At 45.6% G+C, this 72,089-nt stretch overlaps 1 long non-coding RNA gene across 1 annotated transcript; it reads right to left on the reverse strand.

Moving 5' to 3' along the window:
- Positions 1–22,576: 22,576 nt before the first annotated feature.
- On the reverse strand, positions 22,577–51,905 carry LOC122554914 (uncharacterized). Its single transcript, XR_015758939.1, has 3 exons — positions 51,774–51,905; positions 50,563–50,665; positions 22,577–25,601 (listed from the first exon to the last, which is right to left on the reverse strand). It is a non-coding gene; the product is annotated as an uncharacterized LOC122554914 (long non-coding RNA).
- Between the last annotated feature and the right edge of the window lie 20,184 nt (positions 51,906–72,089).

Consider the following 72,089-nt stretch of genomic DNA (forward strand, 5'->3'; position numbering starts at 1 on the left):
GAAACGTCGATTCTCCTGTTCCCTAGATGCTGCCTGACCTGCTGCGCTTCTCCAGCAACACATTTCCATCTCTGATCTCCAGCATCTCCAGACCTCATTTTCTCTTCTGTTAATCCAGAGATCAGAGTTTGAATCCCGCCATGACAGTTGGTGGAATTTTAATTCAATAAAAAACTGGAATTAAGAGTCCTAACAATGACTCTTTGAAATCATAGCTGATAGTTGGAAAAACACATCAGAACAGTACAGCACAATACAAGCCCTTCGGCCCTCAATGTTGTGCTAACCTTTTATCCCACTCTACGATCAGACTAACCTACATACCCTTCATTTTACTATCTTCCATGTGCATATCCAAGAGTCGCTTAAATGTCCCCAATGTATCTGACTCTACAACCACTGCTGGCAGTGCATTTCACACACCAACCACTCTCCGTGTGAAGAACCTACCTCTGACATCTCCCAAAACCTTCCTCCAATCACCTTCAAATTATGCCCTCTCATGATAGCCATTTCCACTCTGGGAAAATGTTTCTGCCTATCCACTCTATCTATGCCTCTCATCATCTTGTACACCTCTATCAAGTCACCTCTCATCCTTCTTCACTCCAATGAGAAAAGCCCTAGCTCTCTCAACTTTTCTTCATAAGATATGCCCTCCAGTCCAGGCAGCATCCTGGTAAATCTCCTCTGTACCCTCTCTAAAGCTTCCACATCCTTCCATGTCCTGAGGCGACCAGAATGGAACACAATATTCCAAGCGTGGTCTAACTAGGGCTTTACAGAGCTGCAGCATAACCTAGTGGCCCTTAAACTCAATCCCTCTGCTAATGAAAGCCATATGCTTTCTTACCAACACTATCAACTTGGGTGGTAACTTTGAGGGATATATGGAGGTGGACCCCAATATCCCTCTGTTCTTCTACACTGCCAAGAATCCTGCCTTTAACCCTGTATTCTGCATTCAAATTCGACCTTCCAAAGTGAATGACTTCACACTTTTCCAGGTTGAACTCCATCTGCCACTTCTCAGCCCAGTTCTGCATCCTGCCAATGTCCTGTTGCAACCTACAACAGCCCGTCATACTATCCACAACTCCAGCAACCTTCATGTCATCGGCAAACTTACTAACCCACCCTTCCACTTCCTCATCCAAGTTGTTTATAAAAATCACAAAGAGCAGAGGTCCCAGAACATATCCCTGCGTAACACCACTGGTCACCGAGCTCCAGGCTAAATACTTTCCATCAACTACCATCCTCTGTCTTCTATGGGCCAGCCAATTCTGTATCCAGACAGGTTTCCCTGTATCCCATGCCTCTTTACTTTCCAAATGAGCCTACCAAAGGGAACCTTATTAAACTCCTTGCTAAAATCCATATACATCTCATCCACTGCTCTACCTTCATCAATGTGTTTTATCACATGCTCAAAAGAATTCAATAAGACTTATGAGGCATGACCTGCCCCTGACAAAGCCATGCCGATTATCTCTAATCAAGCTATGCTTTTCCAAATTATCATTAATCCTGTCCATGAGAATCCTCTTCAATAATTTGCCTGTAACTCACATAAGACTGACTGGTCTGTAATTCGCAGGGTCATCCCTATTCCATTTCTTGGATAAGGGAATAACATTTGCCACCCTCCAATCATCTAGCAGTACTCCAGTGGACAGTGAGGATGCAAAGATCATCGCCAAAGGCGCAGCAATCTCTTCCCTCACTTCCTATAGTAACTTTGGGTATATCCTGTCTGGCCCAGGGGGCTTATCTACCCTCATGTTTTTCAAAATTTCCAGCACATCTTCCTTCTTAACATCAATCTGTTCGAGTGTGTCGGCCTGTTTCATGCTGTCCTCACAAATGACAAGGTCCCTCTCAGGAGTGATTACTGAAGCAAAGTATTCATTAAAGCTCTCCCCACCTCCTCCAACTCCAGGCGCAAGTTCCCTCCACATTCCCTGATCAGCCCTCCCCTCACTCTGGCCATACTCTTGTTCCTCACGTAAGTGTAGAATGCCTTAGGGTTTTCCTTAATCCTACCCACCAAGGCTTTTTCGTGCCCCCTTTTAGCTCTCCTAAGTCCATTCTTCAGTTCCTTCCTGGCTACCTTGTAATTTGCTAGAATCCTGACTAATCCTTGTGAATAATATCCTTTAGGGAAAGAAACTTCCATCCTTACCGATCTGGCCTACACGTGACTCCAGACCCACAGCAATACGGTCGATTCTCAAATGCCCTCTAGGCAATTAGGGATGGGTAATAAGTGCTGTCCTAGCCAGTGATGACCGCATCCAGTGAATGAATTCAAACAAACTAGTGCAGCCTGTGACGCCCACATTGCATGAGTGACTTAAAAAAGCCAACACATTTTTGACTGCAAATACACACAGAAAACATACGAAGAGAGAGTAGGAGGGAGTCAATAGCATGACCAGTGAGTGGCATCGATCGATAGGATCATGGCTGATCTTGGACTTCAACTATGATTCTCTGTCCATCCCCTTGATTCCAAGTCATCGAAAATCTGTAAATCTCAGCCTTGAATACATTACACGATCAAGCACTCACAACCTTCTGGGTAGTGAAGTCCAATGTTTCACAACCCTCGAATGAAGAAATGTTCACTCACCTCAGTCCTAAGTAATTGATTCCTTATCCTGACACTGACCAGAATAAATAACCTCTCATTGTCCACCTCATCAAGCCTCTTCAGACTCATGCACATCAATTCAGAAATCAATTCTTATTTGCCTAAACTCTAGAGCATACAGGTCCAGTTTAATCTCACCTTGGGACAATCCTCTCATCCCAGAAAGTATCTAATGACTCTTATGTGAATGGGATTCTGTTAATTAATCTATCAACTTTCCAACTGTTCTGAGCTGTTTAGAATGTCAATTCCTTCAGAAAGGTTTCAACCCATCCTACCCAGCAGTAAAGGGCAGTCAGGTTAAACAGTTTGGAGTACTGACCATCCCTGCTCCTGCTCTCTCTCACTGGCTACTACTTTAATTGAATACACCGTGTTATGCCATGAGGACCCCAAAGTCATTCTAACAGACCACGGTTTGGCACATGTGGCATTCTGTTCAAGCTGGCTCTGAAGAACAGGCCCTCTCAGAATAAATCAGGAGGAACCTGACTGCACTTTCCACACTCGTGGAGTCAGTGGAGGCTTCAAAACTAGGGCTGAACCAGGGGGCATGGGAGATTAGGCACAAAGTTGGGATCTTTCACAAAGTGCCACATTAAAGGCTGGTTAACAAAATTACAAACTAACAAATTCATGGAACAGGCGGCTCAGTGTCAGCTGGATAAATTGTTGGCTAAAGAACAGACAACAGCAGATTGCAATAAATGGTTCGTATTCACACTGGGGACTGGTGGGCAGTGACATTCCCCAAGGGTCAGCACTGGGCAACTTTCTTTTATTTCATGTACACCCAAATCAAATATTGAAATACGGAGTAAAATTTCAAAGTGTGCTAATGGTACCTGAATGGGAAGATTAGCAAAGTGAGATTGATATTAACAGGACTTTGATAGGGCAAAACAGAATAGGCAAGTAAGTGGTAGACAGAATTTAATATAGAGAAATGTATTAAGAAGTAAGTCACTGATGATGCTGCCAGGTCTCATCCTGGGTCCAAACCTGCCTCCGCCGAGGCCTCCATGAATCTGTGCTGGACACACAGACGCCGCCAGGAACTCTAAACCCTCAGTCACAGCAGCCAGAGGTCAGCATTCGGACCGCTTCAACAATGCAGAAGCCACTGGGAACACGCACCAGCCTCCACGAGTCCGTGCTGCTGGGCACACTGACCACCGAGGCTGTGACTGCAACCGTGTTCTTCTTCAAGGAGGTAGGGAAAGTAAAATAGAAGAGGAAAATAAAGGAACAAAAAGAAACGCAGAGTGGACATCAGCATGACTCTGTGCTTTATCTCATAGAAACCAATGTGATTCAATGTGTGTACAGATGTAGGGCTTGATAGGAGCGTCGTAAGCAGCAGAGTTTTGGATAGACTGAAGCTTGCACACTGTAAAGGATGGCAACCAGCCTAGATGGCATTGCAATACTTGTATGTGGGAGTCACAAGGAAATAGATAACCAAGAGATGGGAGTCCTACAGAGATATATAATGGAGAATTGATGGTGTTGTTAATAACAGCTTGTTTGATACCCCATGGTCACATTCACCAATCACTTCATCCACCACCAACGCACAGTGGCAGCAGTGGGTACCGTTACAATTTGCACTACAGGAACTTACCAAGACTCCTTCTACAACTCTTTCCAAACCCAAGACCTTTACCACTTAGAAGGGCAAGGACAGATATGGGGTCTGCAAGTAATCCTGTAAACCACTCACCATGTTGCATTTGAAATATATCACCATTCCTTCAATGTCATTGGGAGCTCATCACCAGCTTCTCAAGTGCATTGAGGGATAGGCAATAGGTGCTGGCCCAGGCAGTGATGCCCATATCCCAAAGACGAATTAAAATAAACAACCATGTCAAAGACGGAGAGGTCAAGGGGCACAGGCAGGAATAAGATACCAGGCCACAGAAGAGGCCACTTGCGCATTTAAGTGACAATTGTAGCCTTGTTTAACACTTTCTGAAAATTAGGGAGCTCGCAGGAATTGAAAATAAATGGCAGTTGCTGCTATAGCTTGGAACATGTTGCAAGTCATTGTATTCAAACCACAGCAGGAAATGTCTGTTTTCAGGAGCCCCTTATCTCCAGCACCATTTATAAATGTGTGGCATTGATTGTAAGAGTGCTTTCACCACCCACCTCATCCATATTCCTTACATTGTGCGTGTCTTCGCTTTTACATTTACAAAACGTACCAATTACAATTAATACCCTCAAAAAGCAAAATGTACAAAAATAACTAAACATATGCACCGCCATTTCACTGTTTCTCTGGAACATTGGCTCTGATGTCTAATCAGGCCTAAGTACTGATCTGGCCTAGAGCATCAATAGTCTGCTGTGCTCGTAATCCCTCGTACAATATTCCGTTTGATTTATCCCTCAGTTCCGATAATAACTGAAGTGTTAAGTTATCTGGAGTTGGCTGCCATCTCCAAAACGGAAACTTCCAGCTGCCTTTTTCAGACAACTGGTGCTGGCTGTATTTAACTGCTACATGAAAGAACAAGTAGAAAATAAAAAAAAGACAAACAGCAACTAACACCTGCGTCATTTCTTTATATATATATTAAGAGGAGATTTGATTCACCTGTCACTTTGCCAGAATGGGGATTAGGAACAAAGGCCATCCAGCGGAATCTGAAATAATAAACGATATGTTTGGGAATGAAATAAATTGAATCCGAGTTCATTTTCAATCAGAGAATTGAAGACTGGAAGTAGAAAATGTTTCTATATTTCCGACCATTGTCCCAGGAGTACAAAGATACATTCATCAACAATCAGACATAAACAAAATCAGTTCAAAACCTCGGTTTGTGACCTAGTCCCCATTTGCCAGCATTTAGCCCATATCCCTCTAAACCCTTCCTATTCGTGTACCCATCCAGATACCTTTCCACCTCCACCACTTCCTCTGGCAGCTCATTCCATACACATACTACCCTCTGCGTGAAAATGTTACCCCTCCAGTTCCTTCTACATCGTTCCTCTCTTACCTTAAACCTATGCCCTCTACTTCTATACAACACCATCCTGGGAAAAAGACTTCCGCTATTTATCCTATCCATGCCCCTCATGATTTTATAAACCTCTATAAGGTCACCCCTCAGTCTCCGACTCTGCAGGGAAAACAGTCCCCGCCTGTTCACCCTCTCCCTGTAGCTCAAACCCTCCAACCCTGGTAACATCCTTGTAAATCTTTTCTGCACCCTCTCAAGTCTGACAAGATCCTCCCTATAAAAGGGCAACTAGTTAATGACATTTTCTGCGACTTTTCATTCTCTTTAAAGCGGGTGGAAGACTAGTTATATCTGCAGAGAGTAACCTAGCAATACCTACAGGGAAGTCTACTACTGCCTACACTGAAGGACCCCGGGGACAGCATGGAAACAGTCCCTTCAGTCCAACTCTTACGTGCTAACCAAACATCCCAATCTGACCTAGTCCCATTTGCCAGTATTTAGCCCATGTCCCTCTAAACCCTTCCTATTCATGTACTCTTCCAGGTGCCTTTCAAGTGTTGCAAATATACCAGACTTGAGAGGGTGCAGAAAAGATTTACAAGGATGTTACCAGGGTTGGAGGGTTTGAGCTACAGGGAGAGGGTGAACAGGCGGGGGCTGTTTTCCCTGCAGAGTCGGAGACTGAGGGGTGACCTTATAGAGGTTTATAAAACCATCAGGGGCATGGATAGGATAAATAGCGGAAGTCTTTTTCCCAGGATGGTGTTGTATAGAAGTAGAGGGCATAGGTTTAAGGTAAGAGAGGAACGATGTAGAAGGAACTGGAGGGGTAACGTTTTCACGCAGAGGGTAGTATGTATATGGAATGAGCTGCCAGAGGAAGTGGTGGAGGTGGAAAGGTATCTGGATGGGTACACGAATAGGAAGGATTTAGAGGGACATGGGCTAAATACTGGCAAATGGGACTAGGTCAGATTGGGATGTTTGGTTAGCACGTAAGAGTTGGACTGAAGGGACTGTTTCCATGCTGTATGACTCTATGACTCCCTTTTTAACCATCGCTAGATCCCCACGTAGATGCTGCTGGACCACTATTTATGTTAGCAGATCAACCTATATAGAAGTGTCACTACATTTCTCTATGTTGGAATGACTAGATCACAGTATGTACTCGTCCCTAGATTTCCTCCTATATAAATACTACTGGATCATATACTTTCCAATATATTTTTAAAATGCATTATTTCATGGGAAGTGGGTGTTGCTGATAACATTGATCCCGCAACGGTCCTTGATCTGAGAGAGTCTTAGAGGGCAGTCAGGAACCAACTACATTGTTGTGAGTCTGGAGTCACATGTAGGCCAGATCAGGTAGGACAGCCTATTTTAAAGGAGATTAGTGGATTAGAAGGGTTGTTATGAATGATTAATAATAGCTTCATGGTCGCTATAAGTATCATTGCTTTCCAGAATTTTGTTAATTTAATTCTAAATCTCACCAGCTGCCAAGGTGAGATTTGAACTCATGCCTCCTAGACGTCTAGGTCACCAGTCCAGTGACATTACCACCAATGCATGAATTTTCAGATGTTCTTTCCTAACCCGATGCTGCTCATCTGCCTTTACACCAGTTTGATGTTTTCAGTGTTGTGTCATGCTGTAACACATACCCTTGAATGTCATATTTATGTGCAGGAAGCGTAATAAAACATCTGGGAAAAAAATGAAAACGTTGCCTGCTTGTTTTATGACCTGGGAGTGGTGCCAGTTTCCAATGAAGGCAGTTTCTGCAGCTTTTGTTTACTCTGTGCCTGTTTTTCTCCTCCTCTGGTTCCATTGCCTGCACACTCATCCCAGTCCATCCACGTGCCTCAGTCAGTTATGCCTTCCGATTTGACCAGCTACAGAGGAACCTTACACACATCGACATGAAGCTGCAGTCATGCAGGCAGCTTTTATCAAAATCAAAACATTCCTCTCCTCGGCCCATGTTTTTGTTTTAAATGGAAGTCCCCGGTTCTGTCCTTTATCCTGCGAAGCAGTGACTCATGCTGGAGCATGTGCTCTAACGACAGAAGCCCATCCCTTCCAAGTTGGTATCATTTTCATGTCAGCCAGACGCTGAGGGTTTGACTTTCCTCCACCATCCAATTCTTAAATTGACCACGTCAGCCTTAGCACCAACTGATCTTTCTGATTTCAACCTCCCATACTTGGGATCAGCGTGGGCTCTCATTTCCCTACTTGCCGCATCTACATATGGGCAGGATTGCTACAGATAACGTGACTGCTGTTCTGCTTCTCCCTTCACGTTTCTCAGGATGTGGACGTCGCTGGCAAGACCAGCTTTTGCTGCCTCTCCCTAACTGCCCTTCAATCGAGTGGCTCACCAGGCCATTTCAGAGGGCAGTGAGAATAAACCATGTTACTGAGAGTCTGGACCAGGTAACCAGACCAGGTAACAACAGAAGGTTTCCCTCCCCAAAGGACATTAGTGAACCGGATGGTTTTATGACAATCAATGAAGGGCATGCTTATATTTTACTCTTCCAGGAATACCCAGTAAAAACCAATTGCAAGCCGGGATCTCCATATGCTAAAGTGCTGTTGTGCTAATCTGGTCTTTAAGTTCCAGAATACCAAAGGGCACAACAGACTTCCACTAGGTAACTCTCTGCATGCGGGTAAAAATAAAGTCACTGTCTGTCTGTCTCTCTCTCTCCCTAACTGCTGAAAACAGGTCAGTGCAGCCCTTGCTGAAGGAAACTTTGGCAAACCCCTTTCAGCTAATTACAGACACAAGGATCTCTAACAATTACTCAAATATCAAACTCAGTGCTACCTGAATCATCTGACATCTTTGCCAAAATGTTCACAATCTAATTCTCATGGACAAGCCACAGAGCTTTTTGTATTTTTTAAAAACCTTTTGGATTTTCTTATTTCTAATATGTATGCAAGTGTTTCGTGTTTTATTACCTCTCTGCGTGTTTCAGTTAAGTAAAAAATTCACTTTGTCTTTAGCTCAAGAAAGCTAGATTAAATTGGCTCCTCATAAGACATAAATACATTTGGACTGGGAAAAATTTCCATGAGGGACTGGAGCATTTTTAAATTGATCTTGTTGTAATCAACCAAGGAAGGGGTTGGGAGTGGGGAGCAGTGGGGAGGGGTTCAGTTCATCCTCATCTGAGGGGGGGGGGGGGGGGGCCTAACCATTTTGGTATATACCCCATCCAGAACTCTAACACGTTTGGGAACCTTTATCCAGGGACCTAACCTGACGATGAACGTCAAGCTCTCTCTCAACCTTCTCAACCCCACTGAAAGAACGTCTGACTTTACAAATCCTTCATAGCCTAGTACATTCGAGTGACATTTTTGGGTCCTGTCTGTAACTGGGCCACAATTCCCAAATCCAGATAATTTGTCCATACAGATTAAATCAGTCGTTTCCCATCCCGTACATCCGCAGAAGGTCATTTGCTGCATAGAGATGTACAGCACAGAAACAGATCCTTCAGTCCAACTCATTCATGCTGACCTGATATCCTAAATTAATCTATTCCCATTTGCCAGCATTTGGCCCGTTTCCCTCCAGACTCCTCCTGTTCATATACCCATCCAGATGTCTTTTAAATGTTGTAATTGTATCTACCTCTGCCATTTCCTCTGGCAATTCATTCCATACACGCACCACCCTCTGTGCGACATGTTTACTCTTTGACTTTCTGCCCTCTGACCTCCTCTGAATCCAGTTGGGAATGTTATACTTTCACTTCTAGAGTTATTTTTGCCACAGAGTGAGGTCATGTAGCACACGGAGTGTAATATAGACTCATGCAAATTTTGATAGACAAATCAGTCCTAACGAAAATATGACGCCACTCATCACTAAAAATACAAAACAAAACCACCTTTTTATGACTATGTTAATTGTTTATAGATTAAGAACTAGATACCTAGTAGGATCAAATCCAACTCTTGGGGTCAGATTTAATTTGTGTTATTGAAGCCCCATTTTATTTGGTATCTTGTCAAATAGATAGAAACCACAGAGAATTCTATTTGGTTGATTAAGCATGCCTTGCCTTTGAGAAATCTGTGTTAATTTGTCCTGATTAACTCGAGTATTTATTAAAAATAGCTGGCCTTAATTTCCTACTTTCTTCCTGCTTTTGGAATATGTGAATCTGATTTGCCATCATCCCCTGCTTTAGTATAAGTTTTCTTTCCAATAACCTTAGCAAATGATAAGATGCTCCCAATGCGTCAGCTGCCTTTGTCCTTCTATTAGGAAAGGCAAGGGAGTGTGGGAAGTGCTGCTGAAGGACGCCTGGCAAATAGTTTTACTATGTTTTGAAGGTGGCACAGATCACTGCCACTGCAACTGTTTAATTACATCATCTTCAATCTTGACCCTTCAAGATGGTCACCAAATCAACACAAAGGGATTTCAGTCGATTCAAAGAGAAGGTGTATAATAAATAACCTAAGTCAGTCTTTGCACTCTATCACTGAATCAAAACACTTTCATCAACAAATTCTTGGAGGTCAATTCTGTTTTAATTTTGAGATGCTCTTTTTAAGACTTCAGCTTCAAAGATGGAGACAAGTTTGTCAGTCTGCATTTAACAAGAGTTACAGATTCGTTGGTCTACTTCAATAGTGGTAATTGAAGTTACTGATTTTTCAGATCATCTTTCTGAACAAAACAGAGGAGGTGGTAGTATAGTGGCAACGTCACTAGTAATCCTAAAACCCCAGCTAATATTCTGGGAATATGGGTCAAACTCCCATCATGACAGATGGTGAAATTCAAATTGAATGAAAATCTGGAATTAAAAGCTAGCCTAATGGTCAACATGTAAAAAAAAAACTTCATTGTTGTAAAGTATCAATTCCCTCCACTGCTAACGCTCAGTCGCTACAGCATGTACAGTCTACATGGTGCACCATAGAAATTCACCAAATATCCTCAGACAGCACCTTCCAAACCCATGATTACTTCCATCTAGAAGCTCAGGGGCAACAGACATACCAGAAACACCATCAAGTGCAAATTCCCTCCAAGCCACTCACCATCCTGACTTGGAAATACATCGCCAGTGACTCCACATCCTGTGAGTGAAGAAAAAGGAAACCCATCTGGTTCTTTCATGCTCTTCAAGGAAGGAAATCTGCCCTCTGTGCAATTATGGATAGGTAATAAATACTGGCCTAACTAACTATGCACATATTCCAGGGACTGACAATAAAAATAAACAGTTCCTACCATTTCTGGATTTGTACATGGTTACTACTTACTTAAATTCATGCAGCAGTAATTACTGTATTCGAGATTGGCCTTTGTAAACAGCAGGCTCACTCTCCCACAAAGAAAACAACTTGTCTGTACCAGTACACCACAATGAGCCCAACACACTACACAAAGTTATCTCCAAATGAACTGCGGCCAGCTGCTGCTGGTTACTGATCTGAACTTTGTGCTCACTGCAACACAAACTATAAACACCTGGCTGCAAGTGCAGAACTCCAACATACCAAACTCTACCCTTCTGCATTTCTTGGTAGAGAACTCCTAATATAGCGCAACATCAGCAGTATTTTATCCTGAGCAAAGACAACAGATTGCTAATTCGTTCCTTATGCGTGAATTGCTCATATATAACCAGTCTAGTCTATGTCAAACATGTAAGTGATTATGGCCAATTTTTGTATAGGTTGTATTTCCAAAAAAGGTTCGTGTTCAGATTCAATTGTAGTCAGTTTGATTCAATGGCATAGAATATAGACTTAGGATCCCTACAGTGTGGAAGCAGGCCATTCAGCCCAGCAAGTCCACACTGACCCTTACATCCCATCCCTGTAACCTGCATTTCCCAAGGTTAACTCACCTAACCTGAACATCTCTGGACTGTGGGAGGAACCCCACACAGACACAGGGAGAACGTGCAAACTCCACACAGGGCTGGAATCAAAGCTGAGTGCCAGGCGTTGTGAGGCAACAGTGCTAGCTGCCCACTTCACAAATTGATCATTTTTAAATCATCCTTCAGAAACCCTGGTCTAGATTTAAAGTTGAGATGCAATTGTTAGTATTTAATCTCATTGGAGATATAGTCCTATTTGTTGTTAATTGATCATGTATATATAACTAGAATGGGAAGAGCTGATTATTCTCAAGCACTTATATCTTATCTTTTATGGAGAAAAATGTCCCAAAGTGTAATCAGATTTTTAAATAAGCTGCCTGGTCAAAGGACACAGACATGGCAAAAGGGGTGGACCATTTGGCCTCACAAGCCTGTTCCATTGCCATTAAACATGGAACTCAAAGCACCTTAGTGCACCTGATGTCTTTGTAACGTGGTGATCCAAGTCACAGTTTTGAAAGCTGCAGTTTAAAGGAGCTGTACATTCTGCATCCTGTATATTGCACACAGTGCAGTAAAGGTATACGGCTGCTGGGGTGAGTACATATTTAAGCTGAGGAATGGAACACAGGAGAAAGAAGCAGCAGTAAGCTGTTCAGTCCCTCGAGCTTGCACCACCCTTTAACCAGATCACAGCTGAACTTCTGTCTCAACACCTCCTTCCGACACTATCATCATATCTCACAATTTATCGATCACTGTCTTCTACCTGCTCCATGACTGAGCTTCCACAGTCCTCTGGAGTAGAGAATTCTCCACTTAAATAATATTTGCTCCTCTATTCCCACTGCCACAGTGCATAACCTCACATTTTCCTACATTAGATTCTGAGAGTGGATTAGGAATGGGATACTGTGAGAAGTGGGAATGGGACCTTGCGAAGTTTCAGAATGAGATCCTGTTTGGGTTGGGAATGGGAACCCATGAGGATTCAGGAGAGGTTTCTGTTAGGGTTGGGAATGGGATCCTGTGAGGATTATGGGGATTTAGTGTGGATTGGGAATGAGGTCCTATGAGGATTATAAATTGGATTCTGTGAGGATTGGGAACATGTGAGATAGGGAATAGGATACTGATAGGATTTATGCTGTCATCCTGTGAGGATTAGGAATGAGATCTCCTGAGGATTCAGTGTGCATTGGGAATGCGATCCTGAGTAAATTGGGAATGAACTGAGTGAGGATGCTGGGTAAATTGGGAATAAGTTCCTGTGATGATTGGCAGTGAACTCAAAATGGGATCCTGTGAAGATTCAGAGGAGATCCTGTGATAATTAGCAATGGGAACCTGAGAGGGTTGAGGGTGGTTTGGAAATGAGGATTGACAATGGGAATCTCTGAGGATTTAGTTGGGCTGAGATCCTATGAGAATTTGTAGTTGGACGTTGTGAGACCCTGTGAGAATTGGTAATGGAATCCTATCACGATTATGACTGGGATCCAGTGAAGAATGGGGTGATTTCAGATTAGGATCCTGTGATAATTGGGAAAGGAATTCTGTGAGGATTCCGAATAGGATCAAGTGAGGATTGGGAATAGGAATGGGAATTGCGTGGATTGTGGTAAATGAGGAATGGAATCCTGTGAGCATTCGGGATTTGGACATAAGCAATATGATAACCATTTGAGGATTGGGATTCTGAGAGGATCGGAAGTGAGTTGGTGATGGGATCCTTTGAGGATGAGGAATGGGATCCTGACTGGATTGAGAAAGCAAACCTGATAGCATTGAGAATGGGAAGCTGTGAGGATTCAACATAAGACTCTGTGAGGATTAAGGGTGACTACAGATTAGCAATCTGTAGGATTAGCAATTAGGATCCAGCAACGATTGAGGGTGAATTGGGATTAGGATCCAGTGAGGATCGAGGCTGAGAAAGAATTAAGATCCAGTGAGGATTGAGGGTGACTAGGGATTGGGATCCAGTGAGGATTGGGGGTGCGTTGGGATTGGGGTCCAGTAAGGATTGGGGGTGAGTACGGATTGGGACTGAGTGATGATTGGGGGGAGTAGGGATTGGATCCAGTGAGGATTGGGGGTGAGTAGGGTTTGGGATCCAGTGATGATTGGGGATGAATAGGGATTGGGATCCAGGGAGGACTGGGGGTGAGTAGGGTTTGGGATCCAGTGAGGTCTAGAGATGACTTGGGATTGGGATCCAGTTAAGATTGGGGGGAGCAGGGGTTGGGGTCCATTGAGGATTGGAGGGGGTCGGGAATACGATCCAGTGAGGACTGAGGGGAGTAAGGATTGGGGGGTAAATTGGGATTGGGGCCCAGTGACGATTGGGGGTGAGTAGGGATTGGGATCCTGTGAGGATTGGGGTGAGTAGGGATTGGGATCCTGTGAGGATTGGGGTGAGTAGGAATTGGGATCCAGTGAACAATTGAAGGTGAGTTGGGATTGGGGTTCCAGTGAGGATTGGGGGTGAGTAGGGATTGGGATCCAGTGAGGATTGGGAATCAGTAGGGATTGAGATCCAGTGAGGATTGGGAATGAGTAGGGATTGAGATCCAATATGGACTGCGGATGAGTTGGGATTGGGATCCAGTGAGGACAAGGGTTAGTTGGGGTTGGGATCCAGTGAGTGCTGGGGGAGCGTAGGGATTGGGATCCAGTGAGGATTGGGGGGAGAAGGGATTGGGATCCAGTAACGATTGAGGTGCGTATGGATTGGGATCCAGTTAGGACTGGGGGTGAGTAAGGTTTGGGATCCAGTGAGGATTGCGGAGTAGGGAGTGGGATCCAGTGAGGATTGGGGGTGAGTTAGGATTGGGATCCAGTGAGGATGCAGGGTGAGTTGGGATTGGGGTCCAGTGAGGATTCGGTTTGAGTAGGGATTGGGATCCAGTCAGAACTGGGGGAGCATAGGGATTGGGTTCCAGTGAGGACTGGGGGTGAGTAGGGATTGGGATCCAGTAAGGATTGGGGTGAGTAGGGATTGGGATCCAGTGAGGATTGGGGGTGAGTAGGGATTGAGATCCAGTGAGAATTGGGAGATGTAGGGATTGAGATCCAATGAGGATTGGGTGTGTGAGTAGAGATTGGGATCCAGTGAGAATTGGGGGAGTATGGCTTGGAATCCAGTGAGAATTGGAGGTGAGGAGGGATTGGGATCCAGTGAGGATTGTGTTGAGTAGCGATTGGGATCCAGTGAGGATTGATGGGGGGAGTAGGGATTGAAATCCTGTGAGGATTCAGGCTGAGTAGGGATTGGGATCCAGTGAAGATTGGGGAGTGTAGTGAATGGGATCCAGTGATGATTAGGGGGGTAGGGAGAGGGATCCAGTGAGGATTGGGGAGTGTAGTGAATGGGATCCAGTGATGATTAGGGGGGTAGGGAGAGGGATCCAGTGAGGATTGGGGATGAGTTGGGATTGGGATCCAGTGAGGATTGGGTTTGAGTGGGGTTCGTGATCCAGTGGGGGCTGGGGAAGTGTAGAGATTGGGGTCCAGTGAGGACTGGGGGTGAGTAGGGATTGGGATCAATGAGGATTGCGGAGTAGGGATTGGGATCCAGTGAGGATTGGGGGTGTGAGTAGGGATTGGAATTCTGTGAAGGCTGTGGGGGGGAGGGGTGTAGGGATTGGGATCCAGTGAGAACTGGGAAGTTGAGTAGGGATTGGGATCCAGTGAGGATTGGGGGTGAGTAGGGATTGAGATCCAGTGAGGATTGGGGGTGTGAGCAGGGATTGGGATTCAGTGAGGATTGGGGGGTGTAGGGATTGGGATCCAGTGAGGATTGGGAGGTTGAGTAGGGATTGGGATCCAGTGAGGATTGGGGGTGAGTAGGGATTGAGATCCAGTGAGGATTGGAGGTGTGAGCAGGGATTGGGATTCAGTGAGAATTGGAGGTGAGGAGGGATTGGGATCCAGTGAGGATTGGGGGGGGGGGGTTGAGTAGGGATTGGGATCCAGTGTGGATTGGGGTGAGTAGGGATTGGGATCCAGTGAGGACTGGGGGAGTAGGGATTAGGGCCCAGTGAGGATTGGGTTTGAGTAGGGATTGGGATCCAGTGAGGATTGGGAATCAGTAGGGATTGAGATCCAGTGAGGATTGGGAATGAGTAGGGATTGAGATCCAATATGGACTGCGGATGAGTTGGGATTGGGATCCAGTGAGGACAGGAGTTAGTTGGGATTGGGGCCCAGTTGGGATTGGGGCCCAGTGAGGATTGGGTTTGAGTAGGGATTGGGATCCAGTGAGGATTAGGGGTGAGTAAGGACCACGGTCCAGTGAGGATTGAGGGTGTGAGTAGGGATTGGTATTCAGTGAGGTTGGAGGTGAGTAGAGATTGGGATCCAATGAGGATTGGGGGTGAGTAGGGATAGGGATCCAGTGAAAATTGGGTGCGAGTAGGATTTGCGATCCAGTGAGGATTGGGTTAAGTAGGGATTGGGTTCCAGTGAGGATTATGGGGAGTAGGGATTGAGATCTAGTGAGGATTGGGGGTAAATAGGGATTAGGATTTGTGGGCGGCACGGTGGCACAGTGGTTAACACTGCTGCCTCACAGCGCTAGAGACCCGGGTTCAATTCCCGCCTCAGGCGACTGACTGTGTGGAGTTTGCACATTCTCCCCGTGTCTGCGTGGGTTTCCTCTGGGTGCTCCGGTTTCCTCCCACAGTCCAAAGATGTGCAGGGTCAGGTGAATTGGCCATGCTAAATTGCCCGTAGTGTTAGGTAAGGGGTAAATGTAGGGGTATGGGTGGGTTTCGCTTCGGCGGGTCGGTGTGGACTTGTTGGGCCGAAGGGCCTGTTTCCACACTGTAATGTAATCTAATAATCTAATCTAGGATCCAGTGAGGATTTGGGGTGAGTAAGGATTGGGATCCAGTGAGGATTGGGGGTGTGAGTAGGGATTGGCATTCAGTGAGAATTGGGGGTGAGTAGAGATTGGGATCCAATGAAGATTGGTGGTGAGTAGGGATTGGGATCAAGTGAGGATTGGGGTGAGAAGGAATTGGAATCCAGTGAGGACAGGGATTGTGAGTAGGTATTGGGATTCAGTGAGAATTGGGGGTGTGAGTAGGGATTGGGATCCAATGAGGATTGGGGGTGAGTAGGGATTAGGATCCAGTGAGGTTTGGGAGAGTAGGGATTGGGATCCAGTGAAGGTTGGGTGCGAGTAGGAGTTGGGATTCAGTGAGGATTGGGGGAGAATAGGGATTGAGATCCAGTGAAGATTGGGGGGGAATAGGGATTGAGATCCAGTGAGGATTGGGAGTGAGTAGGAATTGCGATCCAGTGAGGATTGGGGGTGTGATTAGGGATTGGGATACGGTAGGATTGGGGGTGAGTAGTGATTGGGATCCAGTGAGTAGGGATTGGGGTTCCAGTGAGAATTGGGGGTGTGAGCTGGGATTGGGTTCCAGTGAGGATTGGGGACGTGAGGAGGGATTGGGGTGAGTAGGGATTGGGATCCAGTGAGGATTGGGGGTGAGTAGGGATTAGGATCCAGTGAGGATGGGGGGAGTATGGATTGGGTGTGAATTGGGATTGGGGTTCCAGTGAGAATTGGGGGTGTGAGTTGGTATTGGGTTCCAGTGAGGATTGGGGGTGAGTAGGGATTGGGATCCAGTGAGGATTGGGGAAGAGTAGGGATTGGGATCCAGTGAGGATTGGGGGTGTGAGTAGGGATTGGGATCCAGTGAGGATTGGGGATGAGTAGGGATTGGGAACCAGTGAGGATTGGGGAAGAGTAGGGATTGGGATCCAGTGAGGATTGGGGATGTGAGTAGGGATTGGGAACCAGTGAGGATTGGGGAAGAGTAGGGATTGGGATCCAGTGAGGATTGGGGGTGTGAGTAGGGATTGGGATCCAGTGAGGATTGGGGGGAGTAGGGATTGGGATCCAGTGAGGATTGGGGAAGAGTAGGGATTGGGATCCAGTGAGGATTGGGGTGTGCGTAGGGATTGGGATCCAATGAGGATTGGGGGTGTGAGTAGGGATTGGGATCCAGTGAGGATTGGGGGTGTGAGTAGGGATTGGGATCCAGTGAGGATTGGGGAAGAGTAGGGATTGGGATCCAGTGTGGATTGGGGGTGTGAGTAGGGATTGGGATCCAGTGAGGATTGGGGGTGTGAGTAGGGATTGGGATCCAGTGAGGATTGGGGAAGATTAGGGATTAGGATCCAGTGAGGATTGGGGGTGTGAGTAGGGATTGGGATCCAGTGAGAATTGGGGGGAGTAGGGTTTGGGATCCAATGAGGATTGGGGGTGTGAGTAGGGATTGGGATCCAGTGAGAATTGGGGGTGTGAGTAGGGATTGGGATCCAGTGAGGATTGGGGGGAGTAGGGTTTGGGATCCAGTGAGGATTGGGGGTGTGAGTAGGGTTTGGGATCCAGTGAGGATTGGGGAAGAGTAGGGATTGGGATCCAGTGAGGATTGGGGAAGAGTAGGGATTGGGATCCAGTGAGGATTGGGGGAGAGTAGGGATTGGGATCCAGTTAGGATTGGGGGAGAGTAGTGATTGGGATCCAGTGAGGATTGGGGAAGAGTAGGGATTGGGATCCAGTGAGGATTGGGGGTGTGAGTAGGGATTGGGATCCAGTGAGGATTGGGGGGAGTAGGGTTTGGGATCCAGTGAGGATGGGGGGTGTGAGTAGGGATTGGGATCCAGTGAGGATTGGGGAAGAGTAGGGATTGAGATCCAGTGAGGATTGGGGGTGTGAGTAGGGATTGGGATCCAGTGAGGATTGGGGAAGAGTAGGGATTGGGATCCAGTGAGGATTGGGGATGTGAGTAGGGATTGGGATCCAGTGAGGATTGCGGGTGTGAGTAGGGATTGGGATCCAGTGAGGATTGGGGAAGAGTAGGGACTGGGATCCAGTGAGGATTGGGGGGAGTAGGGATTGGGATCCAGTGTGGATTGGGGGATGTGAGTAGGGATTGGGATCCAGTGAGGATTGGGGGATGTGAGTAGGGATTGGGATCCAGTGAGGATTGGGGGTGTGAGTAGGGATTGGGATCCAGTGAGGATTGGGGAAGAGTAGGGACTGGGATCCAGTGAGGATTGGGGGGAGTAGGGATTGGGATCCAGTGAGGATTGGGGGATGTGAGTAGGGATTGGGATCCAGTGAGGATTGGGGGGTGTGAGAAGGGATTGGGATCCAGTGAGGATTGGGGATGTGAGTAGGGATTGGGATCCAGTGAGGATTGGGGAAGAGTAGGGACTGGGATCCAGTGAGGATTGGGGGGAGTAGGGATTGGGATCCAGTGAGGATGGGGGGTGTGAGTAGGGATTGGGATCCAGTGAGGATTGGGGGTGTGAGTAGGGATTGGGATCCAGTGAGGATTGGGGGGAGTAGGGATTGGGATCCAGTGAGGATTGGGGAAGAGTAGGGATTGGGATCCAGTGAGGATTGGGGGTGTGAGTAGGGATTGGGATCCAGTGAGGATTGGGGGTGTGAGTAGGGATTGGGATCCAGTGAGGATTGGGGGGAGTAGGGATTGGGATCCAGTGAGGATTGGGGAAGAGTAGGGATTGGGATCCAGTGAGGATTGGGGGGAGTAGGGATTGGGATCCAGTGAGGATTGGGGAACAGTAGGGATTGGGATCCAGTGAGGATTGGCGGGTGTGAGTAGGGATTGGGATCCAGTGAGGATGGGGGGTGTGAGTAGGGATTGGGATTGAGTTGGGATTGAAATGGATTTTGGAACCTAGCACCGCACTGTTGCCGAGTGAGTTGCTGTTGAACACTGACCAGGAGGATTGTCGAGGATGTGAGGGTGACTCTAATCCCCCACCACCAACAGGCGACACTCCTCACCTCCAGAGAACGTGGGGCGGAAATGCTCGCGGTTGCCATGGCGCCGCTTCCGGCGTGCCGCGGCGGTGGGCGGGGCGTCCCCTGTGACGGTGCCCTGTGGCGTCACAAAGGAGGGTTTCCCCGGGGTTCCCTCCCGCGAAGGTGCAGTGTCAGCGGCCGCGAGCTCACTGCTGTGGGTCCTGGCCGTGAAAGCAACTTAATGCACCTTGTGTTTCTCGTCCCCAAACGTACGCAGCAGGTTCCTCCTCTCGGAGGGGACGGTGAAAGACCCCTGCACTTTTGCAGCATGGCAAAACTTTGCAAGTTTTCTACCCTACACCAGCGCTTTCCTGATGAACGACTTCCCATTGCTGGCAAGTCGAGGCTACTCTCTGAGTCAAGCAGCCGAGGTGCAATGCGAATACCAATAAAGCGCGGGCACTCCATGCACATAATTGCACGTTATTATTGCAGGAGAAAGCCAAACAAGTAATTAGGGAATACAAACAGAAAGTGCCCAGTGTTCACTCCTCGCTACAGGAAGGATGTTATTAAATTGGAAAGAGCGCAGAATAAATTGACAAGGACACTGCCAAGGGGTCTGAGTTATAGGGAGAGGTTGGACAAGCTCGGAACCCTTTCTTTAGAGCGTGAGGGGGCACCTTATAGAGATGTATAAAATCATGAGAGTTACGGATAGGGTGAATGCACTCAAGTCTTTTTCCCAGGGTTGGGGAATCAAAGATTAGAGGGCAACTTTTTTACACAGAGGGTGGTACGCATATGGAATGAGCTGCCAGAGGAAGTGGTTGAGGCAGGTATGTTCACAACATTTAAAAGGCATTTACCCAAATACATGGATACAAGTATAAAAAGGGTATGGGTCAAGTGCAGGGAAATGGGGTTAGCGTGGCTGGACAGTTTGGTCGGCATGGCCAAAGGCCTTGTCTCCATGATGCAGGACTCTATGACTCTAAATTCAGCAAGTCTGCCAGCATTTGCAGAGAAAGTTAATGCTGCCAGTCGACTCCTCTTCGGAGTCAAGGAGAAAGATGGAATAATGATAGGTTTCATACTGTAGATACAGAGGGGGAGGAGGAAGTGGACTAAAGGGGAGATCAGCTGAAGGTTAGAGGGTGACGGAGATGAAGGAATACAGGTGTAGCAAAAAAGCCAAAGAGAGTGGCTATGGTTTTACAGAAGCTATTAATAGCAGAATATTGATCAGCTCTATTAGAGCAAAGCCAAAAAATCCAGAGTCTTGGGGATAGTGGGGTGAAGAAGCAGGGAAACAAAATGGACGAGCAAGGTTTTGGCTAGTTGTTACCTTTAAATCTGAAATAATTTTTTTGTTAAGGTCATTAAGGGATTTGAGCCAAAGCAAAGTATATAGAGTTCAGCCACAGATCAGCCATAATGTCACTGAATGGCAGAACAGGCTTAAGGGGCTGAATGTTCCTGTTCCTATGCTTTGAAGATGTGGAACTCAACTTCTGTTGAGTCCTGAAGGCTACAAAGTGTCTAAACGGAAAATGAGATGCTGCTCCTCCTGTTTGTGTCAGACCTCACTTAAACACTGCTGCAGACACAGGTCAGAAATGTGAGTATGACAGCTGGATGATACATTAAAATGGCAAGCAACTGGAAGGTCAGGGTCATTTCCTGCAGACCAGAATGTCTGAAATAATGAGGGAGTGGGTCTTAAATGGATTTATAGAACGGTGAGCCACATTCAGAGTTCATTCAGCATTCAGGTTAGAACAAATGGGATAGATACATTTTAAAACAGATGTTTCGTTTGCAATTATTTGGAATTGTTTATAAGAGCTCCTATTATATCTACCAACCGGTTACTCATACATTCAAGATGTGACCACAGCAACAGAAGAAAATTATTGTAACAACACCTGCGAGTACCACGAAACATTTCAATATAAATTGCACAGGAAACTTGCAGATAAGCAAGTCCTCATTTTTTTTGGACAGTATGATTAATGTCCCACACTTAGGCAGGCGCTGATGGAGTTGAGATGTCGATCTTTACACTTCGGAAGGTTAATTCATTTCAAGGTCAGGTTTCAAAATGGGTAAACTACAATCTTGAAGCTGTTGTCCCTGGTCAGAGCAAACACTTGGAGGAAGGTCAGAACATTGTGCAGCAGTTAGTCACAAAAAATGGTAATGGAATCCCTCAGTCTCTGAAATTCAAATATTTGCTCGTTCTTCGCTGTCCCTCTGTGTTATCAGTCTCTCAGTCCTATTCATTTTCCACATGATTAACCAGGCTAGACAGGCAATGGATTAGGCGAAAGTGAGTACTGCAGATGCTGGAGATCAGAGTCAAGAGCGTGGTGCTGGTAAAGCAGGTCCAGGCAGCATCAGAGAAGCAGGAAAATCGATGTATTGGGCAAAATCCCTTCATCAGGCAATGGATTAATATCAATCTTCGTCATTAACCCACATAATTTGCTCTTCATGCTAAATACCTTTTATCCAGAACGGTATCAATTTCACAAAACAAGTTGGATTAAGGTCCTTTGCTGACGCAGATCAGTTTGGGGAGATTAACCCTTTGCCAGTAAAATGTCTCCAACTTCTTTTAATTTCAAAATACACTTTAAGCATTAAAAAAATCCATATATATTGTACACACACACATATACACACGTGCACACATATAGTTACAAACACAGTTCTCTTCTGTACAGTAGCATATCAAGGAAACAAGCAAACATTGGAGTTTGACTCTATCCAACAAACAAACCAAAGGCATCTCTTATTTGTACAAGATTATATTTACATGCATTTGAGGCACCAAGAGGGTCCGATAAGCGCACAGATTTAACTTCAACAGAAGGACCTCAGACGGTGGTCTTTCCCCACTGTGCTTTGGCTGCTGCTGCCCCAAGCTTTGGTGCGTCCCTCAGCACATAATTCTGGACTGTGGAATGTGCCAGACTGCAACACTCAGTCAAGGTCAATCCCGTGCTCTGAAAGGCCAATGATTTTTGGGCAGACTAAAGAACATCTTTCATTGAGTTGATGGTCCTCCAGGTGTTTGCCTCAGTGTGCATCCCAGGGAACAGAACGTAGAGCAGAGTTCTGTGTCAGGGAGCTGCTCGGGATGAACCTCAACAAGAACTATTGTGTCTTTCTCCAGATTTCCTTTGCAAAGCCACATTTCAGCAGGAGACCGTGATGGTCTCTGGACGCTCCCCCCCCCTCCCCCCCCACAACTGTTTTGAGGGTATCCCTGTATTTCCCATGACTAACTCATCTAGCCTGCACGTTCCTGGACATTTTAGTATGGTCAATTGACCTAACCTGCATATCTTCGGACTGTGGGAGGAAACCCACGTGGACATGGGAAGACTGTGAAAACTCCACATAGACGGTCACACGAGTGTGGGATTGAACAGAGGTCCCTGGCACTGAGAGGGCAGCAGTGCTAACCACTGAGCCACCCATATTTAATTTATTTGATTAACCTTTTGTCATGTGTACCTAAATACAGTGCAAAGCTTTGTTTACATGCAGTAGAGGCAGATCGTAGTAAGCAAGGACATACAGATTATAGGTGAAAGAAAAAACAACTTAGAGCCATACAGGTTACATTGCACAGGTCATGCACTAGGCAAGGTTAACATTAATAAGGTCAGCATTATTTGAAGTTAGAGAGTCCATTCATCAGGAGAAAGTAAGGACTGCAGATGCTGGAGGACACTTTCCTCATTCCTGAAGAAAGGCTCATGCCCGAATCGTCGATTCTCCTGCTCCTTGGATGCTGCCTGACCTGCTGCGCTTTTCCAGCAACACATTTTCAGCAAGTCCATTCATCAGTCTAATAACGGCTGGGAAGAAGCTGTTCCTGAAGCTGCTGGTGGGTGTGTTCAAGCTTCTGTATCTTCTGCCTGACGGGGGAGGTTGTAGGAGATCATTACCGGGGTGGGAGGGGTCCTCGATGAGGTTGGCAGCCATTCCACGGCAATGAGCCGTGTAAATGGAGTCCATGGATGGAAGGTTGGCTTGGGTGGTGGAACCACCTTCTGTAGTTTCTTATGGTGCTAAGCAGAGGAGTTGCCATACCAGGCCATTATGCACGCAGACAGTATGCTTTCTCTGATGCAGCTGTAGAAGCGGGTGAAGGTCATCATGGACGGGCCAAATTTCCTGAGCCACTTAAGGACGAAGAGGCGTTGTTGTGCCTTCTTGACCATCACATCTAAGTGGGAAGTCCAGGACAGATTATTGTCACTCTTAGGAACTTAACATTCTTGACCATTTCAACTTCAGCTCTGTTGATATAGAGGATGGCGTGTTCACCTCCTTTCAGTCCTTTAGTTTTGCCGACCTGCTGGTAGTGACTGGGAATTAGGAATTTACACAACAATACCTGAGACAAGAACCTTCCTCGGATATGTGCCCCAGCAGATTCCTGCCTCCAAAGCATATTTATTGCTGTTTTCCCATTTTTTGCCATAACAATTTCTCATGAGGATTGCATGGTACTGAGAGACATTGATAGAGTCATAGAGATGTACAGCATGGGAACAGACCCTTCGGTCCAACCTGTCCATGCCGACCAGATATCCCAACCCAATCTAGTCCCACCTGCCAGCACCCGGCCCATATCCCTCCAAACCCTTCCTATTCATATACCCATCCAAATGCCTCTTAAATGTTGCAATTGTACCAGCCTCCACCACATCCTCTGGCAGCTCATTCCATACATGTACCACCCTCTGCGTGAAAAAGTTGCCCCTTAGGTCTCTTTTATATCTTTCCCCTCTCACCCTAAACCTATGCCCTCTAGTTCTGGACTCTCCGACCCCAGGGAAAAGACTTTGCCTATTTACCCTATCCATGTCCCTCATAATTTTGTAAACTTCTATAAGGTCACTCCTCAGCCTCCGACGCTCCAGGGAAAACAGCCCCAGCCTGTTCAGCCATTCCCTGTAGCTCAAATCCTCCAACACTGGCAACATCCTTGTAAATCTTTTCTGAAACCTTTCAAGTTTCACAACATCCTTCTGATAGGAAGGAGACCAGAATTGCACACAATATTCCAACAGTGGCCTAACCAATGTCCTGTACAGCCGCAACATCATCTCCCAACTCCTATACTCAATACTCTGACTAATAAAGAAAGCATACCAAACACCTTCTTCACTATCCTATCCTACCTGTGACTCCACTTTCAAGGAGCTATGAACCTGCACTCCAAGGTCTCTTTATTCAGCAACACTCCCTAGGACCTTACCATTAAGTGTATAGGTCCTGCTAAGATTTGCTTTCCCAAAATGCAGCCTGATTACATCCATATATATCTGAGATATTTATTTGACTGTGTTGGTAACTGAAAAAGTTTTTTTTTAATTTGATATGGAGTAGTTGGCCTAGAATAAGACTATGAGACCATAATAAGTAGGAATAAGTAGGCCATTGGTCCCTTGAGCCTGTTCTGCATTTCAATTGATGGTCCAACATTTCTCACATTCACTTTCCTGCTTTTTCCCTAGAACCCTAGATTCCCCGACTGATCAAGAATCTATCTCAGCCTTAAAGATACAGAAGGGATCTGCCCCCACAGCTTTCTGCAGCAAGGAACTCTAAAGACTCTCAACCCTCTGAAAGAAGAAATTGCTGCTTTTTATCAAAACGTAATTTCTGCAGTAAGAAGCTGCAATAATTGATTAACATTTACAGTCAGTCATGCGTGTACAAATATAAACTCTCAACTTTCTAAACTTTCCAAAACACATTTGCAGACACATAGTTGAAGGATAAAGAAAAAAAAGATTTCTCTGCAGCGATGGACTTTCTGAGTGAAAGCACATTTTGACCAATGATTTATTTGTAAAGGCAACAGGATAAAGAACAAAGAACAAAGAAAATTTACAGCCCAAGAACAGGCCCTTCGGCCCTCCAAGCCTGAGCCGATCCAAATGTACTGTCTAAACCTGTCGGTCAATTCCTAAGCATCTAAAGCATAAGATATTTCCCAAGTCTGTTGCTTTGATGTTCTGGTACGTGTGGTCGAGTCACTAATCACACACGGTTGTCATAGAGACCCAGCTTGCTCAGGAATGCAACTTCGAAATGTTCTTTCAAAAGAATAAGAAAGTTTCATCCCGTCAACAAGGTAGTTTCCTTTTCCAAAATAAGAGAGATCAACTGGGTGACTTGTCCTTAGCAGGGCTGTCCTCCAACTGAACCACTTGGCCCATCCACTGCATGCCAGGCACCTCTCCAAGCCAACCAGCCCCAGCAGGTGTCTATAGGAAAGTAAGCAGTTGTTACCTACCATGTCATTTTCTGGAAGTCTGGTTATGATAAAAAAAAAACCCCAATGTCTGTAATAATCTTTCAACAACCTCTTTTAAAGAAATCACAAAACTTGAAATGATTCAGTTTTCCATGAACCTTTTAAACCTAAGTCCTCTGAGCAATATTTAATATAAAGCACCTGCTTGACAAAAGTGCCTTCTGTTAATTCCAAGGTTGGTCCTGTGATATAGTAAAATCACAGATGATTGCTGTATTCCCGCATGGATATAACAGCCTCCCACTTGGCCCCATGAGTAGATGAGTAGTTTGTCAGAAGCTGGAAGAAGCTGCTCTTAAAGGGCCATCGTACTTATATGCTACCATTTTGGATGTGTGTACAGATGCTTCCCCATCCGCAGTGATACATTCTAAGACCTACCATGGATGCCTGAAACCGCTCATAGTAGCGAACCCTATCATTTAAATGGGAAACTTACCACCGTGACAGCCCCCTGGAATTATTTCTGGAATATTCCATGTAATATTTTCGGGCCACAGTAAACCACGGATAACTGAAACCCGATACAAGGACATGGAGGCTGTACTATATTCTACTTCAGCACTGGCCCCTTTTTCTGGTGGATGCATGAGTCTGTGTTGCTGAGAATGCTGCTAACTCAAACCAGCTCAGTATGTGGCCTGCCATGCAGACTCAGTCTTCCTGACCTGTCATTGGTGGGAAGGAATGAGGAAGGTAAAGCTGGACCACAGACGTTTGCCAGGTTTGACTTCCATTCAACAGTAGCTCGCTGAAAGGAAAAGGACATTAGAGTCAGAGGAGGCCACTTGGCCCATCCGCTGCATGCCAGTCTATGCAGTGGCGCTACTGTATTGCCATGGTGACAATAGCTTTCTGGACTATTCTCCTCATCCTTCTAACCAGGACAGGGGAGATGTTACTGAACGCACAGCCGGTTTGCCTGAGCAAATTAAATATTAGATCAGAGTTGGTGGTGGTGGTGGTTCCTTTAAAGGCCTGCATTCTGAGTCCATTTCCCTGTGGGCCGCATTCTTCTGACTGCAGCTGCAGCTCACCCACTGTTTTGTCCACCATCCCGCCAACTGCTTGGGAGATGTTATTTGTCAATCTGGAGCTCTGGACGAACACCAACTTGGTGTTGTTGTTGATAGGCTGCCAGATGTGTGTAGTATTAAGCCTGAAGTGCTCTCATGTTTCGTTTCCTTCTAAGACTCCATTCCTGGGCCAGCCTGGCATTACTTTTTTTGTCTGGGATCAAATAGGTGGCAAAGGAAAGGGACCTACAACTGCCTTACTATTGAATAAGCTGAATCAGTGAATAAAACCAGTGAAGGTAGATCTTGACTCTGTTTGACAAGGGAATGTGGCAAGGGAGTGGTAACATTACTGGACTCCAGGTTAATGTCATAGAGTCATAGAGATGTACAGCACGGAAACAGACCCTTCGGTCCAACCTGTCCATGCTGACCAGTTATCCCAACCCAATCTAGTCCCACCTGCCAGCACCCGGCCCATATCCCTCCAAACCCTTCCTATTCATATACCCATCCAAATACCTCTTAAATGTTGCAATTGTACCAGCCTCCACCACATCCTCTGGCAGCTCATTCCATACACGTACCATCCTCTGCGTGAAAAGGTTACCCCTAATGTCTCTTTTAAAATTTTCCCCTTTCACCCTAAACCTATGCCCTCTAGTTCTGGACTCCCCGACCCCAGGGAAGAAATTTTGTCTATTTATCCTATCCATGCCCCTCATGATTTTATAAACCTTTGTAAGGTCACCCCTCAGCCTCCGACGCTTCAGGGAATACAGCCCCAGCCTGTTCAGCCTCTCCCTATAGCTCAAATCCTCCAACCCTGGTAACATCCTTGAGGACATGGATTCAAACCCCACCGTAGCTTGTGATGAAATTTGAGTTCAATAAAAATCTGAAATTCTTAAAATAGCTAACCTAATTGCAACCGTTTCTGTAAAAATTCATCTGGTTCAATAATGCCTTTTCGGGAAGGGAATCTGCCATCCTTACCCAGTCTGACCTACATGTGACTCCAGATCTACGGCAATGTGGTTAACTCTTAACTACCTTCTGGGCAATTAGGGATGGACAACAAATGCTGGACTAGTCAGTGATTCCCTTATCATGTGAATGAATAAGGAGGTACAAATTGAGTCATGGAGATCGGTCCTAAGCAATGACTTAAAGGAAGACCCTGGTGGAGAGGTTTAGGGAGGGATTCTGAGTCATAGAGTCATACAGAATGGAAACAGACCCTTTGGTTCAACCATTTGATGCTGACCACGATCCCCAATTAAACTTAGTCCCACCTGCCTGTTCTTGACCCATATCTCTCAAACCTTTCCTATTCATGGACTTGTCCAAATGTTTTTTAAATGGTTGTAACTGTACTGCATGAACCACTTCCTCTGGCAGTTCATCCCACAACCGAACCACTCTCTGTGTAAAAACAGTAGCCCCCTCATGTCCTTTTTAAATCTTTCTCCTCTTTCTGTGAAAATAAGCCCCCTAGTTTTGAACTCCCCCACCCTAGGGAAAGGACTCTTGCTGTTCACCTTATCTATGCCCCTCATGATTTTAACCTTTCAGTCTTAACAATGTCAATATCATCAATATTTCATGGAAAGATGAGGATGCTCTGGGTCTACATTCGATGGAGTTCAGAAAGGTAATTGAAACTTACAGAATACTGAACGACCTGGATACAGTAGACATTGGGAAGGTGATTCCATTAACAGGAGAGATCAGGTCACATGGGCAGAGCCTTAGAGTAAAGGGAAGACTCTTTAGAGTAGAGATAAGGAGAAACTTCTTCAGCCAGAGAGTGGTAAATCTATGGTATTCATTGCCACAGAAGGCTGTGGAGGCCAGGTCATTGAGTATATTTAAGACTGAGATAGATAGGTTCTTTGATCCTGTTAAGGGGATCAAAGTTTATGGGGAGAAGGCGGGGGTGAATGGGGGTGAGAAATTTATCAGCCATGGGCTGAATGGCCTAATCTTCTGGGGGTTATGCAGAGGGTATAAGTCGGAATAGGAAACAGCCAGCATGGGGGTGTTTTGTCAATGTATGATAAAGATACAAGTTTGCATCACATACAGACAAGGTAGTTAAAAAGGCATTTGGCACACCTGCCTTCATTGCTCAGTCCTTTGAGTATAGGAGTTGGGAGGTCATGCTGAGGTTGTACAGGACATTGGTGAGACCTGTTCTGGACTACTGTGTCCAGTTCTGGTCACCCAGTTATTGGAAGAATATTATTAAAGCTGGATAGGGTTCAGAAAAAATTTACCAGAATATTGCCAGGTATAGAAGGTTGGAGTTATAGATAGCTTGGGATGTTTTTCACCGGAGAGTAAGAGGTCGAGAGGTGACCTTATAGAAGTTTACAAAATAATGAGGGGTATAGGTAGAGTTAATGACAGTTGTCTTTTCCCCAGGATGGGAGATTTCAAGACTAGCGGGCACATTTTTAAGGTGAGAGGAGAGAGATTTAGAAAAGATATGGGGGCAATTTTTTTACACAGAGAGTGGTTCATATGTGGAATGAACTGACTGAGGAAGTGGTGGATGTGGGTACAATTACAACGTTTAAAAAAATAAGTACATGAATAGGAAAGGTTTGGAGAGATATGAGCCAGGAGCAGGCAGGTGGGACTAGCTTTGTTTTGGACTATGGTCAGCATGGACTGGTTGGAGTGAAGGGTATGACCTTATGTGGCCATTGCTGGCAAAGATACATTTTGTGAGCTTTCCCCCGGCAGCTCTGGTGATGGTGTGGGCAGAAACCAATAAAGCTGAGTGGAATGTAACGGGATTGAAATGCTGTCCTATTGGCTGGTGAGTGCTGAGGTTTCTCCCTCTATTACTTGCCCTGTGCGTGACAGGCCCCTTTCAACGGTCCGAGAATCTGCCCTGAGTAATGCTGACGCAGTCAGTTCACGTGGACCACCAAAGAAGATTAGACCAAAGACACTCGTATTTTTGTAGCGTCTTCCTAAGCCTTCGGGGGCACACGCTGACAGACGAATCACTTTTTCTGAAGTGCTGGGAGCCAGCAAGAGCCCACTTGTGCACAGCAAGATCCCAGGGCACACTATGTTTTAATGATCGGGGGGGCGGGGGGTCACTCCCCTGCTTTCCTACAAACCATCACATGGGATATTCTGCATGAGAAGGCAGACGTGGGGCCTATCGGTTTTAGCTGGAAGGTGGCACCTTCTCGAATGTGTGGCACCCCCCCCCCAGTAGTGCACCGGTGTGCCAACCTTGATTAGGCGCCCGCATTATTTACCCCAACCTCCTGCAGTTTCAAACAGTGGAGGCAAAAGGGCACATAAAGCGTGTGGACATCTGGCACTTCAAGGGTCAGCCAGCAGCTGCAGTTTCCTGCAATCGGATCGGGGAGATCCTCACCCTGCCAGTGGGACGTCCCGATTCAGGCTCTGGCAGAAGGTTCCAGGAGCCTGTACCCACCTCCTCCCTGAGGGCAATTACAATCGTCAGCCCCACGTCTTGTCTTGCGAGAGAAACGCAAGTCCCTTTTTCTGCTTAAACCAAGGTTCAAAGAGCTTCCTGTTATTGTGAATCGAGATGTTTTCCAATCGCAAGTGTGTCACTCCTTTGGACTCGGATCAGTACCTCCAGAAAGGTCTCCACCTCTGGTGTATGCTGCATGTCACTAATGTCAGAGACATAGCTTTCCTGATCTCTTCACTCTTTATTTTCTGGGTCATTTTAACTTGATACAGGCCACTGAAGGACTGGTCTTAGCCCTTCCCCCATTCCCCCACCCCCACCTCCTGATTTCACCCTTCTCTCAATTCCCACCCACCGTTAGGGTTAGGGTTACTGATTGTCCATCATGAGCAGTAAGTCCTCTTCTCCCTGATGTGGGGAGCTGAGGTGGACAAGGTCGGGAGTGCGGGGTCAGGATGGTTGGAAACCTCTTAGAACATAGAACATTACAGCACACTACAGGCCCTGCAGCCCTCAATGTTGCTCCGACCTGTGGAACCAATCTAAAGCCCATCTAACCTACACTCTTGCATTTTCATCCATATGCCTATCCAATGACCATTTAAATGCCTTTAATGTCGGCGAGTCCACTACTGTTGCAGACAGTGCATTCCACGTCCCTACTACTCTCTGAGTAAAGAACCTACCTCTAATATCTGTCCTATATCTATCACCCCTCAGTTTAAATCTATGTCCCCTTGTGCTAGCCATCACCATCTGAGGAAAAAAGCTCTAACTGTCCACCCTATCTAATCCTCTGATCATCTTGTATGTCTCTATTAAATCACCTCTTTACCTTCTCTCTAACGAAGACAGCCTCAAGTCCATCAACCTTTCCTCATAAGACCTTCCCTCCATACCAGGCAACGTCCTGGTAAATCTCCTCTGAACCCTTTCCAAAGCTTCCACATCTTTCCTACAATGCGGCAACCAGAACTGTATACAATACTCCAAGTGTGGCTGCACCAGAGTTTTGTACAGCTGCAACATGATCTCATGGCTCTGAAACTCAATCCATCTACCAATAAAAGATAACACACCATATGCCTTCTTAACAACCCAATCAACCTGGGTGGCAACCTTCAGGGATCTATGTACATGGACACTGAGATCTCTCTGCTCATCTCTACACTACCAAGAATCTTACCATTAGCCTAATACTCTGTATTCCTGTTACTCCTTCCAAAGTGAATCACCTCATACTTTTCCATGTTAAACTCTATTAAACTCTCGGAAGAGACTCAGGTTGAAAGCTCAAGGCAAAATTCCTTCCACTGTTGCCAGCCTGAGTTCAAATCCTAACAGGGCCCAGCTGTTGGTGAAAGGTTTTGAATCTGCCAGTTTGCGGACTGAAAGTATTGGCCAGTGACCCAGCCAAGATGGCAGCCTCTTCTGTCACAGCCACCAGTAAGCCCACAGAAAGCAAGGGCACTCACTGGGCTGAGTGGCCACCGGGGAGTAGGTGTTCAGGAAGTGCCAAAGAATAATGTTGGATAAATGGTATTAAAATCCTCCTTGGTCCAGTTGATTGGCAGGAACCAACGCAATGGGCCTCTGATCCCTCTGCTTCAGTGCATGCTGTAATTTGCTGGTCACATACACCTGCTCTCCAGCACCTGCTAAATGATGGAATATGTCGATAGGCTCTAGCGGGATCAGGAAGGCCCCATGGAAAAGCAGGACCTACTGTGGGAAAAGCGGTGTCAGCCATTTGTCCGTGGGATTTCGGCATTGGCTTGCACAGCATTTACAGGGCGGCTCAGTGGTTAGCACTGCTGCCTCATGATGCCAGGGTTCAATTCCCGCCTCGGGTGACTATCTGAGTGGAGTTTGCACGTTCTCCCTGTGTCTGCGTGGGTTTGGTCTGGGTGCTACCGGTTTCCTCCCACAATCCAAAGATGTACAGGTCAGGTGAATTTGTCGTGCTAAATTGCCTAAAGTGTTAGCCAGGGGTAAATATAGGCGAGAGAAATGGGTCTGGGTGGGTTACTCTTTGGAGGGTCGGTGTGGGCCAAATGGCCTGTTTTCTCACTGTAGGGATTCTAAACTATTGTGGCTGAAAATGTGTTGCTGGAAAAGCGCAGCAGGTCAGGCAGCATCCAAGGGACAGGAGAATCGATGTTTCGAGCATAAGCCCTTCTTTTAAACTATTGTCCCTGCCAGCCATGTCACTAAGGACCGAGAGTCACGTGTAGGTCAGGATGGCAGATAAACGTCCCGAAAGGATACTGGGGAGATAGGCGGGTGATTGGGCATTTTCTAATAAACTATTCCGGGATGTTTACACGAGTTTTTGTTTTGACAACAATGAACAGTGATTGGACCTAATATTCCAGGTTTTATATTGAATTCAAACTTCACCACCTACCCCAGTGCAATTTGAACCCACATTGCCCCAACATTATCTCGAGCTTCGAGATTGCTAGTCCCAGTGACATCTTGTTATCACATGCCACCCCATGACAGTAAGAAAGTTGCTGGAGGTTGGGTGGGAGGTGGAGGGGGAAGAGGGAATGTCCCTTTCAGAGCCACCTTAAGAGAGCTCGCAGGACTCGCACATTCGAAGTGTGCCACGCCTGCGGTGGGGTGGATGGGACATTTGCCATTGGCTGAATATCTCCCGTTCCTCATGATTCAGCCCCTTCGTGTGAGGAATCCATTCGGTGACTCAGCTAAAACCTTTGCACTGTGGGCTGCTGCTTTTAAAGAGGCAGGCAACACCACAGAACCCAGAGCCCAGTGGTGATTTCCGCCATGATAACGGTGAGGTGAGACTGATGCTCTCTGTCATAGTGTTTCCATAGCCACAGGGCAGAGGAAATCCTTTGCTGTCTCAGAGGAGAATGAGATAGTGAGGGATGTGTTTGCAGGCCCACTCTGTGTGTTTGATAATAAGGGGTATGTTTGCAGGCCCAGTCTGTGTTTTTGATAGTAAGGGGTGTGTTTACAGGCCCACTCTGTGTGTTTGATAGTAAGGGGTGTGTTTGCAGGCCCACTCTGTGTGTTTGATAATAAGGGGTATGTTTGCAGGCCCACTCTGTGTGTTTGATAATAAGGCGTATGTTTGCAGGCCCAGTCTGTGTGTTTGATAGTAAGGGGTGTCTTTGCAGGCCCAGTCTATGTGTTTGATAATAAGGGGTATGTTTGCAGGCCCACTCTGTGTGTTTGATAATAAGGGGTATGTTTGCAGGCCCACTCTGTGTGTTTGATAGTAAGGGGTATGTTTGCAGGCCCACTCTGTGTGTTTGATAGTAAGGGGTGTGTTTACAGGCCCATCTGTGTGTTTGATAGTAAGGGGTGTGTTTACAGGCCCAGTCTGAGTGTTTGATAGTAAGGGGTGTGTTTACAGGCCCAGTCTGTGTGTTTGATAATAAGGGGTATGTTTGCAGGCTCACTCTGTGTGTTTGATAGTAAGGGGTGTGTTTACAGGCCCACTCTGTGTATTTGATAGTTAGGGGTGTGTTTACAGGCCCAGTCTGTGTGTTTGATAGTAAGGGGTGTGTTTACAGGCCCAGTCTGTGTGTTTGATAGTAAGGGGTTGTGTTTACAGGCCCAGTCTGTGTGTTTGATAGTAAGGGGTGTGTTTACAGGCCCAGTCTGAGTGTTTGATAGTAAGGGGTGTGTTTACAGGCCCAGCCTGTGTGTTTGATAGTAAGGGGTGTGTTTGCAGCCCAGTCTGTTTGTTTGATAGTAAGGGGTTGTGTTTGCAGGCCCACTCTGTGTGTTTGATAGTAAGGGGTGTGTTTACAGGCCCAGTCTGAGTGTTTGATAGTAAGGGGTGTGTTTGCAGGCCCACTCTGTGTGTTTGATAGTAAGGGGTGTGTTTACAGGCCCAGTCTGAGTGTTTGATAGTAAGGGGTTGTGTTTGCAGGCCCACTCTGTGTGTTTGATAGTAAGGGGTTGTGTTTGCAGGCCCACTCTGTGTGTTTGATAATAAGGGGTGTGTTTACAGGCCCAGTCTGAGTGTTTGATAGTAAGGGGTGTGTTTACAGGCCCAGTCTGTGTGTTTGATAGTAAGGGGTGTGTTTACAGGCCCAGTCTGTGTGTTTGATAGTAAGGGGTGTGTTTACAGGCCCACTCTGTGTGTTTGATAGTAAAGGGTTGTGTTACAGGCCCAGTCTGTGTGTTTGATAATAAGGGGTGTGTTTGCAGGCCCACTCTGTGTGTTTGATAGTAAGGGGTGTGTTTACAGGCCCAGTCTGAGTGTTTGATAGTAAGGGGTTGTGTTTGCAGGCCCAGTCTGTTTGTTTGATAGTAAGGGGTTGTGTTTGCAGGCCCACTCTGTGTGTTTGATAGTAAGGGGTGTGTTTACAGGCCCAGTCTGAGTGTTTGATAGTAAGGGGTGTGTTTACAGGCCCAGTCTGTGTGTTTGATAGTAAGGGGTGTGTTTGCAGGCCCAGTCTGTGTGTTTGATAGTAAGGGGTGTGTTTACAGGCCCAGTCTGAGTGTTTGATAGTAAGGGGTTGTGTTTACAGGCCCAGTCCGTGTGTTTGATAGTAAGGGGTGTGTTTGCAGGCCCAGTCTATGTGTTTGATAGTAAGGGGTGTGTTTACAGGCCCAGTCTGAGTGTTTGATAGTAAGGGGTGTGTTTACAGGCCCAGTCTGTGTGTTTGATAGTAAGGGGTGTGTTTACAGGCCCAGTCTGAGTGTTTGATAGTAAGGGGTGTGTTTACAGGCCCAGTCTGTGTGTTTGATAGTAAGGGGTGTGTTTACAGGCCCAGTCTGTGTGTTTGATAGTAAGGGGTGTGTTTACAGGCCCACTCTGTGTGTTTGATAGTAAAGGGTTGTGTTACAGACCCAGTCTGTGTGTTTGATAGTGAGGGGGTGTGTTTACAGGCCCAGTCTGTGTGTTAGATAGTGAGGGGTTGTGTTTGCAGGCCCACTCCACTCCTGATCTGCAGGGCAGATGGAATCTGCACAGTTAATGTCAACCAGCTTGAAGCAGGAGAAAGTGTGGAGTGCAAATGCTGGAGATCGGAGTCGAGAATGTGGTGCTACAAAAGCACAACAGGTCAGGCAGCATCCGAGGACCAGAAGAGTCAATGTTATGGGCATAAGCCTGTTAAGTCCTGATGAAGGCCTTATGCCCGTAACGTCGACTCTCCTGCTCCTCGGATGCTGCCTGACTGGCTGTGCTTTTCCAGAACCACATTCTTCAGCCTGAAGCAGGAGCAGGAACAGGAGCAGGGATGGAATAGGAACTGAAGAAGGAGCTGGAATAGTTGCAGGAGCAGTCTGAGGCAGCACTAACAGTGGCTGTCATTCCTGGTGTAAATGCAGGCACTAACTTGCTCACAGCAATCTCCAACAAACAGCGATCTGATCGGAACTGGTTTATCAGTATTGAAAGAGTCAGGTGAATGATACATATTGATAACATTCTGAGAACTTTCACATCCACTGAGGGGGCTGATGGGACTTTTGTTTCACATCTCGTCTGAAAAATGGCACCTCCAACAGTGCAGCACTCCCTCAGTACTGCACTGTATGTTAGCAAAGGTCTCTGTGGCCACCTCACTAGAGTGGCACCTGAACCTGTGTGTGAGGGCACAAGGGTACGAAACAGGGAATATTGAGGAATGTCGTCATGATGATGTTGGATGGACTTGGTGGGGGAACTGTGCCATCAGCACAGAAAGAGGCCGTTCAGCCCATCGAGTCCACACCCACCCAGATCCATTCCATCCCTGTAACCCTGCATTTCCCATGGCTAATCCACCTAACCTGCGCATCTTTGGACTGTGGGAGGAAACCCACACAGACACAGGCAGAACGTGCAAACTCTACACAGACAGTCACCTGAGGCTGGAATTGAACCCAGGTCCCTGGCGCTGTGAGGCAGCAGCGCTGACCACTGAGCCCCAGCGCTGCCCTTGACAGTTCATGTTTCATTTTCTTTCAGTTTCATTTTCATTCAGTTTCATTTTCGTTAATTTCACTGGCAGCAAATTGAACAGGGACTCCGACCAGCCTCGGTCCTGATCCAGGAGACCTGTCTGCAAATAGCTGAAGATGTGGGAAATAAAGAGCCACCAATGTCCCAGTCCTGCGTTCCGTAGCTAAGGAAACAAAAAAAAAACTGGGAGAGTTAATGCTTCGTACCTAAAGGTTGAAATTATAATTGTCAAAGAATCAGTTTGCTACAAAACTAATTTTCTTACCTTATCATTTAGATACTGAGGGATATAAAATAATTAGAGACTCTGTATTGCAGAGTTGTAATTATGGTAACTTTATGTGGGAGCAAGATAAAAACAATGCACTGACACAGGCCGCGTTTCTAGTAACTGAATTGTTGTGATGGAAACAATCCATTGCCTCATGCTCAGGCTGAGTCCAGAGCCTTATTAAAATTAAAAGGAACACCACAGAACTAATTCTTTGTGCGTCACATTTCAGCTTCCTCCAAAAATGCTTTTCAGCATGAATTAAGTTTGGAGGTTTGTTTTTAAGGCCCTGGGCATTAGGTCTCAGACAGCCGTGTGTTGGAGAGCCTGGTTGCATTGACAACATATGGAGTAGTTTTTCCATTCGCTGACTGAGGATTTTTTCAGGAATCTTGCTCATGGATTTGAACCAGATGGAGGTGGTCAGGAGCTTCAAGTTCCTCGGAGTAAACATCCTGGCCCATCCACGTCGATGCTAACACAGCGACATCCTGAACTCATTCAGGAGGTTAAGGCAATTCGGCATGCCCACAATGACTCTTTACCAGTTCTTATAGATGCCCCATAGAAAGCATTCCATTCGGTTGCATCATGTCTTGGTACGGCAACTGCTCTGCCCAGGACCGTAAGAAACTGCAGAGAGTTGTGAACACAGCCCAGTCCATCACGCCAACCAGCCTTCCATCCAGTGACTCCATCTACACTTCTCACTGCCTCAGGACGGCAGACAATGTCATCAAAGACCCCTCCCACCCCGGTTACACTCTCTTCCAACCTCTTCCATTGGGCAGAAGATACAGAAGCTTGACAAATCACACCAACAGATTCCAAGAGCAGCTTCTTCCCTGCTGTTGTCAGACTTATGAAAGGACCTCTCATATATTAGAGTTGATCTTTTTCTGTACCTTATGGGCAGCACAGTGGCACAGTGGTTAGCACTGCTGCCTCACAGTGGCAGAGACCTGGGTTCAATTCCCGCCTCAGGCGACTGACTGTGTGGAGTTTGCACGTTGTCTGCGTGGGTTTCCTCCGGGTGCTCCGGTTTCCTCCCACAGTCCAAAGATGTGCAGGTCAGGTGAATTGGCCATGCTAAATTGCCCGTAGTGTTAGGTGAAGGGGTAAATGTAGGGGTATGGGTGGGTTGCGCTTCGGCGGGCTGGTGTGGACTTGTTGGGCCGAAGGGCCTGTTTCCACACTGTAATCTAATCTAATCTTCCCTTTATCTGTAACAGTATGTTTTGCATTCTGTTTTATTACCCTGATGTACTTATGTAAGGTATGGTTTGTCTGGTTAGCACGCAAAACAATACTTTTCACTGTTTCACTGTACGTATGACAGTAATAAATCAAAGAAGTAAGAGGAATGAATTTTGCAAAGCAGTGCCAGGGGTCATAGTGTCCTTAATCATCGCAGGTCCAGACACATTTGTAGTGCAGGAGAGTGTGAGTGCCCTCAGGGACACTGCTGAGCTGAGTGCATCTGAATTCCCAGCAGTATATTCTGGTGTCTAGGTTCAACTCTAACGGATGTGAGGCTGATGGGTTTGCCTGAGAGGAGAGGGGGATTAATCTGTGAGGGTGCTGGGCCTACTCTCCACACCCAGTCTCTTGTGGAGTTAGATATGGCAATCCTGCTGGGGATTTTGTCCTAGTCTGGGACCTTTCTGAGAGGTTCCGATAAGGTTGTTTTGTCAGCTCGAGACTGCACATTGTGCACAGTCGAAACACACAGTAAGCCCCGTTGATCTGTTCACGTGGTGGCTATAACAGGCTTGATGAGTGCATCGAACGTCAGGATTTCTGTTTGTAAAGGGGCCGACATTTTGCAGCAACTGTACCCCAGCCCTCCCACTCCCTGGTATTCTCCCATCCTCCCACTACCTGACCCTCCCTCTCTGATTTGCGCCATCTCTGACTGACACACCTCCGAAACTCTCTGATTCTTTCTCTCTCTCCCACCCTCCCTTGCCCCACTCCTCCCGACCCTCTTCTCCCCTCGCTCCTTGACTTTGTCCAACACTCTCCAACTCTCTATCCCTCTCCAACTCCATCTCCCTCATTCTGATCCCCAATCCTCTCTAATTCTTGTTCTCCCTGTTACCCTGTCCCCTCTCCCTCACTGACACTCCACAAATTTTCCCCCTCCTCAGCTATCCCCCCCCCGATTCTGTTGATTCCTCTCCTTCCCTCTCTCTTCTCCCCTCCCTTCCCAACCATTGGCTAGCTCTTTGTGAAAATGAACCCCATATATATACATATATGATATATTATATATATTCCAGTGCAATGTGGAAAGCAAAAGCTCCTGGTGTTGGGAGTAATGTATTGGTATGGATAGAAGATTGGCTGGCCTACAGAAAACTGAGTAAGCATAAATGAGTCATTGACTGGTTGACAATATTTAACAAATAGGGATCAGTGCTGGTACAAATTATGTCAATGATTTGGATGAAGGGGTGGAGGGCATGGTTACTAAATTTGCTGATGATTCAAAAATTAGATCAGAAGAGAATAATAAGGTGGATACAAAGCAATGCAGATATGTCGTGTGAGCAGTCTGTGGGTTTTGGGTGGCATGGTGGCTCAGTGGTTAGCACTGCTATCTCATAGCGCCAGGGACCCGGGTTCGATTCTAGCCATGGGCGACTGTCTGCGTGGAGTTTGCACATTCTGTCTGTGTCTGCGTGGGTTTCCTCTGGCTTCTCCCCCCACCCCACTGTCCAAAGATGTGCAGGTTTGGTGGATTAGCCATGGGAAATATATTGTTATGGGGTGCGTCTGGGTGGGATGCCCTTCAGAGGGTTATTGATCTCTCCTCACTGTAGAGATTCTATGACTGTATGTGGTGAAATTGAGCATTTTAGCAGGAGGAATAAAAAAGAAACACATTACCTAAATGGTGAGAGATTGGAGAACACCCCGTGTGCAGCAGGATCTGGGTGTCCTAGGGCATGAATTGCTAAAGGTTAGAATGCAGGTAAAACAAGTAATCAGAAAAGCTAGTGATATGTTATTGTGAGAGGAATTGAATATAAAGGCAGGGAGGTTATGCCTCAGTTATACAGGGCATTGGTGAGACTATATTCAGAGTCCTGTGCACAGTATTGGTCTCCTTACTGTGGAAAGGATGTAATTGTATTGCAGGCAGCTTCAGAGAAGGTTTACTGGAATGAGTGGATTGTTTTATGGGGAAAGGTTGGATGGCCTGAGCCTGTGCCTGCTGGAGTTTAGGAAACTGTAAGAGGTGACTTGATCGAAATGTGATAAAGTCCTGAGGGTACTGAGTTGGATGATCAGATTGACTGGTAGAGCAGGCTTGAGGGGCCGAATGGCCTACTCCTGCTCCTACGCTCTATGTTTCTATAGGTCCGGAGCATTGCTGAATGTGGAGGTGGGTGACAATACCAGCAACAAGAAAACAGTAGAAACATAAACAGGGATCGCAGCTGTTCCTGCAGGTAGTCCAGAGAAGTACGGTTCGATCCTCCAAGGGGTGCACAGCAGCTGAGATCGACAGAGGGCTGGCTGTGAATATGAAGTTAGGATATTAAGCTTGGATTCGGGCATTTAGCCTCTAATAGGACAGAATCATTGTAGCTACAGCTGTAACTCATGATTGCTGAGAGCACCCCTTCTCTAAGAATCATAGCTAATTCAATAATATGAGTTACCACACAATGTGTCTCAGTTGATATTCTGTTTGAGTCATCTTGCATTTCTGGAATCACATACTTGAGTGTGGGTGTGGGCACAGTCTTAGAGCGAGGAAGAGAATTCCCCACAAACGGATACTGGTTTATTGTGTACTCTCCATCCTGTGTGATCTCCAATATGATCACAGTCCTTTATACTGCACTATACTTCCTGCCGAATTGTACATCCACACATTTACCTGGGACCTTCCTGGGCCAACTGTGAATATTTGTTAATGTCCTCCCAAGGCACTTGGTATGTTATTAATCATGAGGTTTGTCATGGCTATCCACTCTGTCAGTGACCCCCCTAAAGTCAACACACTCAACTCTTGCAACTCCCAGCTGTCTACCCGATGCCAGGAAGGACTGGGAAATCAGACACAGCAGGTGCCTGAAGAACTGACCTCTATGTCCAATATTCCCAATGCATTCCTGAGTGGGGAGTGGGATTCATTGGAAATGCAGCACACCATAAGTATAATCCTGAAAACCCAGGAAACATTGGGTAGTACCATTCTGAACCTTTTCCTCCAGCCTTCCCTGCCAACTACATGGCATGGTTTTGTTGTCCTCAACCATTCAAGCTACATTGGCCATTCTGTCAAATGTTTGGACAGGTGTTTACATGGTATCCCTACATTCCATTGACACAGAATGGTGACATATGAGGTTGCCCATACTATTGAGGTGCCAATGACAGCTACCTGACTAGAGAGAAGAAACAGCAAAGATTGCAAAGAGATCTTGATCCGTTAGGTCAACGGGCTGAGGAGGGGCAGATGGAGTTTAATATGGATAAATATGAGGTATTGCGTTTGCTAATACAGACAAAGACTATATGACTCAATGACAGGACTTATACAATTAATGGTAGGGCCTTGGGTAGTGTTGTAGAACAGAGAGACCTCGGAGTCCAGGTGCATAATTCTTTGAAATTTGCATCACAGTTAGACAGGGTGGTTAAGGTGTCTAGCACGCTTGCCTTCATTGCTCAGACTTTTGAGTAAAGGAGTTGGGATGTCATGTTGAGGACAATGGTGATGCCTGTTCAGGAACACTGTATGCAGTTTTGGTTGCCCTGTTAGGGAGGGATATCATCAAACTGGAGAGGTTTCAGAAAAGATTTACATGGTTGTTTCTGGGACTGGAGGGTTTGAGTTAGAAGGAGAGGCTGAATAGGCTGGGACTTCTTTAACTGGAGCGTAGGAGGCTGAGGTGTGACCTTACAGAGGTTTATAATAATCATGAGGGGCAGAGATCAGGTGAATGACAAGGGTCTTTTCCCCAGGATGGGGGGAGTTCAAAACTGGGTCATACTTTTAAGGTGAGAGGAGAAAGATTTAAAAAGGACCACAGCGAGTGGTTCGTGTGTGGAATGAACTGCCAGTGAAAGTGGTGGATGCGGGTACAGTTACAACTTTTAAATGACACTTGGATAACTTCATGAATAGGAAAAGTTGGAGGGATATGGGCCAAGGAAGTTGGGACGAGTTTAGTTTGGGAACATGGTCGGTGGGGACTGGTTGGACCCAAGGGTTTGTTTCCGTGCTCTATGACTCTATGACTATGATTCCACAACGGGCAGCCATGATGGTCTGCACTCCGTGAGGCTTATGACCCCTTTAGGCACCCTTAATGACCAGTATTCCATGAGGCCCACAGCTGTTCTCTCAACAGGAGTTGGTGTAGAGCCAAGGAAATGAACTGGAAATGAGAATAACCAGGCAACATAAGTTGCTTTGTCATCCCCTCTTGCCCCTTTGAGAAGGAAAACAAAAGTGCTGTTGTGAACAGCTGAAGTTCACCCACTAAATCTCAGGATCTGTGGTGAAAAAAAAGGTACCTTCAACTTTTGAAGACTGAATTACCTTATGAGCCAGTAAATTAGGGAAAAATAAAGATACTTGTGGCCCATAAAATATTCTCCTTGGGACTGAACTTGCTCTTAAGTCTAGCCAATTGGCAAGGGATAAGTTGGATAGGAAAGAGCACAAGAAGTAGATTTACTTTGGTGTTTGAATACCAAATACAGACTGACTACTCAATTGCTGACTGAAATCTGAAGCCAGGGCTGTGAGAAAATAAAGTCAACTCTTCGTAGTGAAATGCCACTTATTTATTTGTTTCATACCCACAAATGGTGGCTCAGTGGTTAACACTGCTGCCTCACAATGCCAGGGATTTGGGTAAGATTCCACCCTCGGGTGACTGTCTGTGGAGAGTTTGTGCATTCTCCCAGTGCCTGCGTGGGTTTCCTCCTGGTGCTCTGATTTCCTCTCACAGTCCGAAGATGTGCAGGTTAGGTGGATTGGCCGTGCTAAAATACCCGTAATGTTCAGGGATGTGCAGGTTAGATGGGTTAGCCGTGGGAAATACTGGGCTATGGGGATAATGTGGGGGGCTGGGAGGGATGCTCTTCAAAGAGGTGTAAGTGGGCCAAATGGCCTCTTTCCACACTGTAGAGATTCTAAATTCCTTGAATAAAAGTCATTAAAGATAATGGGTTTCCACTGCAAGGTAAGTCTACCAACGCACCACAAACGTCATATCCTCTGATCTGCTCAAAAGGTGGCTTCATAGAGGCTCATGTCCTGCCTGGACACAGCCTTAGAATTAGAGGGGGTAAATTCAGAACAGAAATGCGGAGACATCTCTTCAGCTAGAGAGTGGTGGGCCTGTGGAATTCATTGCTGCGGAGTGCAATGGAGGCCGGGACGCTAAATGTCTTCAAGGCAGAGATTGATAAATTCTTGATGTCACAAGGAAGTAAGGGCTACGGGGAGAATGCGGGTAAGTGGAGTTGAAATGCCCATCAGCCATGATTGAATGGCGGAGTGGACTCGATGGGCCGAATGGCCTTACTTCCACTCCTATGTCTTATGGTCTTATGGTCTATCTCACCATTAAAGGCTCATTTCCCTCCTATTCAGCAGTGATGGGGTGAATTCTTCACTGTCACACAAAAGGAGGCCATTCAATCCATCAAGACCATACCAGCCCTTCTGAAGAGCTCTTCAGTTAATGTTCAACTGACCTTCCATATTTCTGCCCTGCTTTCTCCCAATCCCTTTGGAAAGCAATGACTGAGTCTGATTCCACTATCAGGAAATGCTGTATCCCATGCGTCATCAATCAAATCCTTGAATTCTGCCATCACATTCTCCAACAGAGAGATACAAGGGGGCGGGCTAACCTTAAAAGCAATCTTCAATGGGTATTCCCCATGCTAACATCCAAAGCAATAAGCCCTCTCAGATCTCTACGGAGATTTGTTGTTACTGCAGCAAAAATATCAGGGTTATAGCTTGACGGATATTAGTTTGCCCAGTCCTGGATACGCAAGTCACGTGTGTTGGATTCTTAATATAGTGAGAGGTGGAAGTAAGATTGAAGTGATCTGGAGGTGTGCTACACAATTCTACGGGAACGAGTGGGTGGAATGCGCATTCCTGATCGCAGATTTGGAACGAGAATTATTACAGGAGAAAAATACAGTCGGACGCTGTTCTAGAAAATGAGGAATGGATTGATGGGAAGTGACAGAAATGAGTCTCCAGTGCCCTCTGGCATTGATAAACCAGAAGACACCATTTGTTTCTAAGGCAGTGCACCAACCACCTTATTTCCCAAGGACAGTCCTAGTATGCCAGAGGAAAGACAGCCACTGCTTGATATCTTCAAGATCCATCGTTAGATTACCTCCATTTGTGGCTATCATCAATTGTGTCTGATCCAGCTGGCAAGGGCCCACATCAGTGCTGCAGAAATACGGGCTTACTTCTAGATGCCAACACAATCAACTCAGAAACAGAAGAGCAGTTCAAATGCTAACCAACCGCCAGGTTAAAATGGTTATCCTCACGGTTCTTTTGCTCACCGCTTACAACCTAAACCCTTCACCTTTCAGGCCATTGGAACAGGGCTCCCCTGTTATTGACTCTTTTTGATCTTACCACATTGATCAGGCCTCCTCCAGTATTCAAATGAATTACTGAATTATTGTGCCAGCCCTGTTATCTAGTCCAGTTTATCAGCTAGTGCCAATCTCCTGTCTTTCTCCATCTCCTTGCATACATTGCTATCCAAAATAAAAAAAAATCCAATGTCCCATTGCATGCCTCAGTTGAACCTGCCTCCACCACATTGTCAGGCAGCAAACTCCCTAATCCAACTACTTGTTGTGTGAAAAGGTTTTTTTTTTAACCCCTCATTTCACCCTTATTACATTTCTGGCTACATTCCCTGAAACCCCATAACTATAGTCTCAATCCCCACGTGTAAACTCAAAAACTCATAAACTCTGATGTATCTATTTGACCTCAACTCTGGCTGTTTGTAGTGTCTCTGAGCCTGTGATTTCCTGTAAACTGGATCAAGCAAATATCTGAAAGCCATTGGGGGGAAAAAAAGTAGTCTACAAAACAGCAATGAACCTTTCACATTTATATCTCCAGGCCAGCAGGGCAATGGAATGTCTTTGTTATGACAATGCATTGGGCAAAGAAAACCTTTCCACCGCTTGCAGGGATGGTTACAGGGGTTTAGCTCAGTTGGCTGAATTATTGGTTTACAGATCAGTGTGACACCAACAGTGTGGGTTCAATTCCCATCAATGATTTGAGATTACCATGAAGGGCTCTCCATTCTCAACCTTTTCCCTCACCTGAGGTCTGGTAACCCTCAGGTTAAATCACCACCAGTTGCTTCTCTTTCTAATGAGAGAGCAGTCCCATGTTCTGGTAAGACTAGGGTGACATAACAAAAAAAGGGGGCACTGAGCCAATACTTTCCCTGTGAACTGTTCTTTCTAACCATTTGCACCTGTTCCCTTACACTTTTGAGGCACTGCAATTGGGCAGTTTGATATTTTACTTACCACTTAACAGAAGCTATATATACACATACACATACACATATATATATTAATCCACTCCTTCACTTGGGGCTAAGGTGGAGGCACTATCTGAATGGTATGTTGATTTGCAGCCACACCTTTTATGGATATATGGAAATGATTGTCAGAGTTGACTCTTCCAGACCACAGTAAAGCTTCCTAAACTACCTACCTCTCCTCCCCCTTAAGTGCAGAGTTTCTGCTGCAAGCAAATTAATAGCTGTGGAAAACTTTGTGAACATAATTATTCTCTGACTCCCTGAGCTAGTCAACCAAGATGTGGTAGTCTACAATTTGCCAATATCACGGTCGACTTGTGACTTCAAATTATTCACATCTAGAAGATTACAACTTGTACGATACTGGTTAAGTCCTATTGTGGTAATGATGGATTACATCATCAGCAAGGCCTACTGACCTCCAGAAACACTTGGAACCAGCTCCGAGGTGGTGTGTTCTGGCGATGTTCTCCGAGGTGGTGTGTTCTGGCGATGTCGTCTCTTATCCAGCTCCGTGTTTGCATTTGGTTCGTAAGAAAATCCGTGTTCTCCGGTAAATTCAGCCTCGCCCCTCTCCGTCTACCTGACCTCAAACCGACCTCAGAACACAGGTAGGCTTCAGAACGTAAGCCTCAACAATGCCGTCATGGCTTTACTTTCTGAGAGTCAGCAAACAGTTCAGTATTGAAAACGGAGACTCTGCATATAGCAAAGGAGCTTGCAACTTATATCCTGACCTTATTTCAAAGCATTTCATACCCAACCAAGGTTAGTTGCCAATTAGTCAAGACATTGAAGAAAAGCTCAAGGAGATTATGGTGGAGCTGTATATGTCAGTAAGGCTCTAGTTGCAGTACTGTGTCCAGTTCTGGTTATCACACTGTAGGAAGGATGTGATCATAGTGGAGAAGGTGCATAGAGTCATAGATTTGTAGATTGTGGAAATAGACCCTTCGGTTCAACTTGTCCATGCCGATCAGATATCCTAGATGAATCTAGTCCCATTTGCCAGCACCTGGCCCATATCCCTCCAAACCTTTCCTATTCATATACCCATCTAGATGCATTTTAAATGCTGTAATTGTACCAGCCCCCACCTCTTCCTCTGGCAGCTCATTCCATACACGTACCATCCTTTGTGTGAAAAAGTTGCCCCAAGGTCCCTTTTAAATTTTTCTCCGCTCACCTTAAACCTATGCCGTCTAGTTTTGGACTCCCCCTACCCTGGAGAAAAGACTTTGGCCATTTACCCTATCCATGGGCCTCATGATTTTATAAACGTCTATGAGGTCACCCCTCAGCCTATTCAGTCCCAGCCTATTCAGCCTCTCCCTATGGTTCAAACCTTCCAACCCTGACAACATCCTTATAGATCTTTTCTGCATCTTTTCAAGTTTAACAACATCTTTCCAATAGCAGAATTGTTATTTACTTGGATAGTGCCTGAACTGGAGCGATTCAGTTGGCAAGAGAGACTAGATACTCTGGGATTGTTCCCCTCAGAGCACAGCAGAATGAGGAGGAATCTAATGTGGTTGTATAAAGTTCTGAGGGTCATAGATAGGGTAGGTAGGAAGGAACGTTTCCCTTCAGTAGAGAGGTCATTAACAGGGGGCACAGTTTTAAGTCAAGGAGCTGGAGGTTTAGAGGGGAGTTATGGGGATTTTGTTTTATCCAGAAGGCAATGGGTATGTGAAACTACTGCTTGAAAGTGTTGAGGCATGAGCTATCACAACATTGAAGGATGTAGGTGAGCATTTGAAACACCATAAAATATAAGGCTATGGACCAAGTGCTAGGACATGGGACTAGAGTAGATAGGCACCTGATGACTTGGACAGACATAATAGGCCAATGAGATAAATAAGGAGTGAATAATAGTGAGGGTGACATGATACAGTGGCAGTATCCCTAATGCTAAGCCTGTAAGGCTTGAAATCAGATCCCACTTCCTCCAGAAGAACATCTGAGCAAATTAACAAAAAATAAACTTGCTTTTTGTTTTAATGGAGGACAAAATGTTCCCAGCTCTTCTTATTTCACTCTCAGTTGACTCTGATTTTGTCATTTTTATTTTGAACAATTTCCTGCAATAAAAAACATTGCAGCTAAATTCCACACAAGGCTAAATGTTGTTTTCACAGTTATCTTTAGTGACTCACACGCTTTTAGTCCATAAGAATGTGGACTGAAAACGACTTGCAACAACTCTGACAAGGTGAATAACTGTTCCCCCCCACCTCCCCCAAAAGGTCTTGCTTGGTTGAAAATCTAATCTAAATGGAGAATAAAAGGACGCATATCTTTAGTCCATGTCACATAATATCTGTCAACAAAGCTAGCAAACATTAAACATTACTCTGGCTATAACTGTGCTTTTTGAAGGTGAAAGTGATGAGGGTTTTTGCCTGAAACGTCGATTTTCCTGCTCCTCAGATGCTGCCTGACCTGCTGTGCTTTTCCAGCACCACAATCTTGACTCTGTGCTTTTCGAAGTCAGTCCAAATGATTGTTCACAGCCAAAGATTTTAGGATTGCTCATTTATCTCTGACTTACGTTAACAGGTAGGTGACAAAAGTCTTTAGGAAGCTGTGGAACTGTATTGGAAAAGTGAATCAATCCAGGATAAAGCAACCCACTACTTTGGCACCACATCCATAAGCATCCACTCCCTCCACCACAGCAGTGTGTATCATCTACAAGATGCACAGCAGAAATTCACCAAAGGTCCTTAGACTTTCCAAACCCACACCCACTTTTATCTAGAAGGACAAGGGCAGCAGATACACCACTCCCTGCAGATTGCCCTCCAAGCCACTCACCATCCTGACTTGGATATATATCACTGTTGCTTCCCTGTTGCTGTGTCAGAATCCTGGAATTTCCTCCCTAAGGACATTGTGGGTCAACCTATAGTGTGCACATTGCAGTGGCTCACCACCAACTTCTCGAGGGGCAAAGATGAGGGCAGAGCGGTAGACATGATCTATATGGACTTCAGTAAGGCATTTGACAAGGTTCCCCATGGGAGACTGATTAGCAAGGTTAGATCTCACGGAATACAGGGAGAACTAGCCATTTGGATACAGAACTGGCTCAAAGGTAGAAGACAGAGGGTTGTGGTGGAGGGTTGTTTTTCAGACGGGAGGCTTGTGACCAATGGAGTGCCACAAGCAATTGGTGCTGATTCCCCTACATTTTGTCAATTATATAAATGATTTGGATGCGAGCATAAGAGGTACAGATAGTAAGTTTGCAGATGACACCAAAATTGGAGATGTAGTGGACAGCAAAGAAGGTTACCTCAGATTACAACAGGATCTTGATCAGTTGGGCCATTGGGCTGAGGTTTAGCAGATGGAGTTTAATTTAGATAACTGCGAGGTGCTGCATTTTGGGAAAGCAAATCTAGCAGGACTTATACACTTAATGGTAAGGTCCTAGGGAGTGATGCTGAACAAAGAGACCTTGGAGTGCAGGTTCATAGCTCCTTGAAAGTGGAGTCGCAGGTAGATAGGATAGTGAAGAAGGCGTTTGGTATACTTTCCTTTATTGAGTACAGGAGTTGGGAGGTCATGTTGCGGCTGTACAGGACATTGGTTCGGCCACTGTTGGAATATTACGTGCAATTCTGGTCTCCTTCCGAGTTGAAAAACGTGTTGTGAAACTTGAAAGGGTTCAGAAAAGATTTACAAGGATGTTGCCAGGGTTGGAGGATTTGAGCTATAGGGAGAGGTTGAATAGGCTGGGGCTGTTTTCCCTGGAGCATCGGAGACTGAGGGGTGACCTTATAGAGGTTTATAAAATCATGAGGGACAGAAATAGGGTAAATAGACAAAGTTGTTTCCCTGGGGTAGGAGAGTCTAGAACTAGAGGGCATAGGTTTAGGGTGAGAGGGGAAAGATATAAAAGAGACCTAAGGGGAGACTTTTTCACGCAGAGGGTGGTGCATGTGTAGAATGGGCTGCCAGAGGAAATGATACAATTGCAACATTTAAGAGGCATTTGAATGGGTATATGAATAGGAAGGGTTTGGAGGGATATGGGCCGGGTGCTGGCAGGTGGGACTAAATTGGGTTGGATGTCTCGTCAGCATGGACGGGTTGGACCAAAGGGTCTGTTTCCAAGCTGTACCTCTCTATGACTCTATAACAAGGGATGGGCAATTTCCCTTCTGAATGTTTGCGCCTTTTCACTATATTAAAAGAGGCTAAATCCAATCTGCATTGTTTGCCACATCTTATAATAGCATTCTTCAATGAGGTGTACAAAGTTAAAAATCACACACCAGGTGGTTGATGAAGGACCTGGTGAAGGAGCAGCGCTCCAAAAGCTAGTGCTTCCAAATAGATTTGTTGGACTGTAACTTGGTGTTGCGTGATTTTTAACTTTGTACACCTCAGTCCAACACCAGCATCTCCAAATCATGGAAATTAATAGGTGGTGTTGAAGGATGAACCATTAGTAAGTGTCTCGCAGAAGAGGTTTGGTTTTAACTAACAAGATATTGTTTGTGCAGAGAGGTAGCGAGAACAGGTTTCATTAACTATTGCGTTAATTAGCTTATGCTAAAACAAGTGCAGCGAGAGTTTGTGATGCCTTAAAACCTTCTGTGTTGTAAACCAAGAGTTCTGAAACTGTATTGAGGTGTTAAAATAAATAATGGCGGAGAGAGAGAGATCTATTTTTGGCATGGAGGAAAACCTTAATTACAAAAAACACATATTGCACATTAAATATCACAAGAACTTACTGCACAGATAACTCAATTTACAAACAATTACAACTTGAAGAGAATTATCCATTTAAAGTGTGCAGTAGCAATCAATAATTCTTCCATCAGTTCAGTAAAGCACACCTTCAAAGCAAAAGATGGGAGTCTGAACTGTACTTAGGTCAGCAAAGCAGACAGTTACTCTCGATGGACAAGCTAATGTCCATTCAAGATGCCCAAGTTACAGAGAGACCTCCTTTTGTGTTGTGGATGTTTGGTTAGGTCAATGTCTGAGATGAACATGGTAAGGAATAAAGCCATCACTTGGGTTCAGTCCTCTCACTTGCCTGCAGTAGCTCATGGAGCTTGTCTCCTCACCCTACCCTGTGCTTGTGGAGTTGTTATCCTCAAGCAATAATAACCAATTGTCTCTCTCTAATGGACAGAGATACCTACAGTCCTTTGTGGGCAATGGCTCTTTACCATATCTGCTGAAATTTCTCAGTTGGAATGTTTTCACTCTCGGGATGTACACATGACACAGAATGTACTTTGTAAATATACAATTGTACTCCGTGGAATGAGCCATATGGGGACAAGTGGAATTTTCTTGCAAATATTGTAATACTCAAAGTTGAAATGTTTTGCAATGTATGTTTTAAAGCCAATTATATGAATGACGTTTTTTTTTGCAAAGGTTCCATTAACACCTTAAACCTCTGAAGTAACATAAGGCTCGACCGCAGGCTAACTCTTAACTATACATTAACAGGCTGGCGAACTGACAGATGAGTAGACGCACTCACTGACTCCACCTAGAGGTTGTGCCGTATGGACCAGTGGGTGGAGCTGCAACACGCTCATGTGTTAACCCTTGCACGCCCACTGCTTTACCTCATTCCTCCCTCATCCAACCTCACCTCTTTGAGCGAGCTGTCAGTTGAGCCTTGCCTTCCTTGGTCCCGCACAATCCTTTCTCCTTCGGCCCAGCTCTGATTTTCACATTAAAGCAGCAGTCAGTGTCTATAAGGTAACAATTAATCAAATCAGACTGAAGTGAATGTCTCTTATTTTAAATTAATTTTTGGGGTGTGGTTGGCCAGCGTTTATTGCCTATCCCTAGTTGATCTTGAAGAGGCTTTGCAGCAATTGATACAACTGAGCGGCTTGCGAGGCCACTTTAGCGAGCAATTGAGAGTGAACCACATTGTGTGGGTCTGGAGTCACACGTAGGCCAGACCAGCTGAGGATAGCAGACTTCCTTCCCTGAAGGATGTTAGCGAGGCAGGTGGGATTTCTCCCCCAGTAATCGACAATGGTTTCATGGTCATCAGTAGATTCTTAATTCCAGCTATTTCTAATCAAATTCAAATTTCACCATCTGCCACAGCAGGATTCAAAGCCAGGTCCCCAGAACACCACCTGAATTTCTGGATGAATAGCCGAGAGATTATACCGCTGGGCCGTTGCCTCCCCCACTGCCTCTTTCAACAGTAACATCTTGTAGTCATTACGTGACTTTACAAAAATGTTTACAAAGCAGAATTTAATGCTGAGATCCTTTTGGTGCATGACACGGAGCGCCTCCAACAGTTTAATTTCTGTCAAGGACAAACCAGTAAAATTTGTGAGTGACTGCATACTGGCCCAACTGGATTTGCACATCTTGGAACATGCTCGACTGTGACCAGTACACTGATTTCCAAGTATTACTGGGGTTTTTGTTACTGGTTTTCCCCTCTAAAGATTAGACAATAAAACATACAGGTAAAAACAATGACTGCAGATGCTGGAATCCAGATTCTTGATTAGTGGTGCTGGAAGAGCGCAGCAGTTCAGGCAGCATCCAAGGAGCAGTAAAATCGACGTTTCGGGCAAAAGCCCTTCATCAGGAATACAGGCAGACAACCCTGCCTGTATTCCTGATGAAGGGTTTTTGCCCGAAACGTCGATTTTACTGCTCCTCGGATGCTGCCTGAACTGCTGTGCTCTTCCAGCACCACTAATCCAGAATAAAGCACACAGGCCTATATCTCCATCCGGGAGTGCAAAGCCTGCCAGTGTTTGGACTAAGTTCAAATGTTCACCCCACCCCTCCCCACACTCCTCCACCCACCCTGTTGTGTCTTGCCTGTGGGTCCCCGGAGTTATTTTTCAGGACTGTCAGTTCTCGTTACGCCAATGCCAAATCCACTTTCTGGCCTTGCTAGATTTGAAGCTGAGGGCCCGCCCTGTTGTTATGCAGTCTGGAGCTGGGCTCAAACAGAGGTCACCAGGATCTCTCTCCACTAATTATCTCTGCCCGTCGATAAGACATGGTCTCTGCTCTTTAAAGATCGCAGTCACTATTTTTGCATTCTCACCCTTGTTTTCCAAAACAGCCACACACCCCCTCCCCCCACGATCCTGCCCCTCCCTATCTGTCTAACAGAGGAAGATAAGCCCTTCTTGCCAACACCAGGTCTTGGTCCGAACTCAACTTTTGCATCTGCCCTTCATGACCCTTGACCCCATTGCTGAACCAAAAACTATCTCACGCAGCCTTTTGAAGAGCTGGCCTCCATCAGCTCCCGAAGAGAATGCCACACTCTGAAAGCTCTTTGAGAGATAAGTCTTTTCCTCATCACTGATTTATAATGTCTCGTGCTCCCTCAGGCTCCCAAACTCCACTCCAGAATTTATTCATGAGCATTACTTGATGGACAGCCAACTTCACGAAGCCTGACCTACCAGCTAGGATTCCCCTGGATCTCCGTGCTTGCATGGTTACGTGAAGTACTTTTTTGAGAAACTCTCACGGTTTCCTTTGACCTACAGTGAGTGAGCTTCTACCTTATCCTGTTCCCTAGGCCTTCTCCTCAGCCCTGACTCCAACTCCGAGCTGTCTCCTGATTCCTCAAACTTCTTGCTGAGCTCGTTCAAACAGCCTTCGAGTTGCTCTGGAGTCCTCGTTTGGCTGCCTTTTCTGTACTGCAGCGGCCTGCCTCACTCTTAAAATGGAGTCTACCCCTAACTCCTTATCCAAGTAAGCTGTATCACTGGTTCTGTGAGGCCTAGCTTATCCTGAGAGACCGATTCAAAACCATGCACCCATTGCTTGGTGGAATTAAACAACGCCACCTAACATCATATGGAATAACCTGTTCTCTGACTATCCCCTACACGCGTTGTGCTGCGGTTTGTCATTTTTTCAGTTAGCTGAATCCTTAGGTCGAGATGCCACTTGGAGATAGGTCCAGTGCAATCTCATGTTGTGCGCTGAGGGTACAGCACGTGACTGCATTGTAGAGGCTGCACTGTGAGAGCGTGCTGTGAGACTCTGTGATGTGTGTGCATTGGAGTTGTCGCAAGGCAATATTTCAACCTTGAAATTAACTTGGCAAAGAAAATACACTTCAGCGATAATCAGGGTATGCTCTTAGTTCCTCTTCCAGCATGTTGCATCTCTTTGATCTTCCCTCTGCTTGTTCCTTTGATCCACCTCTGCTTTTGCTTTCTACACCAACCTCCACCCCCCCGCCCATTTTCATTCAATTCCTCAAATCCTTCTCTCTTTGATCTGTCAAGCCTCCCACAGTTCCAATTCTCTCACTTTTTTATCTAGTCCCTCCATCGCAGACGTCTCTCGGTTCAGCCAGATCCCCTTCTTACTTCCATTTTCCACACACCCTCGTTGCTCTCATTTTCATGGGATCACCACACATTCAGGTTAAAATACAGCTGAGCAGCGTCTGTGGACGGAGTTGATGTTTTGAGTCAGACTTGACTCTTCTTCAAGGTAGAAATGTGATGGGTTATTTGCATTTTTGAAGCAATGCTATTCCCTCACACTTTGTTGCCTTTCTCTTGTTTCACTGGTCGTAATTGGTCATTTGATAAAAACGTTGAAGGTGAGTTTTGGTCTGATTATGAGTGACTCTGTTTTCCAGTGTAGGCAAAGTACTGCAAATCTGAAGAGCATCTTTTTTTGGAAATGTTCCAGTCAGTCTTGGTTTAGATGCCCATCGCACACGCCTGAAATACAATGGAGCTTTGCCCTTAAATGGCGGTGTGTTTGGGCTCACAGTATGATGCTAATCAGCCAGTGGATGGCTTGCAAATCGGCAAATCTGTGCCCTTTCCTCTCAAATGGAAAGCAAGATTGCACCGGTGTAATCTCACCAAGCCCCACATAATTTTAGAGAAGCTTCTTTACTCCTGTACTCTTCTTCCAAAAAGACCAACATTCTTTTCTTCTTCCTAATTGGTTGCTAATTTTCTTTTCCAGAAACCAAGGTTGTTGGGACGATTAAAAGATTTACAAAGATGTTGGCAGGGTTGGAGGGTTTGAGCTATAGGGAAAGGCTGAATAGGCTGGGGCTGCTTTCCCTAGTGTATAGGGAGCTGAGGGGTGACCTTACAGAAGTTTATAAAATCTTAACAGGCAGAGATAAGACAGTCTTTTCCCCAGGGTAGCAGAGTCCAAACTAAAAGGCAGAGGTTTTAGGGTGAGAGGGAAAAGATTTAAACGTGACCTGAAGGCTAACTTCTTCACGCAGAGGGTGGTATGTGTATGGAATGAGCTGCCAGAGGAAGTGGTGGAGGCTGGTACAATTACAACATTTAAAAGGCATCAGGATGGGTACATGAATAGGAAGGGTTTAGAGGGGTATGGGCCAAATGCTGACAAATGGGACGAGAGTAATTTAGAAGATCTGGATGGCGTGGATAAGTTGGACCAAGGGTCTGGGTAGATTCAAAACTAAGATAGACAGATTTTTAATCAGGAAGGGAATCATGGCTAATGGGGGAAAAGCCAGAAAGTGGAGTTGAGGATTATCAGATCAGTCATGATCTCACTGATTGATGGAGCATATTTAATGGGCTGAATGGCCTAATTCTGTTCTATTGGCTGTGGTCTTTCTGTGCTTCTGGTATGAGTAAACCCAAGTCATTATCAAAATCCAAATAAAAGCAACTTACTGCAGATTAGATGAAATTTCCTACAGTATGGAAACAGGCCCTTCAGCCCCACAAGTCCACACCGACCCTTCGAAGAGTAACCTACCCAGACCCATTCCTTTACTCTATATTTACCCCTGACTAATGCACCTAATAGTATGGGCAAATTTAGCACAGCCAATTCACCTGACCTGCACATCTTTGGAGTGTGGGAGGAAACCGGACCACCCAGTTGAAACCCACACAGACACGGGGGGAACATGCAAACTCCACACAGTCAGTTGGCTGAGAGGGGGATTGAACTCAGGTCCCCAGAGCTGTGAGGCAGCAATGCTAACCACTGAGCCACCATGCAACCCATTTCTGAAGTGCTGAAGCAAGCCAAGAGAGTGCTGGGGAAACTCAGCAGGTCTGGCAACATCTAGATTAGATTAGATTACAGTGTGGAAACAGACCCTTTGGCCCAACAAGTCCACACCGACCCGCCGAAGCGCAACCCACCCATACCCCTACATTTACCCCTTACCTAACACTACGGGCAATTTAGCATGGCCAATTCACCTGACCCTGCACATCTTTGGACTGTGGGAGGAAACCGTAGCACCCGGAGGAAACCCACGCAGACACGGGGAGAACGTGCAAACTCCACACAGTCAGTCGCCTGAGGCGGGAATTGAACCCGGGTCTCTGGTGCTGTGAGGCAGCAGTGCTAACCACTGTGCCACCGTGCCGCCCACACTGTGGAGAGAGAAACAGGGTTCCAGTTTCTGGTCCAGTTACCCCTTCACTATGAATTGGAATTGCTTTATTGTCACTTGTACCCACATGAGTACAGTGAAAGGTTTACAAGCCGTCACTTACAGAGCCAGGAAAGAAATGGAAACAAAAACGTCCAGCATTACAGATTGGCAAAACCATCGTAATAAATTAGAAAAAAAATAAGAAGTTCAGAATAAGACTCCTTCCATGATAACAATCGGCATCATATGTTGGGGTTGAGTGTTGCTAGGGCTGCACCCATCCAGGCAAGTGGGGGAGTATTCCATCAACCTGCACCCCCCAAATCCCCTCCCCCCACCCCCCCCACCGCCCCTCCGGTTAGAATCCTGGGCTGGACCCACCACAATACCAAAGAAAATGCCACACAGAGTCACAGACTGACTGAAGCCACCACAAGGAGACTTAAAGTGACAACCACTGAGAGGAGTCCCAGGCCATCCACATTTACAAAGTCTGGGCCTTTTGAGAAAATATTCTGCTTTCCGAATCTTCTGTTGGAAGTAAAGGGGCCCACATTCCCCCATATTCCAGTGTGTTGTTCACTATCTGTATCTCCGTGCCTCCCTCGAGAGTTTCCCATCCAGCCTGGTATTGTCAGCAAATCTAGATACGTGACGCAGGGAAAAGCACAAGTGGAGGGCGCAAAGTGTTTGAGCTCAGTGTCCTGGCTTCCACTGGCACAGAAATGTCAAACTGTAAATAATGGAAAGGCTTAGGCTAATGAAACAAACTGCTTCCAGTGGATGACTGTTGCTTGACATGAGAAAACACAAAAGCCGTCGAGTGGTCAACTCCCATCTTCAATCAGTAGTGTTGGAGACGTGTTGATTTAAGAGTAGGAGCTGAGGGGCTTTGCGTACCGCAGGTGCACTGGGGCTGTGAGCCCACACCCCACTCTAGTACCTCCCGCTCACCCATTCTCCAGCTCCCAACGCAGGCCTCAGGCCCATCTCTTTGCCTCCTGCTGCTTCAGATGTTGCCCTCTCTCCAGTTGCCTATACCTGGGATAGGCCGACAGCTGTCCTGACCATTATGGGAGGGGTGTTAGCCCATGGTTTGGTCAGGGAGTGCACTCACCTGGTCATTGAGACATCACTTCAATCTCTACAACCACAGACTGTAAATAGCTGAGGCCTCAACACTGCTGCTTGTTGACTAGACACTCAGCGGGACTCACCACATAAACACAGTGATTACAAGAGCAGGTCAGAGGCTAAGAATACTGCGGGGAGTAACTCACCTTCTGATCCCTAAAAGCCTGTCCACCATCTCCAAGGTCTAAGTCAGGAGTGTGATGGACTAGTCCCCACTTGCCAGGATGGGTGCAGCCCCAACAACACTCAAGAAGATTGACACCATCCAGGACAAAGCAGCCCCACTTGATTGACACCATATCCACAAGCATCCACCCCCTCCACCACCAACGCTTAGTAACAGCAAGTTGCACTGCAGACATTCACCAAAGATCCTCAAACAGCACCTTACAAACCCACGATCACTTCCATCTAGAAGAACAAAGGCAGCAGTTATAATGCAACAGCACCTCCTTCAAGTTTCCCTCCAAGCGCCTCACCATCCTGACTTGGAAATATATCGCCATTCCTTCACTGATGTTAGGCCAGAATCCTGGAATTCCCTCTCCAATGGTATTGTAGATCAACCCACAGCAGGTGGACAGCAGCGGTTCAAGAAGGTAACTCACCACCACCCTCTCAAGGGGCAACTAGGGATGGGCAATAAATTGCTGGGCCCAGCCAGTGATGCCCACATCCCACAAATGAATTTTAAAAAACACCCTCCCAATTTGAAAATGCTATACACCTATTTTTATACCTATTTTTCTCAAGTATGTTTAGGGCCAGGGCAGACGTTGGTAAATAATGTAGGAGACTATTGGTGTGAGGTCAAATATTAATTTTTATTTTAACACAGTAACCACTGACTATGCAAAGGTAGAGACACCACAGTTGCTGTGAGGCTGCTAGAGAGACCCAGCTTCTAGTCATTATGTGACCGCGCATCCCTTTCCAATTATTATTCTTCAACTATTCACATTGACAGTGAAGGAATGGTGATATATTTCCAAATCAGGATTGGAGGGGAACTTACAGGGGGTAGTGTTCCCATGTATCTGCCGCCCTCGTATGTCTAGATGGAAGTGGTCGTGGGCTTGGAAGGTACTGCCTAAGGATCTTTGGTGAGCCACTGCAGTGCATCTTGTAGATCGTACCCACTGTACACTATTTGTCTGTGAGACCTGCTTATCACCAACATCCATCAAACCTGGGCTACATGTCCAGCACTGCAATATCACCATAGCAACTGGACGCCATTAAATCACTGATAGATAGAAACTAACTCCAGAGGGAAAATGGGGTGAGGTGAACAAGTGCGGTTTGCTGACTGGGAGCCACAGGGAGCAGTGTTCCCAAAACCATTGCCCTTTCTGTAGGGCAGTTGAAAATGTGTTGACCTCTCGGTTTGAGGAGCCAGGTTCTGCTAACCAGTTAAAAGCAGTTCCTGATTCCTGAGCACTAGGGCACTGTGTGCCTGAGATGGGTGAGAATGGGAACAGGAGCGGACAGGTTTCGCCGAAGGGTTTATGTGTGAACCGCAGATTCGATGCACAAACTTTGCGTGTGGATGTTGTTCCAGCTGAATGACTTACGGCAAGTGTTGACATTTTTGCAAAGGAATGTCTGTCAGTCTTGTTCATTGTGCATGCCAACAAAGTGGTAGGACCAGTTAGGTAGCAACAACACTGCTCTATCCTCCAGGTCATCAGCCCTTCACAGCCAGAGCTGTAGCAGATCACCTGGGTAATATTACACATGAAACTACAACAATAGTGGAGGCGACGGCCCAGTGGCATTATCGTCGGACCATTAATACAGAGATGAAATGTGTGGTGCTGGAAAAGCACAGTCAGTCAAGCAGCATCCGAGGAGCAGGAGAGTCGACGTTTTGAGCATGAGCTTCTTTATCAGGAATGTTAATACAAAGATCCAGCTGGGGAGGTGGGTACTGCAGATGCTGCAGATTTGAGACAAGATTAGAGTATTTGCCCAAAACGTCGATTTTCCTGGTCCTCGGATGCTGCCTGACCTGCTGTGCTTTTCTAGCACCACTCTAACCTTGACTTTAATATTCTTGGGACTTGACTTTGAATCCCATCATGACAGATGGAATTTGAATTCAATAAGATATCTGGAGTTGAGAGTCTAAAGAATCCATTACTGATTATTGGGAAAACCCTGTCTGGTTTGCTAATTTGGAAAGGAAATCTGCCATCCTTACCTGATCTGGCCTCCATGTGACTCAGCCTCACAGCAATGTGGTAAAAACAATGACTGCAGATGCTGGAAACCAGATTCTGGATCAGTGGTGCTGGAAGAGCACAGCAATTCAGGCAGCATCCGAAGACAGGCAAAATCGACGTTTCGGGCAAAAGCCCTTCATCAGGAATAAAGGCAGAGAGCCTGAAGCGTGGAGAGATAAGCTAGAGGAGGGTGGGGGTGGGGAGAGAGTGGCATAGAGTACAATAGGTCAGTGGGGAAGGAGATGAAGGTGATAGGTCAGGGAGGAGAGGGTGGAGTGGATAGGTGGAAAAGGAGCTGGGAAGGTCGGACAAGTCCGGACAGGTCAGGGGATCGAGTTGCTGGAGGTTAGAAGCTAGGATGAGGTGGTGGAAGGGGAAATGAGGAAACTGTTGAAATCCACATTGATGCCCTGGGGTTGAAGTGCAGCAATGTGGTTGACTCTTAACTGACCTCTGGGCATTTGGGGATGGGGAATAAATTCTGGTGTAGCCAAGGACGTTCACATCCCATGAATGAATAACAAAGATTAGAAACAAGGCATTTGACTCAAGCTAGTCTCTTTCTCTGTTCCTCTTATTCTACGGTATCTCATCTGGTCTTTCTATTGCTTTGTCCCTCCTTTACCTTCAATAACTCCCCCCAGCAGCATCTCGCCTGAGGTGTGGGTCTGTATTCATCGCTGAGTTGCCAATCTCCTCAAACCTCCTCTGCTCCACATTTGTCACACTCAGCTGTCCAAGCCTGGCTTTCTCTAGAAATGAGGAGCAAACCTTTACCCCAGTGCTGCAGCTTCAGGGGCAAGCTTTAAACATTCACCCAAGGTCAGTGCCTAGGATTTCTCCTGAATTTTCATCAAAGTTGTGCTTGTCTCCTCATTTTAGCTCCCTCACAAGTACCAACATCTTCTGCACTGCTAACAGTCATGATTTGGAGATGCCGGTGATGGAGTGAGGTGTACAAAGTTAAAAATCACACAATGCCAAGTTATAGTCCAACAGGTTTAATTGGAAGCACTAACTTTTGGAGCGCTGCTCCTTCATCAGGGGATAGTGGAGAATATTTCACAACCACCTGATGAAGGAGCAGCACTCTGAAAGCTAGTGCTTCCAATTAAACCTGTTGGACTATAACCTGGTGTTGTGTGATTATTAACTTTGTCCATTGCTAATGTTATCCTATGTAATTTTAAAGACCGCCATAAGCACAGAGTCCCATCTATCTTTCCCTGACTGGTACAGTCTCTCACTCCTGGTATCAGCTTTGCAAATCCTGGTTAGAAAAAAGAACAGCACACAGCACTAGCAATGCAAATGTGCCCTAACTGATTGGAATTCAATTCTTTGAAACGCAGTGCTTTGTGAATGCGATGAAGTTGTTTTAACCTATGCCCCCAAGGCTTGGTCGCATGGAACTTGCACAAACATTGTTGATAAGGGAGGCATGTCGACAAAGCTTTGCTTCATTTCCCTCTCTTTTTCAGCAAACCTTGAATGATTTGTGCCCGTACATCCTGAAGTCTCATTCTCTGGAACTGGCGGTGGCTGGGATTGCTTAGACATATCCCTAAAACAAACACCCAATTTCCACCTTGCTGATCTGTGCGGAATCTGTTTCAAAACCTGCTTTCTTCTTTTGAAAAGAACGGCGTTATCAACACACCTATTCCCGAATCGCATTAAAGCCCTGACTTTGTCAGTTCAAGCAATCTACTAATCACTGACAATTTGGAGAGGGAGCCAAATCTGCTGATAACTGAAGTGTCTGGGAGCAGAGGATTTGTGTTCGAGTCGCACAGTTTACTGTACAGGCTGAACTCTGCAAGCACCCAGCCTCAGGCAGCTGACATGGTATGATCTGTGGCTGACACTTCCACTCCTCACAATCCACCTTACATGACTGGAATTGTTTAAGAAATGTTTGCAAAAGGAGTTTCTGCCCTGAAATCACCTCCGAGGCAGAGCATCAACTTATTATCGAATGGAAAGATTAAATCAGATGCGAATAATGTGCGTCACCTCGTAATTTAACTGGTTGTCAAGGGCTGCAGAGCAACACAGTGCTTCAGCGGAGGGTGTGGCTGAGATAATATGTAGGAATTCTCCTTGTTTGCTGCAATTCATCTTCATACTTTCTCCAGTAATTTATTTGATTGGGTTTGAAAACAATGCACGCAAATTATACCGAACATTCCTCATAAACAATGCATTCCTGAAATAGTTTATAGGTCAATTATAGTTATGAAATGCATACCCATATGAGGTAACAAAACCACAGACTGGGGTAATATAATGAGCTGAATTGTTTAATGGCACATAATGACACCGATAATGGAGGACTTTAATTATCCAAACATGGTCTGGGATGGCAGTAGCTCAGAGAAAGATGAGAGTTCCTAGAATGTGAAGTAGAGAATTTCCTACAACATTATGTGTAGGAGTGGGAGTGACATGAGCCAAGTGTATAGAGTAAGGGAGCAGTTGGGGAACTGTTGCATCAGCCTTTGTTGCTTCAGAAGGTTTAGATTGGCTATGGAATAGGACAAGACGCTACGCTGAGTAAGAGAAATTAACCGGGGTAGGGCCAACTTCACTGGGGCAAGACTCGATCTGCTCAGATTTATTGGAATCAAAGGTTAGCAGATTGTTATTGAACAGGCTGCCTGTAAAGGAGGATTAGTTCAGGCACAGTTCCCACAGAGGATAATCAAATCTAGAGCTCCCTGCATAATGGAAGAGGTAGAGACTAAATTCAACCAGAAAAAGAGGATTCATGACAATGTACAGGTCATTCTGCTACAACGCGTGTTTCGTTAATGTGAATTCGCGATTGATAAATTGGGGACACTGTATCTTAAGCACGAACTTTTAAAATGTGTTGGCTACAGCACCATTACATTGCCAACACTTTAAGCGTTGTTTCTAAAGCGTGATTTTTCTATAACATGGGGTTGTACAAGAGTGCAACCATTGCGTTATGGAAGAACTGCCTGTAATAATAGAAACGAGAACCAGGTAAAATGTTCAGAGGAGAACTGATTAAGCAAATCAAAGAAGCCAAGAGAGAATATGAGAAGACACTGGCAGTTTGTGAAAAGAGACTGGCAGTTATTATCAAATGGAATCCCAAAGTCTTTGATTAAAATATGAATAGTTAAAGGGTGGTAAAAGGCTGATTAAGAAAGGAGGCAGAGAATATGACTGAGGTATTAAGTGAATACTTTGCATCTGTTGGGTGCTACTTAGGTCACGGTGAAAGAGGAGGCAGTTGAAGAGTTTAAAATGGCTTAAGTTTGGTATTGAGTCAAAAAGTGTGGTGCTGGAAAAGCACAGCAGGTCAGGCAGCATTTGAGGAGCAGGAGGGTTGATGGAAGGGCTTATGCCCGAAACGTTGCCTCTCCTCCTCCAGGGATACTGCCTGACCTGCTGTGCTTTTCCAGCGCCACATTTTTTGACTCTGACTCTCCAGTATCTGCACGTCCTCATTTTCTCCTAAGTTTGATATTGGACAAGCTTTCTGTACTGAAGATTAATAAGACACTAGCTCAGGATGGAATGCATCCAAGGACACTGAGGGAAGTAATGGAGTCACTGGCCCCAACGTTCTAACTGTCCTTGAGTCAGGGCTGGTGCCGGAGGATTGAAGAATTAAAAATGTTACATCCTTGTCTGAAGGCAGGGAGCGAAGATACAACCAGCAATAACTGGCCAGTCTGTTTAACCTCAGTGATGGGGAAGGCTTTAGGATCAAGAATTTGGAAACAAAACTTAAAATCACTCAGATAATTGTTGGTTAAGTAAGGAAATCCAGCACACATTTAAGAGTAAATCGTGTTTAAATAACCCATTTGATTTTAAACATTGCTAAAAAGAGGAACCAAGTTTTCATCTTGTTCTCGAGGAACTCTTGTTTTTCTCTGTCCCAGACTATATCCAGATAATTGAAGTCCTGTCTGATTAATACTGTTATGTGCTATTAAACAATTCAGTTCCTTAAAGTACCATAGTCAGTAGTTTTGATTCTTCATATGGGTGTATATTTGCTCACTATAATTGACCTGAGAACTATTTCAAGAATGCATTCCTTTTGTTTTCATGGTTTGCCGGTAACATGTCTGACATAGCTGACAACTCTCTTCATGCCAGGCAGTCCTCCTACATCGAGGATGACTTGCTCCCATCCACATCAATGACTTCCCAGCTGGTTGATAATCGATACTGTATCCGCAGACTCTGCCACATGCAGGCCATGTGCTACTTGAACGGTTGGGTTAACCGTGTCTTTGCATGTTCCTGGTGAGGTTTCCCAATATGTTTGGATTATTCTAGGAAGAACCATCTCTGTTTTGGCAAGGCCCAAGCTGGGCACTACTATGGTGATAATGATGGCCATGGTATTGGTGACAATGGTGGTAGTGGTGATGGTGATGGTGATGATGATGTGATGGTGTTTGTGATGATAGTAATGATGATGGTGATGATGGTGTTGATAATGATGGTGATGATGGTCATGGTGATGGTATTGATGATTGTGATGATGGTAGTGGTGATGGTGTTGATGATGATGTTGGTGATGATGAAGATGTTGGTAATGGTGATGGCGATGATGGTGATGGTGTTGATAATGATCGCGATGATGGTAGTGGTGATGGTGTTGATGATGATGTTGGTGATGATGAAGATGTTGGTAATGGTGATGGCAATGATGGCGATATGGTGATAATGATCATGATGATGAGAGTGGTGATGGTCTTGATGATGACAGTGATAGCGATGATGAGGATGATGGTGATGGTGGTGATGATAATGATGATGATCGTGATGCTGATGGTGATAATGGTGATGGTGTTGGTGATGATGAGGATGAAGGTGATGGTGATGATGGTTATGATGGTGATGATGAGAATGAGAATGATGGTGATGGTGGTGACAGTGATGGTGGTGATTGTTTTGGTGATTGTGGTGGTGAGACTGGTAGTAGTGACAGTGATTATGATGTTAGTGCTGATGATGATGGTGGTGGTGATGGTGGCAGTGGTGGTAATGTTAGGGTTATGTAACTTCTCAGGAAGGCTTTGAGGAGATCCCAAAACTACTTCCTGTCTCCTCCTGGGAGCATCCTGCCATGACTGAGTTACAGTTAGGGTAGTTCCTTTGCGAGTGCTATGATGTCTATCTGGATGGATTGTTATATCCTGTGGAACTGCTATTGAGTGATTAGCATTATGATATTGAGGAGCCAGTGAGTGACAACAGCAGGATTCAATCAGCCCACCTGAGGCGGTCTGTCTATCCAATTCACAAACAAAGAAATGCAAACAGTCACAAGACATTACCAGCACACAAACAACAATGTGCATTGATATAGTGCCTTTAATTTCATAAAATGTCCTCCTGCCTTCACAGGGACATTATTACATGGTACTGGACATTGAGACCATAAAGGAGATATTAGGACATATGACAAACCTCTTGGTCAACGATGTCGGATTTAAGGAGTGCCATATAGGAAGAAAGAGAGGTGGAGAGGTGTGGATGTTTGGGGGGCATGAGTAAGTCAAACGGAGAAGAGAGCAAAATCCAGGACATCGGTAAGTCAAACGGAGAAGAGAGCAACGATCCTGGAGTGTTGTGAGTCTGGTGTCGGTTGTAGGGATAGGAAGGAATAAAGCCATGAAGGAATATGGTAACAAGAGCAGGAATTTTAAAGTTATCTCAGCAATATCTCAGTGTGCACAGGGCTGATGGGTGAATGTGAGGCTGCTGAGTTCAAGTATTTGACGAGCAAAGGTCATTGGAACAGTCAGGTCCAAAGCAAAGACATAATTTTAGCAACAGATGAGCTGGGGCTGGACTGGACAGCACTGTCCCAGTCTCTGTTATGGTCCACATACGTGACTGAAAGCTCATCCTGGGGTCAAATATGAAGCAAGTTTGTGAGCCAATGGGCTTAGGCTCTGACAGCGGCCTGGAGTCTGGTTAACAGTGATGTCCCACAGGGATCAGTGTTGAAACCTTTTACTTTTTCCTATTCCTGTTTGTGATCTTATTATAGTTGTTAGGACGCAAGAGGATTCTCGACTCCTACAATCATGATGCACTGGGGGATTGGTCTCCCATGCTTGGCGAATGATGTTTGTTTTGGAATAGTGTCATGCCGTTATATGTTTAAGCAGGCGAATGCTAAACATCAATATGTCCTGCAGAGAGAAGGTCCAAATCCCGGACTCGAGAACGAATGACATCTGTGTGTTCGAGTGCGTCACTCCCTGAAAGTTCATGACCAATACTGTCAAACTGCAGCCAAAACAAACAGGATTCAAAGGGACAATTTGCACCGAAGCCAAACATACCATTATGTCCTCGTGTAGGGCCTGGCTCTGAACTTACTTAGAACTTTTCCACTTCTGGATTTCTTGCATGGAGACGACTTTTGAGGCTTTGGAAAGAACGTATAAGATTGTTTTACATTTAAGACACCTTACCCACCCAGTTAGGCTCGTCTATACCCTTTACAGAAACGTGGTTAATGTGATTAAGGTTTATAAAATGAGGTTGTTGTGCTTAGCTAGATTGGTAGATAGGTTATTGAAGGTGAGGGCTCACGTTTCCAGAGGGTGGAGGAACATCATTCTTTCTCCAGAGAGTACAGGAACAGACCAGTGCTTGTGTGGTCAACACTGTGTTCCTTTAAATGGGAGCTGCTAAACCTGAGCTAGTTCCCTGCAGCTGTCTCCTCACACCAACTCACTGTGCTCACTGAGCCACAATGGGAACTGGTTCAACAATGACTCGATTTGAAAGTCCTCATCTTTTCAGATCCCCTCCTGGCCTCACCTCACGCTGTTGGTGTGCGTGGTGTTCCCTCATCATGAAGGTCAGAGTAGGTCATGGAGTGGATCTTTCTTCCAAAGCCGGGAGGCTACTGGAGCAGGGCTAGCATCCTGCCTTCCTGGATAGAATCACTGGGTTCATGTCCCACCTCAGTATTTGATGTACAGAGGAAGTGGGTCCTATCACAGCCTTCCCTCCTCATCTCCTTGTTCTCCAGCGAGCTCCCCAGTCACCTGCACGTCAAATTCCGCTCTCTTAACCATCTCCAATTGTAATTACCCCACCGCTGGTGATTGTGTTTTCAGATATATAGGCCACAACCTCTGGAGTATCCCTGTCCACCTCTCCCCCTCCGCCCCCACACCCCTCTGTGTCTCTATCTTGCCTTCAGAGTCATAGAGTCATACAGCATGGAAACTGACCCTTCAGTCCAACTAGTCCGTGCAGACCATGTTCCCAAACCAAACCCGTCCCACTTGCCTGCGTTTGGCCCATATCCCTCAAAACCTTTCCCATTCACGTACTTATCCAAACATCTTTGGAGAGAAATAGCACAAAGAATTTGTAGCTTAACTTAGTCACTTGTAAATGCCAACTGATTAAGAAATATAAATTTCTAACTTCATATTACTACTGGAGGAAGGAATTTATAAGCTACGATTTCTTTTTACCAACTTAACTGTTTCCAGTTATTGATGTTTTGATGTGTGGGACTGTGTGGCAGTATGCCAGCTGCTTTGATGCACAGCTCAACTCATAGAGAAAGGGGGTATAACATGCATTGAATCGTGTAGGATAACTGTGGATGAAGGAAAAGGGGGAAAGGGGAAAAGATGTGAAAGAACTTGGAGGGCAAGGTGGTTCTGAAATCCTGCAGAGGGGTACCAATGTAGAATTCAAGAAAGAAGAAGCAGAGAAATTAGTGCAGATTGTAAAGTTAGTGCAATGAAACCTCCTCCTTTTGAGATTCTTGTTAAAATCTACAACTTCATCCAAGCTTTTGGTCATCTGCCAGAATATATCCTTCCCCTTTATGGAAAAGGCAGTGGTAATTTTGTGGTCATAGAACATAGAACATGGAACAATACAGCGTAGAACAGGCCCTTCGGCCCTCGATTTTGCGCCGACCTGTGAGCTATTCTCAGGTCGTCCCCCTACACTATCCCATCGTCATCGAGTCACATTAATCATAATGTAGGATGGTGCAATTTGAGGTTGATTAAAGAGCTCGTCTAATGGTGACTGTGTAACTGTTGTTGATTGTTATTAAAACCCAGCTAGTTTGCTAATGACCTTGAGGGATGGAAATCTGCTGTTTTTACTGGATCTAGCCTACATGTGACTTTGGACCCACAGCAATGTGGTTGACTCATTATTGCTCTCTGGGCAATAAATGTTGGCCATAGCTGTGATGCCCACATCCCATCCAGGAATTTAGAAAAAAAAAATCTGTATCAGTGTAAAATTTTATTTGGTAACTGTGAAGTATCTTGGGATTTTTTTGTATCTTAATGGTGCTACACAAATACAAGTTATTGTTGTTAAATACAGTAAGATGAGTCCTCAGCACTGTGTTGTATGAGCTATCTGGTCATGGTGTGGCCACCATCAACTTCCAGCATGTCGCCAACTTGGTCTGGTATAGGAAAGCAACTTGGTTATCTAAGGAGATGAGGCTTTTGTCTTAAACGGGATCTAGTTTATTCCTTGATAGTGACTAGATAGCAGTGACACTGATGAGATAAATACTGATACAGAGACTAGGAGGAAAACCCAGATCGTTTGTCTTACTCCTTCGAGATCCTAAATTGTTCTCTTACCAGGTCTGCACGACATCAACCAAACAGGTGGTGCTTAACTCCTAAACATTAACCCTTGCACACCAAGAGGGAAAACATAGTTAAACACACTAAAAATGGACATACTGTTCGTACTAGAAATCCATTTTAAAGTACACCTGCATGTGTCATTTACTAGCTATACTGAACATTACGCTCTCAAACAACTGTATATCTTACAGTTTAGCTGTGGAGAGGGCTAAACTTTGAATGATTAAAAAAATACAATAAAACATGCACTGATATAGCTTTGATTATCTCATGTTAATTGACTAGAAACTAATTGAACACAATTTAACATGGAGTTAGAACATGACACATCGATTATGTGCCAGTGTGAGTGAGTGGATGTCTGAAATGTATGAATGTGTCTGTGTATGTGACCACACACATGTGTGTGTGTGTTCACACAAAGATGAGTACAGAGCTGTGTGGGGTTGTGTGAGGGATGTTGTGAGCATAAGTTTGAATACTGTACACTGCGATCTCACTCTCCTTTTATGTTATGGTTAATAGCAGGTGTTGCTGTTCCGTTTGGCAGCTCTTGGCATTACAAATTCCAATCAATTTCTCAGGAGGTGTTTACTTAGAAGTGAGCCACCGGCAACAGTTGCCTTTGTTAGAAACATAATAGTAACAATTTTTCACATACTGTACTGCCAGAGGAATTTAAACATTGCTTTCTGGCTCGATGTCTGCTGGTAAGTATCTTAAAAGTCACCCAGCGTGTGCTATCCAGAATGTCCCCTGTGACAATGGGAAATGGAAAGGCATCCATTAAACATAAGAATAGATAGTCTGACTCCCAATGCTTCCTTTTTTATTCATTCCTGACTGCACCAACATTTATTGCCCGTCCTTAGTTGCTCTTGAGAAGGTGGGGGTGAGCTGCCTTCTTGAACCGCTGCAGTCCACCTGTTGTGGGTTGACCCACAATGCCCTAAGGGAGGGAATTCCAGGATTTTGACCCAGCAATACTGAAAGAACGGAGATATATTTCCAAGTCAGGATGGTGCCTGGCTTGGAGGAGAGGTGCTCCTATGCATCTATTGCCCTTGTCCTTCTGTATAGGGTGTGGGTTCAGAAGGTGCTGTTGAAGACTTGGTGAGTTGCTGAGGTGCACCTTGTGGATGGTAAACTCTTCCACCTCTATGCAATGTTTAAAGGTGCCAGATGACTGCTTTGTCCTGGATGATATCGCAATTGTTGGAGCTGCAGCCATCCAGGAAAATGGAGAGTATTTCCATTACACTCCTATTGGCTTTAGGGAATCGGGGGGGTGAGTTACTCACCGCAGAATTTCTAACCTCTGAACTACTCTTGCGGCCACCGTGTTTACACGACCAGTCTAGTCCAGGCTCTGGTCAATCAATGGTAACCCCCCCGGGATGTCGGTAGTGGCAGATAGTGCCTCTAAAAGGGGCAACGATTGGATTCTCTCCCGTCGGAGTCAGTAAATGCCTGGCGCTTGTGTGGCACGACAGGTTAGCTATTTGGGAGGCTGCTACAGAGACTTAAAGGGTGCAGCAGGTTCAAAACGTGGAGATGGATGAGGAGTAGCAATCTGCGCGATGTAATTCTGAAGGAACTCGGCCATGGAGTCAAAACGAAAGAAATAACACAACAAACAACCCGGCAGCTTGTCCTAAAGCAGGGGCAGTGAGTCTTGCCAAGGGGCTGTTTGTCGAGAGGCCTGCTCTGTATCCAACTACAATGGAGCCACAGAAAGCACGAAATGGAGCTTGATTTGATTTGGTTTGTTACACTCACGTGTACTGAGGTACAGTGAAAAGTGTTGCCTCACATGCAGATCGTACTATACAAGTGCCTCAGGGTAATGGAACAGGATTACAGAGGCTGAGAAGGTGCAGAGAGGGATTAACATTAACAATACAAAGGTGTGTTCGAAAGTCTGAGAACAACGGGGAGGAAGCTGTTCTTGAATCTGTTCATATGTCTGTTCAAACTCTCATATCTTCTGGCCAATGGAAAAGGGTGGGACAGCGAATAACCAGGGTGGGATGGGTCTTTGGTTGTGTTGGTTGCTTTCCTGAGGCAGTGGCAATTGTAGACAGCGGGATGGAAGGCTGGTTGGCATGATGGACTGAGCTGTGTTCACCATTCTCTGTGGTTTCCTATGGTCCAGGGCAGAGCAGTTGCCATACCCAAGCTGTGATACATCCAGATAGAATGCTTTCTATGGTATATATACAAAAGTTGATAAGAGTCTTTCTGGACATGCTGAATATTCTTGAGAGGATTCGGGAGAGAATTCCACAACCCAGGCTGCCTAGAGCGAACTGACCAAAAATGGGGCAGGGTGGGGGTGGATAAGTAGAAGAGCACAAAGATCTTCGAGGCCTGTGATTCTGGAAGGGATTACAGAAGTAAGGAGGGCAAAGGCTTTGAGGGATTGGAACACAAGGACGAGATGGACTCAAATGCTCACGGAGGACAAGGAGCTACAGGGTAAGGGTGGAGAACAGAACTTGGTGTCTGGTGGCAAGGAGAGTTTGACATGAGCTGGAGTTTACCAAGATCGGAGACAGAAGGTCAGCCAGGAATGTGTTGGAATAGTTGTGCATGGTCAGTAATGAAGGCAGGAAAGAAGGTTTAAATGGCACATCAGCTGAGGCAGGGACAAATGTTTTGGTGAGTCAGGTAAGATGAAATCAAGAGTTTTGCGCCATGTCTCCATTTCTATGTTCTATTCACCTGCCCCAACATTGTACAGTCCATTAAAGTTGTATACTCATCCACTATAGTATGTTACACTGTCTATTGGGAAGCAATGGTTAGACAGACTCCTTGTCAACACTCTTTCAACTTTGTCCCTTTCACCAAATTGGCGGGCCCATCTATTAAAATCGCTAGTTAAGGGTCATCGTGTTAAATCTGTCCTTTTTTAATACTCCTGTAAGAGGCGTGGTGCGTTCTTATACATCAATGACATTATATAAATGCAAGTTGCTATTTAATATTCATTTCTTCTCTCTAAGCTTGCCACCAGAAGTTGCAGGTGGTACTAAGGAACGCATCCCTCGAGACTATATCACTCACTGAAATTGCCACAAACAATAGGTATTTCAGACCCAGGTGATTTCAGTAGGAGCTTTCTACCTTGTGGGAGAGCGTGTTCAATATTTAATATATACGAGTCCACTTACTAGTGGCGTTCACTATGCTTAACTAGTTAAGCCTGGGTGTGGACTTGTAAAGTTAACAAACTTTGCAGGGTTTGGCAATAAAGGGATATATAGACATCTAGATTTGTGCAGAACTGGTAAATTCTTCCCTATGTCCATTCTAGAGTCCTGGCTCAGAGCAGCACGGTATTCTCTGTTCATCTCAGATTCCTAGCAACAAATTCTCAGAGGAATTCTGTACAAACCCTTGACAGATTCTGTAGGAAGGCAATAGAGGAGGTTAGTGGGGCCCTCTACATCCATATGAGATATAAACATCTGCAGTCAGACGCAACCTCTACGGACAGTATAAATTATGTCTTAATCTCCTGAATAACAGTGCCCCTGAACTTTGTACATCACTACAACTAGACCTGCAAGCTGTGCCTGCAAACATATCCAAGGCTTCATAACTTTCACCCTTTGGGTCTGAACTCGGATTATAAGGCTTGAGTCCAAGGGTGAGGTTTCCACTTGGATTTGTTACCCCAACCTGCAGTTGGGTTCCTGGATGCTTATTCAAGTGGGCCTCTGCAGCGATTGATTGGACTAACTCAGGTCATCAGTGACACACATCATGGAGAAGCCTGAGCATCGAGTGCTTGGGTCAATCAAGGAACAAAGATACAACTCCTCAGCGTGTCCCTTAACACTCTCCAATGTGCTTCCCATGATGATTCTTATAAACAAAGCTTTGGGCAACATCTGCAAGATGGGAACTTAACATTACAAAAGTTTTGGTCTCCACCAAACAGCCCCCACCTCATGATGAGAGTCCCATGACTGGATAAGTGTCACGTTTGTTAGAATTAGCTTTATTGTCAAATATGTAGAGTGAAAAGTGTACAAGTTGCTGCTTACAGTGCCATCTTAAGTATAAAAGTCCCTAAGTACAGCTTTTCCATTGATGCTTTTGTTGATTCATTCTTAAGAATGTTTTAACATTGTGCCAAAGTGGTAGCAAGTGCGCAGGACAATAGAATAGGGAAAGTTTTAGGAAAATGAACACCACTCCTTTACAAAAGCACCTCAGTGCCATTGTTTCAGAGACTATCTGCAACAGCACCCCCTATTGATGAATCGTATTCTCTCTTCTGTGCCATTATCACAGCAATCATTGTCAGACCAATTAACTCTGTATCATCCAGAGCAATGTTTATCATAGAATCAGTACCAACAACACAATTTCACATCTTAGTGCACTCAATCAGGATCAAATCCAGTTGCAGTCTCTCACGATTCCATACGTATGCCTGGGATTAATTTCTTTTCAAACTCTGGGACCATCGAAGGCAAATCAAATGGAACTGAAGCTAAGGTTTGGCCAATGGATTTAGTGGGTAAGCCTGTCAGGGCTTTTTCTACATCATTAGCAACAACAGTTTGCAGCTCTAAATATTTATCTTATCGTCCTGTTCAGAGAATGTTGTGACACACCTCTAGACAAGGTGGGACTTGAAGCCAGGACTTCTGGATAAGAGGTAGGGACACTACCACTGTGCTACAAGTTCAACATTGCCTCCAGACTGCACGGCTAAATGTGTTCTGCATCT

The sequence above is a fragment of the Chiloscyllium plagiosum genome, unplaced genomic scaffold, assembly GCF_037043375.1.
Source record: "Chiloscyllium plagiosum isolate Xiang-an unplaced genomic scaffold, Cpla_swu_hap1 HiC_scaffold_12, whole genome shotgun sequence".
Classification (NCBI taxonomy): domain Eukaryota; kingdom Metazoa; phylum Chordata; class Chondrichthyes; order Orectolobiformes; family Hemiscylliidae; genus Chiloscyllium; species Chiloscyllium plagiosum.